Raw genomic sequence first — 72089 nt, 5'->3', positions numbered from 1 at the left:
TTTTGTGTGACCACCATTATTTTCCAGCACTGCTTTAATCCTCTTGGGCATGGAGTTCACCAGAGCTTCACAGGTTGCCACTGGAGTCCTCTTCCACTCCTCCATGACAACATCACAGAGCTGGTGGATGTTAGAGACCTTGCGCTCCTCCACCTTCCGTTTGAGGATGCCCCACAGATGCTCAATATGGTTTAGGTCTGGAGACATGCTTGGCCAGTCCATCACCTTTACCCTCAACTTCTTTAGCAATACAGCGGTGGTCTTGGAGGTGTGTTTGGGGTCGTTATCATGTTGGAATACTGCCCTGCGGCCCACTCTCCGGAGGGAGGGGATAATGCTCTGCTTCAGTATGTCACAGTACATGTTGGCATTCATGGTTCCCTCAATGAACTGTAGCCCCCCAGTGCCGGCAGCAATCATGCAGCCCCAGACCATGAGACTCCCACCACCATGATTGACTGTAGGCAAGACACACTTGTCTTTGTACTCCGCACCTGGTTGCCACCACACGCTTGACACCATCTGAACCAAATCAGTTGATCTTGGTGTCATCAGACCACAGGACATGGTTCCAGTAGTCCATGTCCTTAGTCTGCTTATCTTCAGCAAACTGTTTGCAGGCTTTCTTGTGCATCATCTTTAGAAGAGGCTTCCTTCCGGGACGACAGCCATGCAGACCAATTTGATGCAGTGTGCGGCGTATGGTCTGAGCACTGACAGGCTGACCCACCACCCCTTCAAACTCTGAAGCAATGCTAGCAGCACTCATACATCTATTTCCCAAAGACAACCTCTGGATATGACGCTGAACGCGTGTACTCAACTGCTTTGGTCGACCATAGCGAGGCCTATTCTGAGTGGAACCTGTCCTGTTACACCGCTGTATAGTCTTGGCCACTGTGCTGCAGCTCAGTTTCAGGGTCTTGGCAATCTTCTTATAGCCTAAGCCACCTTTATGTAGAGCAACAATTCTCTTTTTCAGATCCTCAGACAGTTCTTTGCCATGAGGTGCCATGTTGAACTTCCAGTGACCAGTATGAGAGAGTGATAACACCAAATGTAACACACCTGCTCCCCATTCACACCTGAGACCTTGTAGCACTAATGAGTCACATGACATCTGGGAGGGAAAATGGCTAATTGGGCCCAATTTGGACCTTGTCACTTAGGGGTGTACTCACTTTTGTTGCCAACGATTTAGACATTAACCACTTCCTGTCCGACCCATGTACATAAACGGCTAGAGGGGAGCAGTGCAGGGGCGGGTGGCCATTTATAAACGGCCTCTCCGCCCCCTGCTTGTGCGATCTCCCTGGGAGCACGCAGCACCGTGAACCGGTGCCCGCTGTGTCCTCCAGACACAGTGGAACACTGATCGCTGTACAGGACCTCTGTGTGAGGTCCCGATCATGTGATCACTGATTGGCCAATCAGTGATCACATGAATAGGAGTAAGCAAGATATCACTTCTGACATCATTGCTTACTACTTGTGAAATTTGTGAATGATTACTGAGGTCACATGGTACAAGGCTATTCACAACAGCCTTGTACCATGTGACAAGCTGTGACAAATCACAGCTCCCACAGTAGTTCTCAATGGCTGCAAGAATTCAGCCAGAGAGAAGGAGAAATGATTGCTTTACAGCCTTTATTGGTGTAAAAAAAAAATTTTCATCACCCCCCACAAGTAGTACAGTGTCACAATGGTGACCCCCCCACAAGTAGTACAGTGTCACAATGGTGACACTGTACTACTTGTGGGGGGTTATGAAGATTTTTTTTTTTTTATACTGATTGCTTTTACACCCACTATGGTGACACTGTACTGCTAACGTGACACTATGTAAAAAAATGTATGTAAAAAACAAAACAAATAATAATATAAAAAAATACAATAAAATGTAAAAAAAAAATTAAAAATTATAATTTTTGGTTAAAAACTAATTTGGATTTTTTTTTACTAAAAAGATAACTGAATACATTTTGGCCAAGATTTATGAAGAAAGATTATTTATTTGCAAAATTTTATAAGAAAAACACTTTTTTTCAAAACGTTTGGACTTTTTCATTTATATAGCAAAAAATAAATAAATAAAAATCCCAGTGGCGAATAAATACCACCAAAATAAAGTTTTATCTGTCTCAAAAAAATGCTAAAAATTCATATGGGTACAGTGCTGCATGACCGAGCAATTGTCATTCAAAGTATAATAGCGCTGAAAGCTGAAAATTGGCCTGGACTGGAAGAGGGGGAAAGTGTCCGGACTGGAAGGGGGGGAAAGTGTCCGGACTGGAAGGGGGGGAAAGTGTCCGGACTGGAAGGAGGGGAAAGTGTCCGGACTGGAAGGGGGGGAAAGTGTCCGGACTGGAAGGGGGGGAAAGTGTCCGGACTGGAAGGAGGGGAAAGTGTCCGGACTGGAAGTGGTTAATCCATTAATTAATGAAAAAAAAATAACAAACAAAACAAATAAAAGCGGAAAAATTTAAAGTGGAATTCCAATCATTATCTATCTAACGGTAAACCTACTCCCACCCTCATTCTAAGCCCAATCCAGGGGCGGACTGACCATTTGGAAACTCGGGCACTGCCCGAGGGCCCGGGGTCAGTAGGGGGCCCCATGAGATGTCCTTGGTACCTTTTTCATAGGCTTTTTTGAGTTTGGGCAAGGACACAGGGGCCCCATAATCCCATATTGCCCGGGGGCCCCATGAGTTGTCAGTCCACCCCTGGCCCAGTCTATCTAACCCTGAAAAAGTTTGCGACACTTAGGGCTCGTTCACACTAGGCTGTTTTGCCAACGCTTGCCAAACGCCCCTATAGCGTTTGGCAAGCGTTGGTCCGGTGTTTGCGGAGCGTTTTTAACGCTCGGCAAATGCTCCGCAAACGCCGCATGCGCGGTTTAGCGGCGGTTGCTAGGCGTTTGCCGAGCGTTAATAACGCCCCACAAACGCCTATAATGCATTTGAGTGGTGTTACCGCTCCGCAAACACCCCGCAACCGCGTCGCAACCGCACCGCAAACGCCGGCCGGGCGTTTGCGGAGCGGCACCATAGACGAGAATAGCTTCAAAGCCTCCTGACTCGACCAGAGGCGTCCGTTTTGCCGCGACGCGACGCAAACGCTCCTGTTAGAACAGCACCATGTGCTGTAATGTGCAGAATTGGCAGAGGCGTTTGGGAAGCGGTAAAAACGCTTCCCAAACGCCTCTCTGCCGCCTGCACACAAGGCTAGTGTGAACGTAGCCTTACCTATTCTGAAGCGGCTCCGGTCCGGTCCCAGACTCAGCTGTCAGCAGCAGCTTCTGTGTGCAGAATGGGCAGCTGACAATGGACGCCCCATAGTAAGTCTATGGGTGAGGTCATCTCCCAGGCATTTCCCAGCAGTTGACAGCCGTTGCTGGAGACCGGAGTGCAGCAGCTTCAGAATGGGCATATATATTGATCTTTCCTACATGGAAGAAAAATATATTTTAAATATATTTTAAAAATATTCTTCCCAAATATTTTGCTATATATTTGAAATGCTACAATTTTGGCCATATTCAAAAATATATTCCAATATATATTCCAATATATATATATATATATATATATATATATATAAAAAAAAAATATATATATATATATATATATATATATATATATATATATATATACTGCATGTTTAAATGCATTTTTATTACAAAATATATGAAAAATATTTTTAAAAATACTGTATGTCTTTAATAATACAAATCTACATTTTTGGAATGCATTTACAAATATGTGTAAAGATATATGTTAAAATTACTTTTTATGAAATATATTTGAAGAACATACTTCTAAAAAAAAATTTTTTAATATATAGAAAACTCATTTCAACATGCAGTGTGTGTGTATGTATTTATATATATATATATATATATATATATATATATATATATATATATATATATATACATATACACACTGAGGAACAGAAGTATTTGAACACCCTGCGATTTTGCAAGTTCTCCCACTTAGAAATCATGGAGGGGTCTGAAATTCACATTGTAGGTGCATTCCCACTCAGAGACAGAATTAAAAATAAAAATTCAGGAAATCCCATTGTATGATTTGTAAAGAATGTATTTGTCTCGCACTGCTGAACATACAGTTGCAAGAAAAAGTATGTGAACCCCTTGGGATTACGTGGAGTTTTGCATGAATTGGGCATAAAATGTGCTCTGAACGTCATCTAAGTCACAACAATAGAAGAACACAGTCTGCTGAACATAATACTACACAAACATTAGATGTTGCCATGGTTTAATTGCACATAACATGTAAACATTCACAGTGCAGGGAGGAAAAAGTATGTGAGGCCCTAGCTTAATGACTTCTCCCAGAGCTAATTGGAGCCAGGAGTGAGCCAACCTTGACTCCAATCAGTGTGATGATATTGGATGTGTTGCTGACAGCTGTCCTGCCCTTAAAAAACACACGCCTGTTTTGGGTTTACTGGTTTCAAGAAGCACTGTCTGATGTGAACCATGCCTCGCAGAAAAGAGCTCTCAGAAGACCTACGATCAAGAATTGTTGACTTGCATGAAGCTGGAAAGGGTTACAAAAGTATCTCCAAAAGCCCTGATGTTCATGTGTCCATGATAAGACAGACTGTCTACAAATGGAGAAAGTTTAGCACTGTTGCTACTCTCCCTAGGCGTGGTCGTCCTGTAAAAATGACTGCAAGAGCACAGCGCAGAATGCTGCATGAGGTAAAGAAGAATCCCAGAGTGTCAGCTAAAGACCTACAGAAATCTCTGGCACATGCTAACATTTTTGTTGACACATCTACAATAAGGAAAACATTAAACAAGAATGGAGTACATGGGAGGACACCACAGAGGAAGCCATTGCTGTCCAAAAAGAATATTGCAGCACTTTTGAAGTTTGCAAAAGAGCACCTGGATGTTCCACAGCACTACTGGCAAAATATACTGTGGACAGATGAAACCAAGATTGAGTTGTTTGGGAAGAACACACAACACTATGTGTGGAGAAAAAAAGGCACAGCACACCAACATCAAAACCTCATCCCCACTGTAAAACATGGCGGAGGGAGCATCATGGTTTGGGGCTGCTTTGCTGCCTCAGGGCCTGGAGGGATTGTTGTCATTGATGGGAAAATTAATTCCAGAGTTTATCAAGACATTTTGCAGGAAAACATACGACCATCTGTCCCCCAACTGAAGCTCCGCAGAGGATGGGTGATGCAACAGGACAATGACCCAAAGCATACAAGTAATTCAACAAAACAATGGCTGCAACAGCACAGAATACGCCTTCTGGAGTGGCCCAGTCAGAGTCCTGACCTCAACCCGATTGAAATGCTGTGGCATGACCTTAAGAGAGCGATTCACACCAGACATCCCAAGAATATTGCTACACTGAAACAGTTTTGTGAAGAAGAGTGGTCCAAAATGACTCCAGATCGTTGTGCAGGTCTGATCTGCAACTACAGGAAACGTTTGGTTGAGGTTATTGCTGCCAAAAGGAGGGTCAACCAGTTATTAAGTCCAAAGGTTCACATACTTTTTCCTCCTTGCACTGTGAATGTTTACATGTTATGTGCAATTAAACCATGGCAACATCTAATGTTTGTGTAGTATTATGTTCAGCAGACTGTGTTCTTCTATTGTTGTGACTTAGATGACGTTCAGAGCACATTTTATGCCCAATTCATGCAAAACTCCACGTAATCCCAAGGGGTTCACATACTTTTTCTTGCAACTGTATATTTGAACACCTAAGAAACAGCAAGAATTCTGGCTCTCAGAAACCTGTTACTGTGCCTTTAAAAAGTCCACCTCTACTCCACTCATTAATCTAACTTAGTAGCACCTGTCTGAGCTCTTTAAAGACACCTGTCCACCCCACAGTCAGTAAGACGCCAACTACTACCATGGGCAAGACCAAAGAGCTGTCAAAACACCAGAGACAAAATGGTGGACATCCACAAGACTGGAAAGGGCTACGGGCAATTGCCAAGCAGCTTGGTGAAAATAGATCAACTGTTGTAGCAATTGTTAGAAAATGGAAGAGGCTAAAGTCGACTGTCAGTCTCCCTCGGACTGGGGCTCCATGCAAGATCTCACATCGTGGGGTATCACTGATGATAAAAGGTGAGGAATCAGCCCAGAACTACAAGGGAGGAGCTAGTCAATGACATGAATAGAGCTGGGACCACAGTTTCAAAGGTCACTGTCGGTAGAACACTACGCCGTCATGGTTTCAAATCATGCATTGCACGGAAGGTTCCCCTGCTCAAGTCATCACATGTCCAGGCCCGTCTGAAGTTTGCCAATGACCATCTGGATGATGCAAAGGAGGCATGGGAGAAAGTCATGTGGTCAGATGAGACCAAAGTAGAACTTTTTGGTCTAAACTTCACATATATATATATATACTGTATGTTGAAATGCGTTTTTATTACAAAGTATATGAAAAATAAATTTTAAATACTACAATTTTGGCCATATTCAATATATTTAAAAACACATTTTAACAAATAAATAAATATACATATATATATATATATATATATATATATATATATACAGTTGTGTTCAAAATAATAGCAGTCAGACATCACTAACCGGATCAATCACTGTTTTTGGTAGAAATGATATTTCTTCATGGCAAATAATTTCCTAGCAGGTGTAGTAGAGTAATAGAAATCCAACAGACCCAACAGTCATGACATGCATGCTGCTGATTCTGTGTCATTGAATCACTCATTGAAAGGGGCGTGTTCAAAATAATAGCAGTGTGGAGTTCTATTAGTGAGGTCATTCATTCTTTGAAAAACAGGTGGCAATTATTGCCCTTATTTAAGGAAGGAAGGCAGTAAATGTTGTACATGCTGGTTACAGTGCATTTCTCTCTGAAATTCTGAGGAAAATGGGTCGTTCCAGACATTGTTCAGAAGAACAGCGTTCCTTGATTAAAAAGTTGATTGGAGAGTGGAAAACATATAAAGAAGTGCAGAAAATGATCGGCTGCTCAGCTAAAATGATCGCAAATGCTTTAAAATGGCAACCAAAACCTGAAAGACGTGGAAGAAAGCGAAAAACTACCCTTGGAATGGATAGAAGAATAGCCAAAATGGCGCAGACTCAGCCAACAATCAGCTCCAGGAAGATGAAAGAAGGTGTGACGTTCCCTGTGAGGACTGTTACAATTAGAAGACACCTATGTGAAGCCAAGCTATCTGCAAGAAGTCCCCGCAAAGTCCCACTGTTGGAAAAAGACGTGTGCTGAAGAGGTTACAATCTGCCAAAGAGCACATTGACTGGCCTAAAGAGAAATGACGCAACATTTTGTGGACTGATGGAAGTAAGATTGTTCTTTTTGGGTCTAGTGGGCGGAGACAGTTTGTCAGACGACCCCCAAACACTGAATTCAAGCCACAGTACACTGTGAAGACAGTGAAGCATGGTGGTGCAAGCATCATGATATGGGGGTGTTTCTCATACTACGGTGTTGGGCCTATTTATCGCATACCAGGGATCATGGATCAGTTTGAATACATCAGAATACTTGAAGAGGTCATGCTGCCTTATGCTGAAGAGGAAATACCCTTGAAATGGGTGTTCCAACAAGACAACGACCCCAAACACACCAGTAAACGTGCAACATCTTGGTTCCAGACCAACAAGATTGACGTTATGGAGTGGCCAGCCCAATCCCCGGATCTTAATCCAATAGAAAACTTGTGGGGTGCAGGGGCGGACTGACCATTTGGAGACTCGGGCACTGCCTGAGGGCCCGGAGTCAGTAGGGGGCCCCATGATCCCCTATTGCCTGGGGGCCCCATGAGTTATCAGTCAGCCCCTGGTGGGTTGACATCAAAAATGCAGAACAGAGAAGAACTGTGGAATGTGGTCCAATCATCCTGGGCTGGAATACCTGATCACAGGGGCCCTTTTGGCCAGGAGGACCAAATGGGAACCTTGTCCCTGTCAGGAGCTTCGTGCCCCGGGGGATCAGGGTAACGGTTCAACCCCTTCGGGGGTAGGACAAAAGCACACCCTTAAGTGCACTTTTTGTGTGGTGTTTTGCACTTGCACTTTTTTGTGAACACTTACGGGTTTTTTCGTTATAGTCTCACGTTTGCGGACTTAAAAAAAAAAAAAAAAAACCTGATCACAGGGGCCCCAGAAGTTGGGTGACTCCATGCAACACAGATGTACAGCAGTTCTCAGAAACAGTGCGACTACAACCAAATATTCATGAAGTCATTCAAAGGAAAGCAAAATCTTCAAACATTTCTCAGTTTATATAGTGAATGTTTGAGTTTGTAAAGAAGAATACAAACACTGCGATTTTTTTGAACCGTCTAATATTCACTTTTCTTCAATTTTTTTTAGGGGAACAACAGAAATTTGATGTATTTTTCTTCATGTTTTGATCTGGAATAGAATGTGTCGTGTTCCCAATGCATTTGTGTGGATGGAAATAAAAGCTATTAGAAGGATTTTGAGCTTTATTCACTTTTTTCAATACACTGCTATTATTTTGAATACAACTGTATATATACACACACACACACATATTCAATATATATATATATATATATATATATACACACACACACATATACATACATACATACACTGCATGTTGAAATGCATTTTTTTTATATGATACAAACTATATGAAAAATATGTTTATGTATAGATTTGTACTTTTAATGACATACAGTAAATTTGAAATGTATTTTGAAAAATGTTTTTCATGTTTTGTAATAAAAATGCATTTCAATACAGTATATATACAAAATATATGAAAAATATTTGTAAAAATATATCTTTTAAAAATATGTTCTTCAGATTTCTTTTAACATATACAAAAGTAATAATTTTACCATATATATATATATATATATATATATATATTTTTTTTTTTTTTTTTTTAAATATATTTTGAAATATATTGAAAATGGCAAAAATTACAAAATTAGTATTTGGTAGTAGTAGTATTTGAAATATATGTGAATATATTTGGGAAGCATATTCTTAAAATATATTTCAAATATATTTTTCTTTCATGTGGGCTATCACATACAATCCCAATAAAATATATACTTTGTTGGTTGTAACATGACAAAATTTGGAAAATTTCAAGGGGTAGGAAGACTTTTTCACGGCACTGTATAAGAGGCACATCACAAGCACATGGAAGTGCCTGCCATCAACATCCTGCTGTCTGATGAATTGCAAATTCAATGGGAGATGGAGAGAGACTGAAAGGGATATTTAACATACATAACATGAATACCTTGATCTTTGCCAATTGCTGTTTCTCCCACTTACAAAGATGCCAGCCAATTGCCAAAATAATATGTAATATTATTTCACAAATCTTTATGTTCCGTGTATATGGGATTAAGAAAAGGGAAGATCAGGAGGAAAGTATTTGGACCGAGAAGAAAGATGTCTTTTAAAAAGTCTTCTTCATGTCTACATCACTCATTGACCTCAGATAACTCGCGTTCCGGTAACAGCCCAGTAAACTGCAGGTACGGCATGAATCTCACAACCCTGCAGTAAGAAACAAATGCTAGTCTATCATTATCTCTGCTCATATTTATAGACCTGTTGTCTGTAAGTAAATAGAATATTAATTGGGCAGGGAGGGCGACTAATAAATCCCAATGGTCCTTAGTTTGTGTGTCTCTTATTTATTTATTTTAATTGGAGGTGTCTCCATAGAACGCAGGTGAGGAAGAAAACAAATGTTTTTAGACTGCACAACAAACTAAGAAAATATTTCATATTAAAATAGTTCAGCAATATACTCAGATCCCTTGAAGTAGTCTTATTCCAGCTATTGCCCACTTATAGTCCTAAGAAGTCCGTTCAATGAATTCTTTATCTTTTGTTGGCGGCAAGAATTACTATAGCTAGACGTTGGAGACAGTCAACAATTCCACTAGACTCAGGCAAACAGAAACTTCATTGGATTATGATTCATGATAAATTTACTGGTATCATTAACAATAATACCTCTAAATCTGAGTACACAAGGGAACCGTGGATTACGTATACCTCTGTTGTTTGATGGACTTTTGTCTCTCTCTCTCCCCCCTTCCTCTCCCCCCTTCCCCTCTCCTCTCCCCCTTTCTCTCTCCTCCCCCTCTCTCTATCCTTTCCCTCCCCCTCTCTCTCTCCCCCTCTCTCCCCCCCTCTCTCCCCCCCCCCTCTCTCTTTCTCTCCCTCTCTCTCTCTCCCCCTCTCCCTCCCCCTCTCTCTTTCTCTCCCTCCCTCTTTCTCTTCCCCCCTCTCTCCCCCCCTCTCTCTCTTCCCCCCTCTCTCTTCCCTCCCTCTCTCTTCCCCCCTCTCTCTTCCCCCCTCTCTCTTCCCCCTCTCTCTTTCTCTCCCTCCCTCTTTCTCTTCCCCCCCTCTCTCTCTTCCCCCTCTCTCTTCCCCCCTCTCTCTTCCCTCCCTCTCTCTCGCCCCCCTCTCCCCCCTCTCCCCCCCCCCCCCTCTCTCTTCCCCCCTCCTCTCTTTCCCCCTCTCCCCCCCCCCTCTCTCTTCCCCCCTCCTCTCTCTACCCCCTCCCCCCCCTCTCTTCCCCTCCCCCCCTCTCTTCCCCCTCCCCCCCCTCTCTCTTCCCCCTCCCCCTCTCTCTTCCCCCTCCCCCTCTCTCTTCCCCCTCCCCCTCTCTTCCCCCCTCCTCTCTCTTCCCCCCTCCTCTCTCTACCCCCTCCCCCCCCCTCTCTTCCCCCTCTCCCCCCCCTCTCTCTTCCCCCTCTCCCCCCCCCCCTCTCTCTTCCCCCTCCCCCTCTCTTCCCCCTCTCCCTCTCTTCCCCCTCTCCCCCCCCCTCTCTCTTCCCCCTCCCCCTCTCTCTTCCCCCCTCTCTCTTCCCCCTCTCCCCCCCCCCCTCTCTCTTCCCCCTCTCCCCCCCCCTCTCTCTTCCCCCTCCCCCTCTCTCTTCCCCCCTCTCTCTTCCCCCTCTCCCCCCCCTCTCTCTTCCCCCTCTCCCCCCCCTCCCCCCCCTCTCTCTTCCCCCTCCCCCTCTCTCTTCCCCCTCTCCCTCTCTTCCCCCTCTCCCCCCCCTCTCTCTTCCCCCTCTCCCCCCCCTCTCTCTTCCCCTCTCCCCCCCCTCTCTCTTCCCCCTCCCCTCTCCCCCCCCTCTCTCTTCCCCCTCCCTCCTCTCTCTTCCCCCCCCCTCTCCCCCCCTCCCTCTCCCCCCCTCCCTCTCTCTTCCCCCTCCCTCCTCTCTCTTCCCCCCCCCCTCTCCCCCCCTCCCTCTCTCTTCCCCTCCCTCCTCTCTCTTCCCCCTCCCTCCTCTCTCTTCCCCCCCCCCTCTCCCCCCTCCTCTCTCTTCCCCCCCTCCTCTCTCTTCCCCCCCTCCTCTCTCTTCCCCCCTCCCCCCCTCCTCTCTCTTCCCCCCCCTCTCTCCCCCCCTCCCCCCCTCCTCTCTCTTCCCCCCCCTCCCCTCTCTTCCCCCCCCCCCTCTCCCCCCCTCCCTCTCTCTTCCCCCTCCCTCCTCTCTCTTCCCCCCCCCCTCTCCCCCCCTCCCTCTCTCTTCCCCCTCCCTCCTCTCTCTTCCCCCTCCCTCCTCTCTCTTCCCCCCCCCCCTCTCCCCCCCTCCTCTCTCTTCCCCCCCTCCTCTCTCTTCCCCCCCTCCCCCCCTCCTCTCTCTTCCCCCCCTCTCTCCCCCCCTCCCCCCTCCTCTCTCTTCCCCCCCTCCCCCCCTCCTCTCTCTTCCCCCCCTCCCCCCCCTCCTCTCTCTTCCCCCCCCCCTCTCTCTCTTCCCCCCCCTCTCTCTCTCCCCCCTCTCTCCTTCTCCCCCTCTCTCTCCGCCCCTCTCTCCCCCCCTCTCTTCCCCTCCCCCCTCACTCTCTCCCCCCTCTCTTCTCCCCCCCCCTCTCTCACTCCCCCCCCTCTCACTCTCTCCCCCCCTCTCTCACTCCCCCCCTCTCACTCCCCCCCTCACTCTCCCTCTCTCTCCCCCCCCTCACTCTCCCTCTCTCTCCCCCTCTCTCACTCTCTCCCCCCTCACCCCCCCCTCTCACTCTCTCCCCCCTCACCCCCCCCCTCTCACTCTCTCCCCCCTCTCTCTCTCTCCCCCCCTCTCTCACTCTCTCCCCCCTCTCTCTCCCCCGCCCCCCTCTCACTCTCTCCCCCCTCTCTAACAAAAATGTAATTTTTGGTGAGATCTCCCCAAAAGGGTTTATCACTTTTAGAGGTTTGCAGAATATGCAACTTTCCTCATTAGAGCACCACAAGCTATTTATTAAAAATTCACCCCCATTCAGACACAAGGTCAGATTAGAAAATACTAGAATGCATTTTTTTTTTAATTTCAAGAAAAAACTAACTTTTGCAAGACAGTACTGACAAAAGAAAGCCTTGCTTGTCTCAAAAATAACATGTACTGTACATAACTTTGTTATTTTAAAGCAGAATTTCACCTCAGCTACCTAAAATTGTATTTCTAGTACTCTATATTGATTCTGTATGTAAGCACAAAATCATATTAACTAGTCCATAGAGCCCTGTGTTGTCTTCCTTTCAGCCCAAGGATCTTTTCCTTGTCTCTGCTTTGGTGCTGCCATCTTGGACATATATATCATGCATGCACAGACATGCTGGGGGTCTCTGCCAGGTAAGTGGGACCCAAGAAAGAAAAGAAAACATGTTGCACTTCTCTCCTGGATCCCATATACTCAGGGCCAGATCTAGCCTACCTGATCCGTAAAACGTCAGTGTGCGTGTCACCAACAGTCAGTTACACAGTGTGACAGAGATGCAGGAAACCAGTATTCTCTGTATACTCATCATACTTCTGTACTACGAGTCATGACCCAGAAGTAATGTCTTACAGGTACTGCCAAGGTGATAAAAGAATGAACAAAGAACTCTAATATGCATTCATCTGTCATTAGCTTAGGATGATTAAGCAGAAACTCTGCTCCCCTATATCAGGGTCCCCAACAGAGTGACCCCTTACATCATGGTCCCCATCAGAGTGCCCCCTTACATCATGGTCCTCATCTGAGACCCACCTTAAATCAGTGTCCCCATCAGAGTTCCCCCTTACATCAGTGTCCCCCATCAGAGTTCCCCCTTACATCATGGTCCCCATCAGAGTGCCCCCTTACATCATGGTCCCCATCAGAGTGCCCCCTTACATCATGGTCCTCATCTGAGACCCACCTTACATCAGGGTCCTCATCAGAGTCCCCCCTGACATCATTGTCCCCATCAGAGTGCTCACTTACATCTTCAGTTTTCCCCCTTACATTAACTGTCTCCATCAGAGTCCTCCCTTACATCAATTGTCCTCATCAGGCAGACTCTTGGAATAGTGGATGCATTCTCAGAGACCTGAGGGGCTGAAATAAAATCTAATGGGGAGGGCACAGCCCACCCCAGCACCCCCCCCCCCCAGATCCGGTCCTGCATATACACGCAGGTTTTTGGGGGAATTTCTGCATGCATGAACATGCCACAAGCCTCTACCACACTTATGGCATGTCTGCACAAGATATTGTGCTTCACTCATCATCATTGCCTAGGTGGAGATGTATAAAGCAAAAATATATTTTAAAAAAGGTATTTTTTTCCCAGTTGTGTTAGAAGGAAGGGGGAAGGAGGCAGAAGAATGTAATTCATTTTCATGGGTAAATAATTCCCTAGTCCAGTCTCCAAACTGTGGCCCGTGGGCCAGATGTGGCCCTTGGCTTGTCTTATCTGGCCTTTGAGGCACTATTCCACCAACTGACACCATTGATGGGGCACTATTCCACCAACTGACACCATTGATGGGGCACTATTCCACCAATTGACATCAGAGATGGGGAACTATTCTTCCCACTGACACCATCAATGGGGCACTATTATTCCCCCTGACTCCATAGATGGGGCACTAGTCTTCCCATTGATACCAACAATGGGGCAGCATTCCTTCCATTCAAAACCAATGATAGGGCACTGTTTATGCCCACTAATGCTTGGGCATTTTCTGCCTCCACTGGGTACAGTCTGGCCCCCATAAAGTTTGAAGGACAGTAAACTGACCCTTTGCTAAGAAAGTTTAGAGACCCCTATTCTATTCAAGGGTCTCCAAACCTCCTAAACGGAGGGCCAGTTTACTGTCCTTCAGACTTTAGGGGGGCTAGACTGTAGCCATTGAGAGCAGAAAATGCCCAAGCATCAGTGGGATTAGACCATGTCTCAGGCTTGTGGTCAGTAAGAGTAAAAATTACATAACACCTATGGTCAATAGGAGGAGGAATAGTACCCCATCATTGGAATTAGTCGGAGAAATTATGCCTCATCATTAGTGTCAGTGGAAGAAACAATGCCTCATCATTGGTTTCCATGGAAGAAGAAATAATGCTCCAATGTTGGTGTCAGCACGAGAAATGGTGCCTCATCATTGGTGATAGTGGAAGGATTTGTGTCATATATCAGTGGGAGGAACAGTGCCCCAAGGGCCAGATAAAGGTAAGCAAAGGGCCACATCAGACCCACGGGCCCCAGTTTGGAGACCACTGCTCTAGTCCGTAAGAGGTATACTTGCACAAGAGCTGAAGTGACCAATCATCTTGCTTTTTTTTTTTGCTGTAAAGTATAAAAAAAAAAAAAAAAATATGACATCAATCCTTACCCTTAGAAGCATACAGTATGTGCAAAAAAAATCAGCAAAAGGAATGCATATCAGATTGTGATATTCTTTTAAAAAATACAGTCAATGTTTTCCTTATTTCCTGGTTTCTCAAAGTATATATAACTGCATTGAACAAAAGGGGTAACCAATAAACCAATGTATATAAAAGAGATAAGACCTTATTTGTATCAAGAGAGTTTCCTTTGGAAGGACTTAGATAAATGCTGATTAATGAACTATAAAATGCGCACACAACAAAAAGGTGGGAGCTACAGGCGGACAAGGCTTTCTGCCTCCCGATGTTGGAGGTGATGCCAAGAATGGTGATAAAAATATACACATAGGTCCAGGGGCAGACTGACAACTCATGGGGCCCCCAGGCAATAGGGGATCATGGGGCCCCTGTGTCCTTGCCCAAACTCAAACAAGCCTATGAAAAAGGTACCAGGAGCATCTCATGGGGCCCCCTACTGACCCCGGGCCCTCGGGCAGTGCCCGAGTTTCCAAATGGTCAGTCCGCCCCTGCATAGGTCACAATGACAAAGACAAAAGGGAAAAGGACAACAATGGTGGTAAGAAGTGATGCCTCCATTTTAGCCGCAAAAGTATCTGAACAGGAAAGTTCTAATATAAGATCACGGTCACAATAAAAATGATTGATAGTGTTGGGGCCACAAAACTCCAACCTATAGCTCACAAAGAGAGAAATCAAGGAAAGAAGAAATGCAGCAAGCCAAGAACTTGCAACAAGATAAAGGCAAATATTAAAGTTCATGATGAAGATGTAACTAAGGGGGTTGCAGATGGCCACATATCGATCATAGGACGTTACCACCAGGAGATAGCATTCTGTTGTGGGACAAAATCCAAAAATGTAAAACTGAATGAAACAGGCCAAGAAAGATATACTGTTTCCCCCATTTTTTATAACCATTAGGGTTTTTGGAATGATCGAGCAGAGTAGAAAATCACATAGAGACAAATGGCAAAGAAAGAAATACTTGGGAGGATTGATGAGATGACTGGTTGACACCAACACAACAATGAGAAGATTTCCACTTATAGCCATAATGTATGTAATAAGAAGAAGAAGGAAGAGAAGGATTTTGAAGGAGTTAAGATTCTGAAACCCAATGAGATAAAATTCAGTTACAGAATAGTTCCTCTGCAACATTGACAGTTTTGGTATGGTTCAGAATGAGAAGGGCGGAAATAATGACATATCTATATTATCACTGGAAAATGGTCATTGGATGTAAAATACAGAAGTAAAAACATCCACAGGTACACGCAGTCTCTTCAGTATCAGAGATCCATTATTCTGTAATGGTGAAACGGATCAATTTATATTTGTATTGGGCTCATTTGAAACCCTTGTTGAATTTAACTGCACTTATGAAATCTATAACTCAAGTGGGAAATAAGCAACTGCCTAGGGTTATTAAAGTGATTAATATATGATTTTATTATATAAAAATTATAATGAAAAAAAAAAATTAGGCACATTCAATGTAAAACAAATAAAATACATTGATATTGCTATAAAACTCCAAACTTATTAAAATCTGTAAAAGGTATTAACAGCCAAGTCCACCATTTACTAGACAAAAATAACAGAAATAATAATAGTAATACATACACCCACATGTGAATAAAAAAAATTGCATTTATTATTTGCAATGCAAGGCTCCTGAAGACTAGGAAGAGCTTAGGTCAGGCAAGGGTGGGGGTCATTCAATGTTATCAGTTCCTTCATCCTCCAGGAACTGCCTGCATACTCTTCCCACGAGGCCGGGCATTGTCTGCACCAGGAGGAACCCAGGACCCACTGCACCAGCGTAGGGTCTGACAATGGGTCCAAGGATTTCTAATGTCATTCAAGGTGCTATTGTCTAGCCTGTAGAGGTCTGTGTGTCCCTCCATGGATATGCCTTCCCAGACCATCACTGATCCACCACCAAAACGGTCATGCTGACCAATGTTACAGGCAGCAGAATGTTCTCCACGGCTTCTCCAGACCCTTTCACGTCTGTCATATGTGCTCAGGGTGAACCTGCTCTCATCTGTGAAAAGCACAGGGTGCCAGTGGTGGACCGGCCAATTCTGGTATTCAATGGCAAAAGCCAAGCTAGCTCTATGGTGCCGGGCAGTGAGCACAGGGTCCACTAGAGGATGCTGGGCCCTCAGGCCACCCTCATGAAGTCCATTTCTGATTGTTTGGTCAGAGACATTCACACCAGTGACCTGCTGGAGGTCATTTTGTAGGGCTCTGGCAGTGCTCATCCTGTTCCTCCTTGCAAAGGAGCAGATACTGGTCCTGCTGATGGGTTAAGGACCTTCTACAGCCCAGTCCAGCTCTCCTACAGTAACTGTCTCCTGGAATCTCCTCCATGCTCTTGGGACTGTGGTGGGAGACATAGAAAACCTTCTGGCAATGGCATGTATTGATGTGCCATCCTGGAGGAGTTGGACTGCCTGTGCAACCTCTGTAGGATCCAGGTATGGCCTTATGCTACCAGTAGTGACACTGACCCTAACCAAATGCAAAACTCATGAAAAACAGGTCAGGAAAAAAACAAAAATTGGGAGGGGGGGGGGGGGGAGAAAAAAAAAAAAAGGGTCAGTGGCCTCCACCTGTAAAACCATTCCTGTTTTGGGGGTTGTCTCATTGTTGCCCATCTAGTACACCTGTTACATTTCATTAAACACCAAAACAGCTGAAACTGATTAACAACCCCCTCTGATACCTCACTGACCAGTTCAACATCCCAGGAGTTTGACTTGATGCTAGACTTGGATTTAAAAAAAGCTTCATTTTTGTTTTTTTAAGCATTGTATATGCATAATCTGCAGTGCCCATGTCAAGGCTCCTCTGTACAGTGCCTTGAAAAAGTATTCATACCCCTTGATATTTTCCACATTGTCATGTTACAACCAAAAACTTAAATATATTTTATTGGGATTTGATGTGATAGACCAAACACAAAAGTGGCACATCATTGTGAAGTGGAAGGAAAATGAGAAATGGTTTAACATCTTACAAATATGTGCAAAGTGTGGCGACATTTGTATTCAGCACCCCGGAATCAATACTTTGTAGAACCACCTTTCGCTGCAAGTCTTTTTGGGGGGTAGCTACCAGCTTTGCACATAGAGAGTGAAATTTTTTGCCCATTCTTCCTTGCAAAAGAAGCTCAAGCTCTGTCAGATTGGATTGAGCGTCTGTGAACAGCAATTCAAGTCTTGCCACAAATTCCCCATTGGATTTCAGTCTGGACTGGGCCATTCTAACATGAAGATGCTCTGGCTGGATGTTTCAGGTCATTGTCCTGCTGGAATGTGAACCTCCACCCCAGTCTCACGTCTTTTGCAGACTAACAGGTTTGCCCTGTATTTGGCTCCATCCATCTTCCCATCAACTCTGACCAGCTTCCCTGCCCTTGAAGAAAAGCATCCCCCCCAACATGATGCTGCCACCACCATGTTTCATGGTGGGAATGGTGTGTTCAGATTGAGGTGCAATTTTCATTTTTCTGCCACACAGTTTTGCTTTTAGGCTAAAAAAAGCAAATGTTGGTCTCATCTGAGCAGAGCATCTTCTTCCAAGTTTGCTGCGTCTCCCACATGGCTTCTCATGTCTTATGGTTCTCTTTCAACAATGGCATTCTTGCCACTCCTCCATAAAGGCCAGATTTGTGGAGTGCACAACTAATAGTTGTCCTGTGGACAGATTCTCCCTCCTGAGCCTTGGATCTCTGCAGCTCCTCCAGAGTTACCATGGGCTCCTTGGCTGCTTCTGATTAAGGCTCTCCTTGTCTGGAATGTCAGTTTAGGTGGACGGCCATGTCTTTGTAGGTTTGCAATTGTGCCATAACCTTTCCTATTTTTGGATGGATTGAACAGTGCTCCATGAGATGTTCAAAGCTTTGGTTTTTTATTTTATAACCTAACCCTGCTCTAAACATCTTCATGACTTTATCCCTGATCTGCCTAGTGTCTTCCTTGGCCTTCATGATGCTGTTTATTTCACCAACACTCCTTTTAGGGCTTTACAGAACAGCTGTATTTATACAGAGATTACATGACACAGGTGGACTATTTACTAATTAGGTGATTTCTGAAGGCAATTTGTTCCACCAGATTTTAGTTAGGAGGTATCAGGGTAAAGGAGGCTGAACACAAATGCCACTTCAGAACAAAAAAAAATTATATAATTTTCCTTCCACTTCACAAGTATGTGCCACTTTGTGTGGCTCTATCACATACAACCAAAAACAGCTGTATTGAACTACTACATTTCAAAAAAAGGAGTATGAATACTTTTTTCAAGGCACTGTATATACTGCAGTCCCAACTCTAAAATTTCCAGAACCTCCATAGTAGGAGTACATAAGAATGGATATATTAAGGGCAGGTTTGACTGGAGGGAGCCCACCCCTCTTTAAAAGGCCTTTGGATTTGTGCAACACCCAGCAAAAGCAAAATGGCAGTGAAGGCATTCAGGGTGTCACTGCAACCACTCTTTCCAACTGTACAAGAAGTGGCAACCACCCCAACCTATAACTAGCCTTTACAGTAAGGTGCACATGGAAGGGAGGTTAAAGTGACACTGAACAACTGAAGGGTGATATTTTTTAAGTTCAAGAAATGAACACAAGTTTAAGCAAACACAAATTTGTAGTCTCTCCCATTAAAAAAGGAAACCACCACACTAATTTACCTCTTCCTGCTGGGCTGGAGGTATGCATACTGTCAGCAGGTGGGCTTAAATGCCTCCATATACATGGCCCCATATAGAAAACACCTGTGCCAAGAGTGCGCTGTGAAGTTACCAGCAGGGACCTGAAAGCTCCTGATACATATGGAAGGGAGGGGGGGTCATATGACCAGAATGCCCACCTCCAGCAATTAAAGAGCTTGGAGGCACAGCAGGAAGGGGTTATTGCCACCAAAAGAAAGCCATCTCAAAAGATGAGAGCTTTGTTAGTGTTGAATTGCTAAAACTGGCCATATGCCGTTATGCAAGCCATACAAGGGTTGAATGCCAAACTAATCCCCCCCCCCCCCAAAGAAAATGTAGAACTTGTGAACTTTATAATCTGATGGTACCACCATAGATTTAAAAATTTGGCTAACCAAGCCTTTAAATTTCCCCTCCTGTTGCTACAGAATATTAGTGGCCAAGAATTCTCTTTCCAGGTCACAACTCATGCTCATTTCTTTAACTACATTTCTTGTACTATTCTCCAATCATTGATTGGAAATTTTTGGGAAAATGTACAACATGCCAAATGACTCAAATTCAATGGTCACTTGAAAATTGGCCATTTCTGTGGCCCCACTAATGGTGCAAAGTTCAAAAGAATTTGGAATTCAACCCACGAATGGCCAGCTTTAGTCTCCCATTTAGCCCACATGCTGAAAGGAAACACTTCTAGCTGCCAGGACAATATTTTCTGACAGCAGCACCTGCCGCTATCATATTTGCTTCAGCTGCTGCTTGAAGGAAAAAAAATAAAATAAATACTCCTATCCCATTAACAGATGTTAAACAAAATGATCAAAATTCTGCTGAGCAGGGATGGCCACAGATCAAAAATTTGCCTGGTCCATGCTGAACCAGCTAAAATTGTATTCACCGCATAACCAAAAGCTAGCCAAATGAGCACAGCACTGAACCCGACTCCACTGGTAATGCAGGACTATGTGCTAGTAGCCACATGGTTAAAGACAAGTATGGCCAAAGCTCTTTTGGCCACAGTTCTCATGTGGGCCAAAAAAAAAAAAAAAAAAAAAAAAAAGTGGACTTTGTTTCACACTCCTGTGACCCAGATTCAGTTGACAGCTGTCTAAAGCCAGTTGGCAAAGGTCAGAGCTGGTTCAGGAGTCATTGAGGTAAACCAAGATGCCCAATAGGCAGCTTACTCAAGCATCTGCATGCTTCCAAGAGCCAGAGCCTGCCACTGCCACCCCCTCCACAACTCTGTATTCCAGCGAGTGCTGGATGGGCAGAGCCAGTGACTGACGGTCACATGAGCAGAGAGCCCAGTGGTCACGTGATCACTCAGTTCTTGTCTTAGAAGAGGCAGAAACTGATGCAGCTCAGATGCTGCAGCCACATAGGCTACTGTTTTTTTACATGCCACACTAGAAAATTTGCAGTAATGAGATTTGCCAAGTTTCCACACCATGTGCAAAATTCTTAAACCTAAAATTAAACTTCAGATCAGAATTTAATATCAAAATTTTTATTGCACTAAAGTTCAGGAAGACATTTTGCTGATGACACATTTTCCAACCCAAGTGAAAGCAGCAACAGTCAGAACTAGACTGACGGAAGCTACTGTCACCAACATCCACAGTTGTGTAGGCCCGGGCTCCTGAGATATCTTGGAAGGATGACCATGACCTGTTCTTGGAGCAGACTGTTCCAGAGCTGACTGATCCTGAGGTTCAATCACCAGGAGAGGACCAAGTGTGACCAGGCCACGTTCTTCTGAAGTATGACCTGCAAGAACATTGGGTTTAGGGATCAGTAAAGACAAGTAGTATTTCTTACACGAAAATTGCATGTGCAATAAAGGAATGTGTACCACTCTTCCCTAAATACTCTTACCCTCTAAGGGTGAAAATGTTCATTTCACTCTTAAACTGAATCAAATCTACATACAAATCCATCCTTCATCCACCACATGTGTGCAAAGCCAAAAACAATGTGCTAGATACTTCGCCTTCAGTCATGCACCTTACCCTGCATGTCTTATGAATAGCCTTTTTGCAATCAAGTATCAACATGCCCAATCGACTCACTTCAAATTTAGTGAACATGAAAGAAACATGCTCCCATAGTGCAATATTGCTTAAAATAAAAATGTAAAAATGTGCTTACATGTGTTTGAAATACAAGCAGCTTGATTTTACCAATTTCCAAAATGGTCACTGCAGCACTTGCAGCTGACATCACATCCGTATGACGCATTTCATCATTGAATTGACATTAGGCATCAGACTGCACCATCCTGCCCACATCCCATGGCCTCCATCTTACTGCTTGGAAAGACATCTGAATGCACCACTAACCTACTGTCCTATAACCCCATGTTCTTAATTCCTAAAACATCCTTTTACAACCCAACAAGGTTGGATAAATAAAAATCCTAATACTTGTAAATTAAATTGGTTTATGTGAAAGTTTACAAATGGTGGTATAGATACTGGGATTCTCTCTTCTCTACTAGCAAATGGCGATGATCAGCGACTTTTAGTGGGACTGCAGCAGACTGACACTGGGGGCGGGAAAACTGTCACTGAAACCCCAGCAACACCAATACAGGGATCAGTGGCAAAAAAAGCACTGACTGTACTAATGGCACTGGGAAGGAAGAAGTTAATGTGAGGGGTGATCAAAGGGTTAACTGTGTGCTGGGAGTGTTTTACTAGGGAGGGATGGCTGTACTGTGCTAGAGCCAACAGGGAGTAGATTTTTAAACAAAACAATCTACCTCCCTATTGGAGATGCTCAGCAATCACCAGTGGGTAATTACTGGCTGGGACCTGGTGATTGACACCCATGGCTGTGAACGGTGGTGCAGGTAGGGCTTAAGCACACCCCTACCCATAAATGCAAACACACACACGATTCTGCACACAGGTGCCACCCTGTTTCAGTATGTCTGCTATAGGGTGGTCCTTAAGCAGTGAAATTTGATTTGCACTATGGGAGCATGTATCTTTCATGATTACTGAGAATTTATGAAGCGAGGAGGTGATTGGGCATGTTGATACTGTATTGCAAAAAGGCTATTCACAAGACATGCAGGGTAAGGTGCATGACTGAAGGCGAAGGGATGGAGCATGTTTTTGGCTTTGCACACATATGGTGGATGAAGGATGGATATTCATGTGGATTTGATTCAGTTTAAGAGTGAAATGTACATTTTCACCCTTAGAGGGTAAGTATTTAGGGAAGAGTGGTACACATTGCAATGTGTATAAAATACTTAGTTCTTCTTTTAGAGATTTGGATCAGCACATTGGAAGATCACAGATTGCATGGCATATAGCACATTCTGGCCAAGGAGATCTTGATGGGAAGATAGGAAGATTGGAGTACAAAGTGGTGCACTGTTGCTGGCATAACAGACTTCTACCCGGGGGGATATATGACTGAGACTGTTGGCTCTGAGGAAGAGGCACCACCACGAAATGAGTCAGCCATTTGGAGTTCTATAATCCCTGACCAGACACCTTCCAGGGAGATTGGACCTTGCTGCATTTCTGATGTGCCTTTGACTTTTCTTTTGGGAGTATAGCGCATTTTAGACAAACCAAATTTTTAAAAAGGTAATGCACTAGGCATGTGCACCCTCTGTCTTTTTGCATGCAGTTAATTTGGATTCCCCTGGTCTGTGGAGGGCAGCAAGGTGTGCATTCCATAGGCTATGTATGGTTACAGTCACTGAAGTCAAGGGCAGGAGTAAACATTTTTTCTTCAGGTATTGGACCGATAGCTGCACTTTGGTTTGCATTATTCATTTTTGTGGCACTATATTATAGTAAAGATAAGTAGCTTGTTGCCGGGTAGGTCACACTTGAGGTCTGTTTAGACTAGTGGTTCTCAACCTTCCTAATGCCGCGACCCTTTAATACAGTTCATGTTGTGGTGACCCCCAACAATAAAATTTACCCAGTAATTATAATTCATGAAGTGTCGTTTTTACCTCCAATACTGCTGCTTTCTACACATTGGAAATATGTGTTTTCCGATGGTCTTAGGTGACCACTGTGAAAGGGTCGTTGGACCCCCAGGTTGAGAACCACTGGTTTAGAACATACGCATTCATTTCCATAGAGCCGATGGTGTCACAGATCACGACCATGCATGCCTGCTCACTGTAGGGAAAACCACCCCATTACATTTCACATCTGTGGCAGGAAAATAGCATTCCAAAAAATCTCCAGTGATGATACCAAAGTAGAAGAATAAACACAACTGAGAATCAAGCATATCAGTCATATCTGCCGATTGTGTTGAAGCCTTCACCTGATCAATAAAAGGATGCTCTTATAGACAAACTAAGGCTGGCCATACATTATACAAATCTCTTGTTCAATTCCCTTTAGGATTACTTTCAACCATGTAATGCCTGATTGCATTTAAATTGAAAGTTTTACCAAGCCATATATGCGAGGTCAAAACCTAAAAAACCTACAAGTCCCATGAGGCATTGCAAGATTAACGGTTACAAGCATGACTCCCAAAGGTAGAGGTCAGGGGTGTATTTGCCACAAGGCAAACAAGGCATTTGTCTAGGGTGGCACAGCGATAGTGCCACCCCCCCTTTCCCACAGAAGGGAGACTTCCGTGGGAAAGGGACAGGGGCTGCTGTCTTACCTGACTATGTCCGATGTCGGTCCGGTCCACAAGGTGCTGCTGGAGGAGTGCAGATGGTGTCCGTCCGGTGTCTTAATCTTCCTGGATCTTTATCGTGATGTGGGTGGGACAAAAAACCGCCCCTCTAATCTGGCCACACCCCTAGGATCACTGGGCAGCCTGTCCCTCCCTCTGCAAGCTCTGCCTCCGCCGGTGATTGCCCCCACCAGATCTGTAGCTCAGAAAAGGCACACAGGCGGCCAATCACAGGCAAGGAGGCAGAGCATGGAGAGGAGCTGAGCGGCTGCGCAAAGATTGAAGATGAGTGAGCAGCTGGAGCCGGTGAAGAGGAGGAGAGTGGCTCGAGAAGGAAGACTGCTGATGGGTAAGTGTGTGCCTGAAGGAGGGAGGCCGGGCTGGAGCAGGGGTCAGCACAGCGATGCAAGTATAATTTGTGTCAGTGGGAGTAATAATGCCCCATCAGTGTCAGTGTGTGAGGAATAGTGCCCCTTCATTGGTGTCACTGACACCAATGAAGGGGCACTATTCCTCCAGGCATCCCCGATACCAATGATGGGGCACGATTCCTCACACACTGACGGGACATCATCATTGGTGTCAGTGGGAGGAATAGCGCCCCATCGTTGTCAGTGGGTGGAGCTCTAATAGCAAGAGGTGGAGCCTAAAGAGGAAGGAGAGGAGTTTGCAGATATAAAGGTGGGACAAATTTAGATGCGGAGGGGGTGTCCGATTTTAGTCTTGCCTAGGGTAGCACAAAACCAAAATACACCACTGGTAGAGGTATGATGGGACTTTTAGTTTAACAGCTGGAGGGCCACAAGTCCCATCATACCTCTACCTTTGGGAGTCATGCTTGTAACTGTCAAATGCCTCATGGGACTTGTAATTTGGCAACAGCTGGAGGGCCACCAGTTTGACACCCGACATAAAAAAGGGATGCAAACAGATGAAATGGTCCATTTTTGTATTTGTTAGGAGACTTCTGTGTTGTCGGGGGGGGGGGGGGGGGGGGGAATTCCCCCAATGACAGGAAAATGTAAACAAAGGGGGCAGTGTGCACAGGAGAAGGGGCAGTATTCATGGAGGGTGGAGTACATACAGATAGGGGCAGTGTTTTCAGAGCGTGGGGAGTGTGTACACAGAGGCTCTATCAATTGTTAGCTCCAAAATTAGCATGGGGAAGTGGTGCTGTCATTTGGCCCTGCTGCTAATATAAACAAAGGGGTGGGGTTGCCTGGTGACAGCCTTTGTTTACTTTAGCAGCAGGGCCAAAGGACAGCTCCACTTCTTCCAGTGCTAATGTAAACAAAGTGGCCGAGTCCCCAGGTGATGTCACAGGATGACCCCACCCTTTTATTTTAGAAGCAGGGAGAACCAGCAATGTAAAGTGAGAGCCTCTGTTCACACTCCCCCCCTGTTTACATGCTCCTGTGAGCAGATAATTCCCCACTGACTGATGTAAATGTATGAAAACTTAATCCATTTTTCTTTTGAAAAACAGTGAGTGAACGGATTGTGCCTGTGTGAAAGGACCCTAAACTGGAGAGATTTTATCCCCATTTGTCCTCAAGGGGCCAGGAGACTGAAAGCTATGGAGGCTTCTGTGCTCTCCTACAACAATGTACATATAAGATGATACATTTCACTTGTTGCATGACTACACAGCAACTTTTTCTATCAAAAGCACTTGACAGGAACCCGTCAGGAGATGCCATTGTAGATTTGTATGATTGGGCAATCTCCAGAATGCCAAATTCTCCATCTCCAAATATCAGTATGTGTCAGGCATCCTGACTTCACTGGATGTTTGCTTAGGAAATGAATTGTCAAGTCATTGACAGCTGAAAGCAAACCCAAAATTATGAAGCTTCCTATACAGATTCAGAGGCTTCACTTGAACTCACCAATGTCTCTTTTCCAGTGTCCCCTCTCTCTTCCAGATGATCCCCCAAACCAGCGTGGACCAGAAGAGGCACTGCAGGTTCCTGTATCACAGCACTGGCAGATGTCATTGGAACCTTCCAAAGCAGACCAGCTAGGCGCAAGAGTGACAGTTATTGCAAGAAAAGGCAGTCTGCAACGATTAAGCCTTGAAACATTGTCATGTAGCGTTTACCAAAACCTGCCAACATCTCACCACATTTTCCACAATAGATGGCCTTGCTAGATTTTTAGGTTTTGTAGTGTAGCACTACCCATGAGGGGCTGCTGAGAATATAACCAGATCACCCACAAGATTAGAGGTACATGGATTCTGCAGTGAGCACAGGGAAGTGACCAGTACTCTGACACCCTATGAGAGCCATCTCAGTCCAAATCTACCTCTGGCACAGTACATCCCAAAAGCACAGTCACCAGAGATCACTATTCAGGGACAGTACTCAAGTCCCAGGACAGCTGCACACCTTCCAGATTCCACTGGACACTTCTCAGTGAAGAAACCTTCCCCAGACTAGATCCCATAGGGTGAGGTCCAACAGCCAGCTCTTTGCTCATGAGCCATCTGCCCTCCCAGCAGTCACAGGTAGATCCTCCATGAGGGGAAAAAAAAAGCCCCTTTTCTCCAGCCTAGGACTTCAAGATGCTGTCCAGCAAATAGAATACTTTGGCAAATACTCAGCACCTGCCAAGTCCCAGACTAATCTCCCTCACCTCAGCTGCCCCTAGGGGCAACAGAACCCCCTGTGTGGGAAGGAGGCAATTAAAATTCTCAGCTCGGGAAATGCTACTCTAAAACAAAGTCACTGGTCTGCTCCTTTCAGTGAAAACCACTAGTAGTACCTAGCAGCCCAACTAGGTGAGTGCTATGGTAGGCTGTTCCCCCAGTCTCTATTGTCATTAAGCTACAGGTGCTGGACAGCGTTGAATACCGAGTGTAGAAAAATTGTTAATCCATTTAATAAAGTTCTAGATGTTGGGTTGAATCTCCTGATTTATCATTGTTGCTAGGCGATTTGTACTTATTGCTGCAATACAGCACTAGCAGACATGCCTGGTGTGCTTCTTAAAGTCCTCACAAGCATGGGAACAGCCAATTTCTCAGTTGTATGGCTCCATTCACACTTGTTTGATTCCAAAGTTGCAGGATTTTTGGTGTGACTTTGAAGTTAGACTGATGTGCCTTTACACCCTCTGGTACTCCAGTTGCATCAAAGCGCAGGAACATTTTCAAAGTTGCTGTGACTAAGTTGCATAGATCTGAACTGGTGCTATTGAAAACAATGGGCTGCGACTTGCCATGACTGACCAAAAGTCGCATTGGTGTGAATGGAGCCCAATGGATCATTTTGTGATCATAGAGCTTTCCTTAAGAGAAGGCATGTTGTACATCCTAGTATCCCAAGATGGATAGGAAGACTTGGGTGGAACATGCCTATTTTACAGCAGGTAGCTCCAGGGAAATAAGTCAGAGTAGAGGGCAAGTTTAGGCAGGTTGACCAGAGCGCTCCTATGGTTGGACTACCAAATGACCACTAAGCGATATCCTGTTTGGCCAGTTGGGAGGTGATCAGTGCAACAGTGGTAATCAATTCTTTGACTCCCTGGATACCTTAAACCATGGATGCTCTACAGACCAGGAACCAGTTAATGATCTACAAGAATGTAGATTTTTGCTGTAATATACAACTTTGAAGTTAGTGCACATGCTCCTGGGAACAATAGAGATCTACATGCATGCGAGTTACTTTCTAATCCTCAATACAAGGCTATACTGGTCAGAGTCCCAGCTAAATGTAGCCAGATTCTTGACAGAGCGCAAGAGTGAAACTGACTGTAGCTGCACTCTGTAGCCACTGTTCTGTGGTGGTGAGCTGGTTAACATACATTTTAGCAAAAGGAAGGAGTTGCTGAGCAGGAAGAGTCAAGCAACAATGTACTGTGGGAATTGTAGTCCTGAGCTTTTGAATGGCTATCTCCAAAGTTCAGATAGCCAGGATGGAAAAGATGCATTTTCCTAGGCTGTACAGGACAAAGCTTCCTCTTGCCATGGGGAGACCACATTACAGTCCATTGTACACCACCACTGCGTAATTGTGGCCTGTGCAGATTCTGGGTGCAGAGCAGACTAATTTGTGTGCGACAAAAATGGGAGCTGCAATATTGCTGTGATTTGTGAGTTGCTGCTATGGTGGGGTATTTATCTGCTGCAAAAGAATGAGCCCTTTAGGAAAGAACTATACAGCCATCTAGTTGGCTTATTGCTGCCTGCAGGTTTGACTGGTACTGTTCTCATGTGCACCAGCAGTACAATAGTGCCCCAACACAAGCCGGCTGAAGAGTTGGGGCTAAAGACTGATGCTTTACAACTGTTCCACAGAGGTCTTTGCCTAATGCTTCTGCTCTGGAGGTACCTTTCAGGGAACATTACACCATATCCTAGACTCTCCTAGAGTTAATTATAGTTCTAGTATTAGTCACAATGCAGTAAATTCTCATATGCACAGTTCATTGCCGACGTTGCCAATTTATGAGGTACAGAAATATTCTAAGTTAGCTTGCCAGTGATTTTACAGTCTAGTGGACTGTCTGATCCTACCTTCTGTGGGGTCAATTATGCTAAAATCACCATTTATTCTAACCCATACCAATGCATTGAGTATTGGTAAATGGTCTTGTGTATTTTCTGATACCAATATGCCCCAAGTTAAAAGGATCTACACTTGTGTTCTTATAAGTTCTTACAGGTGTGTCAGAGGGTCTGAGGGTGTTCTGAGTCAATGCACAGAACCCAAATTACCAAGCAGCTCCTGCGGGGTAGGCAGTACATAAAGACTTAGAGGAGCAACTCATGAAGCCCTTGATAGCCAAATCTTTGTACACAAGTCTTAAGGTCACCTGCTTGTAGATTTTCTGTAGGAACAGGCTTTGTTCATTGAGTCTGGGGCTTGGGAGGCTGCAGTAACTCTCAGCTCACATGTGATGTAGATCTATAACAGAAGAGCAATAAATTCTGAAATTGTAGTACAAGTAGAATTCATAAAAACTAGTGTTCCTATAGCCCTTACCATAGACTTGTCCTCATTCAGAAATCGGAAAGCATCAACCATGAACTGCAATGTGTTTGGATTGATTCTTGAAGAGATGAAGGCTGAAGAAGAATCCTCTTTTCCATCCACCAAGCACCTACAAAAAAACAGGAACATTCATAGAGATTAATATCCAAGAAACCCTACCTCCCTTCACCTGATGAACATACCCATTGGCATTAATGATCTCATATCGAGGAAAGGAGTTTGGATCTGGAGATATAGTGGCCACACAGCTGTCAATAAACAGGATCAGACTGATATGGTTCTGAGTGTTCACAGAGGCTTCTATGTAGATTATATCACCCAAATGGTAGACTGTGGAATTTCTGGGGCCACTCCATTGATCTGTGGACAAAGTTAGAATGACAGATGTAGACTTTGACCAAGAACTGAATGGGTTCAGGCCCAACACCCATTGCTAATACATACGTACCAGCCATCAGATGCAAGGAGAAGTTGAGTTTCTCTTCATTGGTCACTGTGGTGCTGAATGGAACCCATGTTGGTCTGACAGCCTTGCTGCTGACGTTGCCTTCCCTGGACACAAGGAAGGAGATACAAGCACTGAAGTGTTAGACAAAACCCTATGTGTTTCTTATTTTAACAAGCTAAAAATGTTAATTGACCGAGTGACTCAATTACTAAATTGAAAGCTCTGTTCACAAAGCTATAGTAGTCTACCAATAAATTGGGTGCATTGTTGTGACAAATATAATGCAGTGGCAAAAAAATATTCATGGAGAGCCCATTGCCATCCCCACTTTTAGGATATGGTTCTCCAGCTTAAGTTTGCCCTTTGCTTTTCAATTCATTGACTGAACAAGTCCAGATAGAAAATTCTGACACCAGTTCACATGCATGTGCTGCATCCAATTTCAGTATAAATCTTGTAGCCAGGCAACTAGCATTTCTAGAAGGAAAGTAAAGGCGACCCAAGTACTTCTCAGTATGGCCAAGCACAACATACTAAATATTGCTGGTTATCCAGTCTTTAGATGTAGGCACTGCATTAGTGTTTTTTTTACCTCCTTTATTTTCCCCTGGTAATCCTGTTCAGTCAAAAAAAGGAAACCTGGCCAGTTTAAAACAGCTTCTGGGTCTACCCAAGCTACCTTTGCTGGCTGTACTTCAGCTACAAAGTTATGTAGTTTCATTTGAGAGCAGCCTTGGTTGACATTAAATGGTACACATCAAATACCTATTCAAAAATAATCCATACATATCCACTGCTTAATGCAGGGGTGCTCAACCTTTTGAACAGCAAGGGACACTTAAGTGATTTGGTAACCGGTTGTGGGCAGCAATGAACTTTAGGGTTTTAGCACCCCCCACGCCAAAAATTTAAGTGAGCCCTTACTACCCTGAGCCCCCTATAAGCCTGCTTTCACACTGGTGTGCTGCAGTTTACCCACACCATGGGTGCAGCTCAGAGCATCTGACTTTCCTGTGGGTTAGCTGGGCTTTGCCATAGAGTTCTATTACATCTTGCAGGTGTGTGAACTTGCAGAAAGAGCACCATACCCACAGGCAGGGGCAGACTGACAACTCATGGGGCCCTCGGGCAATAGAGGATCATGGGGCCCCGTGTCCTTGCCCAAACTCAAAAAAGCCTATTTAAAAAAAAAAAAAAAAAAAAACAGGGGCATCTCATGGGGCCCCCTGACCCCAGGCAGTGCAGGAGTTTCCAAATGGTCAGTCCGCCCCTGCCCACAGGATATGATAGAAGTCCATGGCTCAGTGCAGCTAACCCACAGGTGTGCTTCGCTACACCCATGGAGCAGTGTAAAAGCAGCCCAATAGTGGTTGACCCTTTTATAGTTGCCAGTATGCCCATTGCAGGAGTTATGCCCAGTGTAGGGTGTTTAATACACGGACCTCTTGCACCTGTGGCTGGCATGGCTCTTTATGCTGCTAGAAAGGATAAAAAAAGGGAAGAGTGCACTTGGTAGGTATCACTGCCTAGGACAGGAGCTAGTACTACAAAGTAATCGTTGGCTTATGCGGCTCCTCTCCCTCCATGGCCAGCCCCAGCTCACTGCAATCTGATGCTCTGGGATGGTGGGAAGACAAGACCAGACTGATCAACAGGTTACCAACCCCAGGCATGCGCTTCCCTGGATTGAGGGTGCAGGTCACAGGTTGAGCACCCCTGACTTGATGGCCAATCTGTTTTCTCATGAGGTGGTTTACAGTGTTTTTCTGCTTCCAGAAGCTCTCAAACCTCTCCTTTTCCTCACCTCACTTTGTTCAGAATGAGCAGTGGGTGTTAGCTGTATAGAGCGCACACAACTGCATACTACAAATCCCATAGTCCACCACATGAATATGCAGGTGGCCATGGTTTACCTACAGTGGGGCCAGGGAGAAAGGTAGCCACCCCCTGACAGAGTCCAAGCACAGCAACAAAAAGGAGTTTAGAGGAAGCTGAGAGCATTCTGAGTAGAATTTATTTATAAAACCTAGTTTGTCACTTTTAAGTCACACTGTATTGGTCTTGCCCAGGTAGGTGACAGAAACCACCAGACTGAGTCAATGGATTGGTTTTCTGTGACAAGTGAGACTATGAACCCATGTGGGCAAAAGCCTTCTCCCCTTTGATTCCCCACCACCAGGCGTAGACTCATATGTAACCGAGTCACTGCAGTTAAATTATATGTAAACCCTCACCTTTAAAACCAAGTTTAAAATAGAAGTGAAAGGCAAAATATGTGTTTACGGATAAAATTATAAATACCCCTTTTTATAAGCAGTTACATATCCCCTGTTCTATTCTATATAAGGAGCTCAGGGAGGAGAAACTGAAGCACTGTTCTTCCCAGTGAATGGCTGTGCTGTGGGGGGGGGGGGGGGGGAACAAATATGATCATTGGAGAGCAGACCAAGTTCCAGCAAAGCTATTAAGCTGACCATGCTATGCTCTTGTGTCTAGTGTGGTCAGTTTTAATAGGAAATCAGAGGGACTGGCAGGAACACTAGGGGTTTCACACAGTAAGCAATACAAATGACAGGAGACTTTCATACAAGTACATAATACAGAAGGCACATATTTGGAATAGGAAATGTTGGGGTAACAAGAGCATACAGATCAGAGGAGAGTACTCCCCCCCCCCCCCCCATGAGGCTTCAAAAGGCCAGTCACCAGGGCGGATGCATGCTTCTCCATACCCAGCTAGCAGCCATATGGCTGGACAGAGCAGTGGGAGCAAGAGAAGGTGCTTCTCATTGCCTTTACCAATAGGTTTGCCAAATATTACAGAATGCAGGCATACACTGTTGTGTCTGATGCACTTAAAGGGTTACAAAACCCATAATACAATCAGTCTGTATAAGCAGTAAAGCATGCTCACTATACTCACTGGAACCTTGGGGGTTAATCCTCTGCATTGTGTAAAGGTAGTTTAATCCAGTCTTCTCTGATCTACCCCTTCTACTGTTAATCCATCTGCTATAAGAACAGAGCCTTGGGGGCAAGTTGCACATGCTCAGTTTGGTGTGTATTGCTAGAAGTTTTTTTGGGGGAGGGTGCATGTGATCAGCACAGGGCCAGTGTCATGCAGCCTCATAGGACAGTCAGGGGAGAAGGAAAACACCTACAAGCTTTAACCAGTGCTCAGCCAGACTGATAGAAGTCACAAGACTGCTCTAACTGCAGATGAGAAATGGTATTTAGCAGTTTATATTTACTAAAATTGCATTTCCATGTTCTGTTTACTGTGGGAGACCAGATAGTGAATGCAGGGTCCGGGGTTTAGCAACTTTAAATTTTGTAACTGCAAACCTGTTGAGCTAAAGCAAAGCAATATGAATGATGCATTTTTACATTGGTCCAAGGTTTGGCTAGACTGGTCAGGGTTTAAACTGTCCTCCAGACAAACTGGGAGGTAAACAAAAATATATATCTCTGGGGTCTGGAGTGGTACACCAGAAGAGCTCTCCTAGAAGAGGATTTCTAGGTAAAGATGTGTAATATAGTTCAGGAAGTTTTGTCCTAGGTTACCATTACCTTTGGGCATTCCATACACCCCTTACCCCATCCCAGTTCTACATCCAATAAAATTTGGAAACAAAGCCCAAGGACTGGTCTTCTGTCCCCTGAAGTAAGTTTGTATGGAAAGTGTGTGCTAACTGGCTGTGCAGGACTATAGGGGAACCAATTCTTTAGCGACCCCTAAGGGGGTAGTGCTACACCAGTAGAGATTTGTATCAGAGAGTATACCGAGTGGCTGGCTTTCTTATGGATTACATCAGGGAAAGAACATCCCAGCTAGAGCACCAATCTTGAACTTTTGAATCCTGGATGGAGCAGTTGGGATAGGGTATGGTCCTTTCATTTGATATTTATTAGACTACGACTGAATACAGAGAATAGATTTTTAGTGTTCAATACTAAAATGGTGGTCTCCAAATTGCAGCCCTGGAGCCAGATGTGGCCCTTTGCTTGCCTTTATTCAACACTTTTGGCACCATTTCAGCCATTGATATGAACAATGGGGTACAATTGCCCACCCAATGACACCAATGAAGGGACACAATGCCTCTCAATGATACCAAAAGGTGGACATGTTTTTTCCCCCATTGATGTCAGGACCTTTTCTACTCCTACTGACCATATCTTGGCCCCCTAAATTCTGAAGGACAGGAAACTGGCCCTTTGTTTAGAAAGTTTGGAGACCCCTGCTTTAAAATTCTTCCAGGCAAGAGAATTTTAGCTTTGATTGAAACCAGAAGCAGCTTACTTGGCACATTTCCACAAGTCTTTTCACCACAACCAGATTTTTGCTGCATCAATACTGACTGTTCCAGTCAGGGGCATACTAACTTATGGGGCCCCTGGGCAATAGGGGATCATGGGGCCCTCTGTGTCCTTGCCCAAACTCAAAAAAGCCTATGAAAAAAGTTACATGGGGCATCTCATGGGGCCCCCTACTGACCCCAGGCAGTGCCTGAGTTTCCATATGGTCTGTCCACCCCTGGTTCCAGTTAAAATCCATTAAACTTCATACCACCTAGACCTCGGATCTTCACTCCCTCAAGCTTTGTCGCCGTTATCTCCTATGCAGGACACCATTGCCTTCCACCATGTACTGTGGTCCCAAGGGAACCCCAGTACACAGCAGAGGTCAAGGAGCAGGACACCTGAAGTCAGGAATGTTGAAACTTGTTGGCCACCATAACTTTTTAAGAGAGCAAAGATTGAGACAGGTAAGGAATACCATTTTTGCAGCGTTTATGTCCATGGCCATAGTCATTAAGGGTTTCTTTCCCAGGTCTGAGCAAGTGATGTGTATACAAGACAAGAACACCCTCCCACATGTGCAATTCCCCTCATTGCTCACCTGGTGTAGTAACACTTGATGGAGATGACAGCCGAGGTGGTCCTTGTAATAGGGACATTTGTGGAAGAGGTTGGGCTGTAGGTAAGATTGGTGGAGTAGATCATCCAGTCTGGATTCATCTAGGGGGGAAAAAAACAGTTACATGCATATCCAGTAGATGAAGACTGGGAAGGTCTTAAATCGATGACAAGACGTCTCACAGCATTAATCTAGCCAGGACTTCACATTTCCATTTGCTATTCATTGGCCTTTATTTTCCAGCTTTAGCAACAGCTGCCATGATCTGCACATGGGGATCCTTCTGTACCCAAGGGGAGGGTTACTAGACCAACCACAAGCCATGGCCAACACCATGCAGCCCAAGAGGTAGGAAAAGCCCAATCTGGTCACAAGCATATTGCACAATCCCCTTTTACATGGCCATACTTCTTACAATCTGTCAGTCATAGTTTGTTTACTAACAGGGCTCTATGCATGGAGCTGTGATGTGGAAAAAGTTAGTACATTAGTACAGCAACAGGGTATAGTACTATGACCGATCATGGTATTAGGGTCACTAGATATGTCAGTTCCCACTCAGTGGGCGTTAGTGTAGGGGGCAATCTGACACTATCATAGTTGCCAACATTTCCAAAAAGTTTTTAGGGGCACCTATTCTTCTGGGTATCCAGAAAGCCACTGTAGGTGGGGCATTACTGTAATTAGGGATAAGGCATTCGTTAATTAGGGTGTAGCTCTACAAAAAGCTGGAGAGATAAAAATTTGGTGCGCAGAGTGCCGCAGTGAAATGTGGTCCTGGTATAAATTATGCCAAATACTGGGTGTGGCTTAAAGGAAACGTGGTTAAATAGAGTCCAGATGACTTGTGTAGCGCAGACTGTGGTGATGTTAAATAGGGAATGTACAGTGCTGAACAAAGGGGCAAAGATTCCAAGTGTGAAACTACCCCCCCCCCCTCCATACCAAAGCTCAGGAAAGCACAGGGTGCAGTGTAGGGAGTGAGGAGGGCACAGTACAGTGGGGTTGGGAGGGCACAGTACAGGGGCAGTGAAGACTGGCAATGCCCACATCTGAATTGTGCAGGAACGTGCAGCATTCCTGTGTGATTCAACCCGCATGCAAGTCACTTTTTTTTGCAATCTGCAGCGGGTGTGAACAACGTTAGCTACACCCCAAATGCAGAGTGCAAACAGTGCATTTGCCCACACCAGTTCACATGGTACCTTTATACCATGCAATCCAGCTGCAGTGGGTTTTAAAAAGTAGTGCATGCACTTTGTGCAGTGTGATTTTATCCCATTCCAAATTAATAGGCTTGACGTCACACCGCACAGAGACACGTGTGAATCACACAGGAACACAATGCATTCTTGGGGGATTCAGCTCCAGGCATGGTGTGATTCAACCTTGGAGTGCAATATGAAACATTTTCCCATCAGCTAACATGACTTCTAGGCTAAACTGCAATAACTCAGACTTAGGATAGAGGTGTCTGCAGCCTAATCAGTCATGTATTGCTGGCTGAGTATACCGCTCAGTTGACACGCTCTACTCAACCCAGTCACACCACGACCTCAGATTGAGCACATCCCCATCCAGGAACAGTGCAAGGTTTTTTGTCTATACAGGTAAAGGTGCATTTTGCTGCCCCCCACCCCAACACCCATCCCCTGTATGATGAAACACCTACCAGTTGCTCCATCGCAAATATCACAGCACACCTCCATACCCACCAGCACACTTCTGCATCCCACAGCACATCTTCGCACCTCCAGGAGCACCCCATACCCCCAGCACACCTCTGAACCCTCCAGGAGCACCCCATACCCCCAGCACACCTCTGAACCCTCCAGGAGCACCCCATACCCCCAGCACACCTCTGAACCCTCCAGGAGCACCACCACCTCTGAACCCTCCAGCACATGCTTGAACCCCTAGCATGCCTCCATTGCCCCCCAGCACATCTTTTAGCCCCAAGACACCTCATTGCCCTCCAGCACATGTCTCAACCCCTTAGCATGCCTCCATACCCCCCCAACACATCTCTGTATTACAGAAAATCTTCATGTATGGCCAACTTTAGCTGTTCAGAAATTTGAAGAGCACACACAGGCTGAACAGGAGTTACATATCCAAGCAGTAACAGCTCATGGAGATTACTAAAAGAAAAGGTTAGGGGTGGAAGGCGATTTACCTGCAGAACATTACCACAGTCCTGAAGGCCAACCTGAAAGATGATGGGATCAGTACTTTGGGCACTTGGCTTGCAGCCTTGGGATCCCAGGCTCAGATCAGAGGGTTTCACCAACCTCCCATTCCCATTAAAGTTCCTGCTGACACTGATGGTCATGATATCCTCTCCACAACGGACACTAACAGGGGAGCTCCCAGCCTGGGGCAGATCTCGAAGCCTCCCACCAACATGTCCCCTAGATGAACCACCAAACCCATATACAGGAGCATCCCCTCCAGAGTAGAGCTCTCCAAATCCCCTTCTAGAAGATCCCTGGCCAGGTACAGCCCTCTGATAGTTACTCCACCAATCAGACTGGCGCCTGTGTCTTGCTGAAACTCCAAGATCGTCAAACCCCAGTGCAAGCAGAAGCACCAGACTCCACCAGCTTCTCATACTCCAACCCATCTTGACTGCAAGAGAAACATTACAATGAGGGAGCTGCCCTTTATAGCCCTCCCACCAGCTGGGCCGATCAGGATCATAGAATCATCACACCTACCTCACCTGTCCTCCCCAACAATTGTGTGCTGGGAAATAAATCAAAGAAAACTATCTGAGCAGCTCAACTGCGCTACTGAAATTGGTGGTGACCACTCACTACAAGTAGTCACCGCCTATTGAATGCAAACACTTGCGCAGGTTTGTTCCATCTGCAAATCAATTGATCAGTACCATTCATATCTCTGATATATGGCAACATCTTTGGGGTTGATTCACTCAGGCCTGGTTCACACGGCTACACGGCCCACGTTTGCTCGGCCGCAAATGAATGGGCTGCTGTGCCATGGGAATCGCACAAAAAAAGGTTCATGCACCAATTTAAAAACGTGGCTGCAAGGTATTGTTGACCATGCGGTTCCTGCACCCACAATGGCGCTGCAGATTGAGATGCATGGGGTGCCATTCAGAATGGCAGCCCCATCCATCTCACAAGAGCAGTGCAATTCGATTACAAAAATCGATGTGATACCCACAACAGGAACACATGGGTTTATTTATTAAAGCTGCAGGGTGCAAAATCAGACTCACATCTGCATAGAAACCAATCTGCTTCCAGATTTTATTGTCAAAGCTGAAGTTAGAAGCTGATTGGCTCCCATGCACAGCTGCAGCAGATTCTGAATGCAGAAAAAAAAGTAGGCTGCATTTTCCTGCACAGAACTGTACTGGAACACGGTAAGACGCATAAAAAATGCACTGTAAATGTATCAAAACGCACCAAAAACGCACATGTCCCTATTTAAATTGAAGAAAAAGAGAGGGGAAAAAATTAACTGGAATGTATCAAAAATGCACCGGAACGCATCAAAAATACGCATGCAGAAACACATTCAGAACACATCTAGACTGCTTTTCTATAGTATGAACCGACCCTCAAACTGGAGAGTGCAAATCTGGTGCAGCTGTGCATGGCAGCCAATCAGCCGCTAATGTTGGCCATAGACGGATAGAAACACGGCCGATTTTTCACCCAGAGAAAAAAATTGGTCAATTTTCGCAATGTTAGTGGGTTAATTGGTCGACCGTTTTTCCGACTTTTTGCACATTTTTTTTATTGGTTATGTTGGAAAATTTGCAGCCGATTTTCCCGGCAATGATGAGCAAATCGGCCGATCGTTTTACCGATATAAAAAATCTGCGCATGAGCCGTGACCTGCAATAAGAAGAAAAAGAAGAAGAAAAAAGAAAAGGAAAAAGAAGAAAAGAAAAAGAAGAAGAAAAAAGAAAAGGAAAAAGAAGAAAAGAAAAAAAAAAAAAAAGAAAAAGAAGAAAAAGAAAAGAAGAAGAAAAAGAAAAGAAGAAGAAATTTTATTCTGCTAAAGTGAATGGATGATCGGAATGGGAGACACCTGAATTCTTCCTATGAACTGGAATTCCAGTCCGCTATTATATTTTATATAAAAAGTCTTGCGGTTGCAACAAATGTATCTATTTGTATCCGAATAAAAACATATTAATCCAAATCATGTATTTGTATTGCTGTCACATTGTATGGTGCGCTCCCCTGTCTCTGCCTAATGCCAGCCATAGACGGGTTGAAAATCGGCCGATTTTTTTAATGTTGGTGGTAACGTCGGCGGATCAAACGACCGATTTTTCTTTTTTTTAAAAAAAAACAGCCATTGTTCGACCCGTCTATGGCCTGCATAAGGGCCAGTTCACACTCCATGTATTTCAGTTGCTTTGTTTCCGCATCCAAAACGCACAGAAAGTAGGTGATATGGTGGTCAGTGTCATGGTTCACATCAGTGATTGCAGTTCCAGTGCGTTATGGATGCAGAAAAAAAAGTAGGCTGCATTTTCCTGCACAGAACTGTACTGGAACACGGTAAGACGCATCAAAAATGCACTGTAAATGTACCAAAACGTTCCAAAACCGCACATGTCCCTATTTAAATTTAAGAAAAAGGGACGGGAAAAAATGAACTGGAATGTATCAAAAATGCACCGGAATCCGTCAAAAATACGCATGCAGAAATGCATTCGGAACCAGGGGTGGACTGACAACTCATGGGGCCCCCGGGCAATAGGGGATCATGGGGCCCCTGTGTCCTTGTCCAAACCTAAAAAAGCCTATGATAAAGGTACCAGGGGCATCTCATGGGGCCCCCTACTGGGGCGGAGCCCGAGTTTCCAAATGGTCAGTCCGCTCCTGTTCGGAACACATCTAGACTGCTTTTCTATAGTATGAACCAGCCCTCAAACTGGAGAGTGCAAATGAAAATTGGGCGATTTTTCGCCCAGAGAAAAAAATTGGTAGATTTTCGCACCGTTAGTGGGTTAATTGGTCGACTGTTTTTCTGACTTTTTGCACATTTTTTTTATTGATCATGTTGGAAAATTTTTCAGCCGATTTTGACGATCGCACGATTTTCCCGGCAATGATGAGCAAATCGGCCGATCGTTTTACCAATAAAAATATCTGTGCATGAGCAGTGACCTGCAATTAGAAGAAAAAGAAGAAGAAGAAAAAGAAGAAAAGAAAAAAGAAGAAGAAGAAAAGCAAAAGACAAAGAAGAAATAGAAGAAGTAAAAGAAGAAGAAGAATAAGAAGACGAAAAAGAAAAGGAAAAAGAAGTAAAAGAAAAATTAAAAAGAAAGAAAAAGAAGAAAACGAAAAAGAAAACGTAAAAAAAAACGAAAAAGAAGTAGAAAAAGAAAGAAAAAGAAGAAGTAGCAGAAGAAAAAGATGCAGAAATTTTATTCTGCTAAAGTGAATGGATGATCGGAATGGGAGACACCTGAATTCTTCCTATGAACTGGAAGTCCAGTGCGCTGTTATATTTTATATGAAAAGTCTTGCGGTTGCAACAAATGTATCTATTTGTATCCGAATGAAAACATTGTCATCCAAATAATGTATTTGTATTGCTGTCACATTATATGGTGCGCTCCCCTGTCTCTGTCTATTTCCAGCCATAGACGGGTTGAAAATCGGCCGATTTTTTTAACGTTGGTGGTAACGTCGGCTGATTGAACGACCGATTTTTCATTTTTTTTAAAAAAGTCAGGCATTGTTCGACCCGTCTATGGCCTGCATAAGGGCCAGTTCACACTCCATGTATTTCAGTTGCTTTGTTTCCACATCCAAAACGCACAGAAAGTAGGTGATATGGTGGTCAGTGTCATGGTTCACATCAGTGATTGCAGTTCCAGTGCGTTATGGATGAAGAAAAAAAAAGTAGGCTGCAATTTTCCTGCACAGAACTGTACTGGAACACGGTAAGACGCATCAAAAACGCACCGAAAACCTACCAAAACGCACCAAAAATGCACATGTTCCTATTTAAATTAAAGAAAAAGGGAGGGGAAAAAATTAACTGGATTGTATCCAAAATGCCCCGGAACGCATCAAAAATACGCATGCAGAAACGCATTCGGAACACATCTAGACTGCTTTTCTATAGTATGAACCGGCCCTCAAACTGGAGAGTGCAAATCTGGTGCAGCTGTGCATGGCAGCCAATCAGCTTCTAGCTTCATCTTGCTTCATTAACCTTTGCCAATAAAACCTGGAAGCTGATTGGTTTCTATGCTGAGCGGCACCAGATTTTGCACTCCAGTTTTACTAGGTTTACTATCACCCTGATCCGTAGCAAAAACGCATATGTGTATTTTTCAGGATATGTGACTCAAAAACCACCCCAAATATGTGGGTGCGTTTGTGGCACGTTCTCCATTCCTTTCAATGCGGAGGTGCGGTTTTTTTTACAGCACTGAAAATGCTGCTAGCAGGATCAGTGTGATTTGTTCCATAGAAATACATACATGGCCACACATTGTTCTTCCGCATATTTAAACGCAGAAGCAGAAGAAAAATGGATCAGCGTGAAAGCAGCTTTAAGTCCTTATGCACACGGGACGTTTTTAGTCCTCCTGCACATGGGACGTTTCTAGTCCTCATGCACACGGGACGTTTTAGTCCTCATGCACACGGGATGTTTTAGTCCTCATGCACACGGGACGTTTTAGTCCTCATGCACACGGGACGTTTTTAGTCCTCATGCACACGGGATGTTTCTAGTCCTCATGCACACGGGATGTTTCTAGTCCTCATGCACATGGGATGTTTCTAGTCCTCATGCACACGGGACGTTTTTAGTCCTCATGCACACGGGACGTTTTAGTCCTCATGCACACGGGATGTTTCTAGTCCTCATGCACACGGGATGTTTCTAGTCCTCATGCACACGGGACGTTTTTAGTCCTCATGCACACGGGATGTTTCTAGTCCTCATGCACACGGGACGTTTTTAGTCCTCATGCACACGGGACGTTTCTAGTCCTCATGCACACGGGACGTTTTTAGTTCTCATGCACACGGGACGTTTCTAGTCCTCATGCACACGGGACGTTTCTAGTCCTCATGCACACGGGATGTTTCTAGTCCTCATGCACACGGGATGTTTCTAGTCCTCCTGCACACGGGATGTTTTTAGTCCTCATGCACACGGGACGTTTCTAGTCCTCATGCACACGGGACGTTTCTAGTCCTCATGCACACGGGACGTTTCTAGTCCTCATGCACAAGGGACGTTTCTAGTCCTCATGCACACGGGATGTTTTTAGTCCTCATGCACACGGGACATTTCTAGTCCTCATGCACACGGGACGTTTTTAGTCCTCATGCACACGGGACGTTTCTCGTCCTCCTGCACACGGGACGTTTTTAGTCCTCATGCACACGGGACGTTTTTAGTCCTCATGTACACGGGACGTTTTGATAACGCTGGTAACATTTGCTGTGTAAAGTCACATTAAAAACCGGAGTTTTTCAGCTTTTTTTAGTGTTTTTGCATTAGCGTTTACCTGAGTTTTGCCGCGATTAGCTGCATTTTCCCACATTTATTGGCGTTTGTTTTACAAAAAAAATCCAAAAATGCCGGTTTGCGCTGTTTTACCATGTTTTTTCAATGTTAGAACATTTTACAGTTTGAAACTCCTCTACAAATCCACTACTCCTGGGTTTTTTTCCCGCCAAAAAACATTGATTCCAGTCTCTGTGTGTATGGACACATAGGATAACATGCCGGGGATGAACACACAGGATAACATGCCGGGGATGGACACATAGGATAACATGCCGGGGATGAACACACAGGATAACATGCCGGGGATGGACACACAGGATAACATGCCGGGGATGGACACATAGGATAACATGCCGGGGATGGACACACAGGATAACATGCCGGGGATGGACACACAGGATAACATGCCGGGGATGGACACATAGGATAACATGCCGGGGATGGACACATAGGATAACATGCCGGGGATGGACACATAGGATAACATGCCGGGGATGGACACACAGGATAACATGCCGGGGATGGACACATAGGATAACATGCCGGGGATGGACACATAGGATAACATGCCGGGGATGGACACATAGGATAACATGCCGGGGATGGACACATAGGATAACATGCCGGGAATGGACACGTAGGATAACATGCCGGGGATGGACACACAGGATAACATGCTGGGGATGGACACGTAGGATAACATGCCGGGGATGGACACACAGGATAACATGCCGGGGATGAACACACAGGATAACATGCCGGGGATGGACACATAGGATAACATGCCGGGGATGGACACATAGGATAACATGCCGGGGATGGACACACAGGATAACATGCTGGGGATGGACACGTAGGATAACATGCCGGGGATGGACACATAGGATAACATGCCGGGGATGGACACATAGGATAACATGCCGGGGATGGACACGTAGGATAACATGCTGGGATGGACACGTAGGATAACATGCTGGGGATGGACACGTAGGATAACATGCCGGGGATGGACACACAGGATAACATGCCGGGGATGGACACATAGGATAACATGCCGGGGATGGACACATAGGATAACATGCCGGGGATGGACACATAGGATAACATGCCGGGGATGAACACACAGGATAACATGCCGGGGATGGACACATAGGATAACATGCCGGGGATGGACACATAGGATAACATGCCGGGGATGGACACACAGGATAACATGCCGGGGATGGACACGTAGGAGAACATGCCGGGGATGGACACATAGGAGAACATGCCGGGGATGGACACGTAGGATAACATGCCGGGGATGGACACACAGGATAACATGCTGGGGATGGACACGTAGGATAACATGCCGGGGATGGACACATAGGATAACATGCCGGGGATGGACACGTAGGATAACATGCCGGGATGGACACATAGGATAACATGCTGGGGATGGACACGTAGGATAACATGCCGGGGATGGACACATAGGATAACATGCCGGGGATGGACACATAGGATAACATGCCGGGGATGGACACATAGGATAACATGCCGGGGATGAACACACAGGATAACATGCCGGGGATGGACACATAGGATAACATGCCGGGGATGGACACGTAGGATAACATGCCGGGGATGGACACACAGGATAACATGCCGGGGATGGACACGTAGGAGAACATGCCGGGGATGGACACACAGGATAACATGCCGGGGATGGACACGTAGGATAACATGCCGGGGATGGACACACAGGATAACATGCTGGGGATGGACACGTAGGATAACATGCCGGGGATGGACACGTAGGATAACATGCTGGGGATGGACACGTAGGATAACATGCCGGGGATGGACACATAGGATAACATGCCGGGGATGGACACATAGGATAACATGCCGGGGATGGACACGTAGGATAACATGCCAGGATGGGCATGTTCTCCTGTGTGTCCAAAACGCTGCAAACCACTAATGAAAAAACGCTTAAAAAAAGCTGAAAAACTCACGTTTTTAATATTACTTTACACAGCTAACGTTACCAGCGTTATCAAAATGTCCCGTGTGCATGAGGGCTAAAGGTTAAGTTTGCCTTTTGCTCAAAAATAATAAATGCACATTTTCCTGCAGGTAAAAAAAATATGCATTTATTATTTTTGGTTGCAGGAGTCTGGAAAGCATTGCAGATTGCTGGTGCCATGCAGGTCTCTTGCAGATCCGTCAGTATATCTGCTTGGCCATATGGGATGCACGGGATGTACGAGATGTATGGAATGTAGGGGATGTAGGGGATGTATGGGATGTACAGGATGTAGGGGATATAGGGGATGTATGGGATGTAGGGGATATAGGGGATGTACGGGATGTATGGGATGTATGGGATGTAGGGGATGTATGGGATGTACAGGATGTAGGGGATATAGGGGATGTATGGGATGTAGGGGATGTAGGGGATGTATGGGATGTAGGGGATGTAGGGGATGTATGAGATGTAGGGGATGTACGGGATGTATGAGATGTATGGGATGTACGGGATGTAGGGGATATACGGGATGTACGGGATATACGGCATGTAGGGGATGTAGGGGATGTATGAGATGTATGGGATGTATGAGATGTAGGGGATGTACAGGATGTAGGGGATGTATGAGATGTATGGGATGTGTGGGATGTAGGGGATATACGGGATGTACGTGCAAGCAGATATACTGACAGGAAGAAGGAATGAACTACCATGGTGCTTCACAACGCCATTGTAGTTCATTGAGGACTACAAGCCAACAGTCATAAGGCTGTTGGGACTCCCAGTTCATTCATTCACAGAGCTCTGTCACCCTGGGGTCACACCTAAGCGTTTTGCAGAAACGCAGTACAGTCTATTTAACATGATTTCCTATGGGACATGTTCACATCTCTATGTTTTCACCAGGTGCGTTTTTTTTGCGTTTTTTCTACTGTACCTGTCAATTTCGGACAGTATTTGGCCCGTGGATATGGGGCTTCACAGCCAAAAAAAAAAGAAAAGAAAAGAAAAAGAACCAAAAGTAGAGCTATTGCCAGTGACAACCAATAAGGAGCATTCTTACATTTGCCAGAAGAATCCTGATCCTGATGGACAACTGGCCTGTACTCCCTACTGGTTGGCTGGCTGCTGTTCCATCTATTGTTTTTTTATTTTTTAGTATCTGTACTGTTTGTATTATTATTTAATGTTTTTTTTTGTAAAGCTTAGTTGATGAAAATGATGTTACATAAAGTTTTCAGAAGAAGGTTTTCCTGGGAGCCAATGCAGTTGGATGGGCTTGTCATGATTTGCTCCAGCTGGAAGTGTTTTGTTTGCCGGGAGGGGTATAAAGGGCAGTTCCTGTTCATTCTTCCTATAGTGCTGTTGGAGTTAGAATGGCGCTGCACATTTGGTTTCTACTGGTGGTGCTGGGGTTTGGGCTTGTATTGGGTGGCACTCCAGTGAGGCAGCAGCGCCATGTGGATTGGTGGAGGCAGTACCAGAGACCCATCCCTGCTCAAGGCTCTCCTAGACAGTCCAATAGAGAGAATGTTGCTCGCCCACTGGTGGGACTGGGCTCTCTCAGAGGTAGCAACCAGTATAGGTGGGGGGAGCCCAGTAACTGGCACAGTGGGGCTCTACCCCAACGGGCACTGCAGAATTGGCCCCCTAAGAACCCCATCAGCATCCAGTGTACAAAGGAAACCATTGAAGTGATGGTCAACAGGGACTTCTATGGGAATGGTATCTTGGTGCAACCCTTGGAGCTGAGCCTGGGATCTCAGTCCTGCAAACCAAGCCTGCAGAGTAATGACACCATGGTCCTCTTCTCCAACAACCTCCAGGACTGCGGCAACATTCTAGAAGTTAGTTTAATCCAAATTTTTTTTTTCTTCCTGCTACTAAAACTGGTGCTTTTGGATCTTGTCCTGCTGGAATGTTCTGGGCTCATTTCTTGGAACTTGTTTATTCTCTCATAATGCTGCTAGTAACACATGTCCTGTCTTATGGTGACAATGCTCACTTGCTGCCCTAGCTATGGAGAAACCACATTCTCTAGGACAGGACTACAGAACACTGTCCTCTCCTCTGGTCTTCAGCACAAGGGGAGGTATTTTTCCATCCTGGGGTGTTCTGGATTTTTTTTGCTGTGCATTAATCTGCAGTACCCAGCTGTCTCTAGCATTTGGCTGCCTGCACACTGTAGGGGGCCCCACCTCTCACTTGCAGGAAGATTATCCAGTGGGGGTGTCAGCATCTTTGCTGCACCTGCATCCCTTGTTCCCATCTTGCACTCAGGAGATGGGGTCTGTGGGAGCTGTTGGGAGACAAACTGTTGCTTGTAAACACAGAAGCTGTTTACTTCTTTGTTTACAAGTTAAGTTGGGGAGCAGAGGGCCAAGTTGGGAGGGGAAGACCTATCTATACCAAAATGGTGTCTTGTCTCCACACAAATGGACCTTTCTTTAGGTGATATTTAATCACCAACCGTGTATTGATTGGTTTGTGGGGAAGGTATAGGGTCTACAAACTGGTATAGATACTGGAATACCTCCAACAACCTCCCCCCTTTTTTTTCAGGACAAATTGGGCTTTCGTTTGGTGGTAAATGGCAATGAATATCTCCTGGATTTTTTTTTTTTATTTTATGAAATGAAAACTGGCCAAAATAGTAAAGGGTGAAAAAAATAAAATTTTAGCTGTTTCTTGTTCCTACCACCAAGGAACAACCTAAAATAAATGATCCATCTCCTGACAATTGCAGCAATACCACATGTGTATTTGTACCGGGGTTGTTTTTTTGTTTTGCTTTGTTTTGTTTTTACATTTTTTTTTTTTTTTTTTTTTTTTTTGCACGACCCCACCTTTGGTGTCAGAAGGCTTCTTTGTGGGGACTAATGCCTTGACTTGAATGGCTGAAGGTGTGAAATGTTAAAATGTTTGAGGTAGAGATGTTGGAACATTTTCATATGTAGAAGATAGATGGTGCTGGATGGCCCTTACCCCTGTTCAGGAATCAGCAATGTAACTATAGGTGTTGCAATCACAACCTGGGCCCATGTGGCTACCCTGAATAAGGGGAGGCATATAGAGGAAATGATGCCCTCAATTTCCTCCTGCAGCTGCTGAAAGCCTGCTTCTCCCTCCTGTAATCCTTCAGCAGCTGCAGGAGGGCAATGGTTCCTTATGCTGCCTCCCCCTACCACTAGCAGCTGGGGGAGGGAAGCTTTTGGGATATTTACTGCCCCTTTTTCTAAATGTGTGGAGTTGGTGATCCACACCAATTAGACTCTCCATTCATAACTGAGGCCTAGTAAACTGTTTGCTGCTTCAGTTTGACTGAACAGGGAGTTATGTACAGAGCTGTTCTGTGTACAGTTGTGTCCAAAATTATTCAACCCCCAATGCTGTAAAGGGGTTTAGGGACTATAGTGTACATTTGGAATTGTATTCAGAATCAAATCCTACAAGGACGTTGTAACTACCCAAATGCAACTAAAATGACATCAATTGTTTATGTAATACAGTAGTAAATGGTTCTTATGTGGTTTCTTCATTGCCACAATTATTCAACCCCTTAAAGACTACCACTCTGAAGAACAGAGGTTCATACAGGTGCTTTCCATCAGGTATTGAAAACACCTGTGGATGTCACCGAGCAGCAATCAAGCATAATAAGCACCAATTAGGCAGCTTTAAAATGACTGTGATACTCAGCTCCTTCTAGACATTTACTGGTGTGGTTACAAACATGGTGAAGGCAAGAGAATGGTCCAGGAAGACAAGAGAAGAGGTGATTTCTCTTCACAGGAAGGGCAATGGCTATAAGAAGATTGCAAAGATGTTAAACATACCAAGAGACACCTTAGGAAGCATCATTCGCAAATTCAAGGCAAAGGGCACTGTTGAAACGCTACCTGGTCGTGGCAGAAAGAAGATGCTGACTTCGACTGCTGTGCGCTACCTGAAGCGTAGAGTGGAGAGAAGTCCCCGTGTGACTGCTGAGGAACTGAGAAAAGATTTGTCAGATGTGGGTACAGAAGTTTCAGCCCAGACAATAAGACGCACACTGCGTAATGAAGGCCTCCGTGCCAGAACTCCCAGGCGTACCCCCTTGCTGTCTCCAAAGAATAAGAAGAGTCGACTGCAGTATGCCAAAAGCCATGTGGACAAACCACAAAAGTTGTGGGATAGTGTTCTGTGGACTGATGAAACAAAATTAGAACTGTTTGGGCCCATGGATCAACGCTATGTTTGGAGGAGGAAGAACAAGGCCTATGATGAAAAGAACACCTTGCCTACTGTGAAGCATGGTGGAGGGTCAATCATGCTTTGGGGCTGTTTTGCTTCTGCAGGTACAGGGAAGCTTCAGCGTGTGCAAGGTACCATGAATTCTCTTCAGTACCAGGAGATATTGGATGGAAACGTGATGCAGTCCGTCACACACCTGAGGCTTGGGAGACGTTGGACCTTTCAACAGGACAATGATCCCAAGCATACCTCCAAGTCCACTAGAGCATGGTTGCAGAGGAAAGGCTGGAACATTTTGGAGTGGCCATCGCAGTCACCAGACTTAAATCCGATTGAGAACCTCTGGTGGGACTTAAAGAAAGCAGTTGCAGTGCGCAAGCCTAAGAATGTGACTGAACTGGAGGCCTTTGCCCATGAAGAATGGGCGAAGATACCCGTAGATCGCTGCAAGACACTTGTGTCAAGCTATGCTTCACGTTTAAAAGCTGTTATAACTGTAAAAGGATGCTGTACTAAGTACTAAGATTGAATGTCACTTGGGGGTTGAATAAAACTGATAATGCTGTGAGCACAGAAAAGACATTTGTGGTTATTTCATTATAACTGTTATGTTATATTTGTCTGACCTACAAGTGCCTCTTTAATGTAAATGTAAGCAAGATGACTGAATGATCAAAAGCAATGTCAAACTGGCCAAAACACTCAATTTCAGTGGGGGTTGAATAATTTTGGACACAACTGTATGTATTCTGTGCTGCTGAGATGGTGATTGGAGGGCTGTGTCCTGAATCTCTATATGGTTTCAAAGGTAAATCATCAGAGGTTTTAGACCCCCCGATATCTCACAAATGTCCCCCAATGATGCTCAAGTTATAAAATCTAAAACTGACACTAGTGGAAGAATTACTAGAGTTGCACTTGCAGCCGGGTCTTTGTGTTCTGCTACTGTGGGAGCCCCAAGACATCAGGGAAGGGGGTGCCACCTGCAGGACCATAATAAAGAACCTTGCAATGAGTGAAGAGCCCCGGTCAGGGGGGCACTTCATGGTTTCTTGCACCAGGGCCCACTGGCATTTTAATTATGCATCTCAGGGATGATTACCTTTTTGACATCTGTTTTTCAGCATATGCCCTTTAACATCCCTAATTTGACTTTTTAATACCTTCAGCCATGTACAGTACATCAGTAAAAAGGGCTTCAAGGCTTGACTGTACAAATAGACTATGTACTTGCATCTGTCTATTTTGGCTTGATGAAGCCCCTGTGCTGTAGGACTTGATGGCTTATAAATTCATGATGGCTAACTGCCTATGGGGCCCAACAAAACAACTTTGGGCAGGTTACAAAGTTCTACTGTGAGTTTGTCCCTTCAGCATTATTTAATGCCTAAATCCAAAGAAAAATATGCAATTTACTAATCCTTCAACTTGTGGCTTCATTAGTGATCCTAATCACCCTTCCCATGGTATGCTTAACCCTTTGAGGACCATAAGATTTTGGAACACCAAAAGAATAAATTTTTGTTTTCAAAGTTCGTACACTTCAGTTGCTGTAACTAAGCCATTTCATGAAATAATTGGCAAAAAGCTAGATCCATTTGTTAAGAACTAATATTTTGACTCAAACCAAAAAAAAAAGTTTTAGGTTCTTGGATGATACACGCAATTAAAAACATGGGACAAATGTCCCTTGGTACTCAAAGGGTTAACTGAAAGGAACAAAAGGTAAATAGTATTACATGCCCTTTTGAAATAACAGCATTGCAAAGATCTTAATTTATAATCTGATCATTTCAACAGATGACCTCAGACTACTTGATTTACTCCAGCATCCTGATTTACAGTCCATTGGCTAAAGGGAATATAATCCGGTCTAACTCAGTTGTGGTTCCAATTGAGTGCATTTATTCAAGGTGAGTCCATAAAAAAAAAAAAAAAAAAAAATTTCTTCCCCCTCTCCTTGGTGACATTTTAGAACACTGTTTTTTAGGGGCAATAGTAATCCTGGTTGCAAAGAATTTTTGCATTGTCAGAGGGGCTGATAAGTAAGTTAAACATTAGGAACGCAAAGCCATCCATTGATTAAAGATTGGGTTAGAATAAGTCTCCTCAGTCCTCTGTACTTTATCCAGATTTCTAAAACATATCTGGACTCATGCGTATTGCCCTTTTGCAGATATGCCAATGTGAGCAGTGAGGCCATCAAGCCAACTTGGTCTCCTTTCAGCACCACTGTATCATCCCAAGACAAATTGTTGTTTTCCTTGCAACTGATGAATGGTAGGTGGAAATAATTTCATAAGCATGCAGGATTGTTGAATGACTTCTAATCTTGTTTTTATGGGTCTACAGAGGACTGGAGTGGCCCCAGAAGTTCTCTTGTTTTTCAGTTGGGCCAGAACATAAACATGGAGGCCTCTGTGGACGCTCGGAACCATGCTAGCCTAATCTTGTTCGTTGACTCCTGTGTGGCCACCGTTTCACCTGATCCCAACTCATCTCCTCGCTATGAGATCATTACAGCCAATGGGTATGTTCTTGCTTTGAGGTAGGGCTTCTGCTTAGAGGAAGAGTCTTGCAGAAGCCCTACCTCAAACTAATGAAATCATGTTCCATAGGTGCTTTGTGGATGCAGTGAGTGATGACACATCTTCAGCCTTCAGATCTCCAAGGATCCAGCAAGACAAGTTGCAGTTCACCATTGAAGCTTTCCGATTCCTTGGAGTAGAAAAGTCTGTGGTGAGGTCTTTGGCTTTCTTTTTGTATTTGTTTCAGGTGTTTCTGTATTAACAGTCTCTTATTTTTCAGATCTTTATTACTTGCAATTTGAGAGCAGTGTCTGCCTCCCAAGTTCCCAACTCCATGAACAAAGCTTGCTCTTATAACCGAGGCGGCAGAAACAGGTGAGAATCATTCTGGTTGCAACAGAACACCATTGCCTTGCAGATGTTATGCTGAGTTCTGCAGCACCGAGATAAGATTGCAAGTTAACTTTATATGTACCATACAGATAAAGGATATAAAAACTTCAATTTGATTTTGTGTGATGGCAAATGGCTATAACCCCTGCAAAACACTCTGCCTTACACCCTGGGCTCAAGTTTAGTTTTCAGAACATGTATTCATAGGGATTACAATGGTGTCTATGCCAGGATTCTTTTTAATGGTTTACTGGATAGAAGCTGAGTCAATTACTTCCGTCGTCTCTTGAAGATGGCAGCACTCAGTTAAGTTACTAACTATTCCAGTGTTTACCATGCCATGAACAAAGGTGCAAATATTCAATGGGGTGGGTGACCTATAATCTATATCCCAAGGCATGGGGATATGAATAGTCTCATAAAATGCGTACTATCCTTCCGACTACAGGCTTCCTCCTTTCCCAAGGGGCACTCTACATATTGAACTGTCCAGTCCACCCACAGAGACCCCAGTAGATTGGTGCAGGGGCAGGCTGGCATTAACCCCCCCCAACAACTGAGCCCCCCTTGACTTTTGCCTATGGGGACCTCTAGTGGCTTAAAAGACTTGCAGCACACAATCTGTCCTAACACTACAGAAACTTCTGCATATGTTCAAGTCTGAGGCTGGACCTAAAGTTGTCTGCACACATTATTCCAAGATTGGCTTCTTATAAAGTGTTTCACTGCCCTGATCTTGTGACTTTTGCAGATGGACCCCCGTGGAAGGGTCAAGTGATATTTGTCAATGCTGTGTCACTGAGAACTGTGAACCTCAGGGCAGCAGTTTCCGAAATCTTGGAGGATTCAGAAGACCCAGAGCCTTTGGGAAGAGACATGTTGGTAAGATCTTAATCACAATTCTGACTCCCCAATTTTTTTCCGTGGTTTTCCAAATGCAAATTTTTATTTTTGGTAAAATGTTATGTCTATTGGATGCTGAACATGTCACACTTTAACATTTGTGTGTGGCTGTGGAACGGCACCAAAACATCTCCATAGGCAACACTTTAAAGCAGTAGTAAACCGTTATATTAAAAAAAAACAAACAAACCCTGCAGAACAATGGCATAATGTGCTAGTATTCATTACTTTCACATTGTGTGAAACTTTCCTTTTTTAAAATGAAGCCCTCCAGCAGAACAGACAGGGCTTTTGCCTTCTGATCCTTTTGGGTTTGCAGGCTCCAGCTGCTTGAATGGCTAAGCTGCAATGTCTCACACAGGACTTTTTACGTTACTTGGCTCTGAAGGAATGGCACAGGCATGCTGTTCCTTCAAAGCACGTGCCAGTGCTCCTTAAAAGTAAACCTCTTTATACAGTGAAAATTTAGATGTTTATGGTACCTACAGATGAGCCTTATAGGCTTGCCTGTAGGTACAAGTGAGAAGTTGCTTTACGATCACTTTAGAAGCCCTTACAAGTCACCAGTTTAAAGTTACACAGGAGGTCTGAAGCTAAAATTATTGCTTTGCTTCTCATAAAAGGTGCAACTGTCTTTACCTATGCATGTGGGAGGGACTTGTGTATGTGTTTTTTGTATTTGTGCATTGGGGGGGTTCACTTAATCAACGGTTTCATCCCTTGTGATGGCAATAAGCTAGACCCCAGTGTCTCCTCTGGCCTCCAAGCCAATAAGGACTTGTAAACATCAAACCCAAAAAGTGACAATCCTTGTTGCTTCTAGTTTCTGATCTTAGAGGGAGGACAAAGTTGGTTCTCTGTTCCCAGTGAAGTACACAGGATATCGCCAATCAGAGGGGTCCCAGGCTCCCCCCTTCCCCCGTGGGATGGGACAGCCTTTGAAAAGGCAGGAGGGGGGGGGGGGGGAGGACCCTCTTCTGTTGCCTGTAGAAGTTCCCAGGTGTCTGTATAGCCACTCAAATCGCTTCTACAAGAGGGCATCAGCTTTGGAATCATAACAAACTTGAGCATATCATATCCACCTGGAGACATGTGGTTAAGCCTACATTTCATTTAAAAAAAAAAAAGTCAAGGGACATTAATTGGTAGGACTTGTGCTGCTCTCTAGCTTTTTTTCCATAAATTCCTCACCCCCTACAATCATATTCCAGTGCAAGTGCCCCCCTTTTTGACCAGCCTCCATTTGTAGAAGCCATAATAAAACCAGGATCTAAATGGATTATGTATGGATCTTGCTTCATTCACAAAACTTTAGTACAGCTTCTATGAATGGAAGAGCTGGGCAGAAATGGGAAGGCAAAGTCAAGCACTCTTTAGTCTCGGTTATATTAACCCCATGGCACTGCCAAGTAACATCCTTTTTAGTTGTACTAAATTTTGTTTGCTAACCCTGTTCTTTAAAATGTAAACACTGTTCAGATGAAGTATCCAGGAGTTTATTGCATTTATGGGTGTGACTCAAGTCACTCAATGACTTGGAACATTGATACCAGACTTGCCCAACCTCAAGACAGGATTGGGTTTAAAGCTCAAACTCCGGGGGGGTTCTTGGTTGCAAGTGGGTTTGTTTGGGGCCCCCCCCCCCCGGAGGCTGCAAGGTAAATGCCACTCCTGTCATGGGCCTGGCTGTCCGTTGCTGGAATTTTGCAGCTGCCCCTGATTCCATGCTGCAGTGCATGCGTGTCATCAGGGGGCTTGCTTAAAGGATACAAGAGATGGCCTGCCTCCTGATTTTTGTGGGGCTTTTATGTTTGACACTTTGGTCAGCAATAGTCTTTGAATGTAACATGTAACCTTGTACAGTCTTAGAGCACCCAAAGATACTCATTCTTTAACTTGTCTCAGAAGCATTCAATATTATGCCTTATTTACTATGAGATGGTTTGCCACTGATTGCACATATTTAAAATGGCAACCAACTACTATTTGGGCTATAGTCATAGTTCTGATAAATTTTATGGGTTTCACTCACTATAAAATTGAATTGCTCCAATTTGACTCATTGTTGGCCTGACATGAATCTGTTTAGTGACTTGCATTAATTTTCAGTACTTTAATTCTAATCCTCCTTTTTCTGTAGGTCATCATTCAGAGAAACATGGCAAGGCCATTCTTGGTCCACTCCTGGTCTCTGGAGTAGAGATGCACGCAGCCCCTAGAACAGAGCTCGGTCATGTTTCCAGGATGGCTTCAGAGTCCTGGTCCCTGGAGTGGTGTGTGCTGGTGGCAGTGGCTTCTGTCAGTCTGGTGGTTATTTTTGCTGGTGTCACTTGGATTGGAAAACTACTGTTGCACAGGTTTTCTTGCAAAGCTGTAGACCAATAAAGTGTTGTGATATTTATTTGACTTGGTGTGTGTCTGAAATGTGTACAGAGTTGTAGTGGCCAGTCTACAAGATTTAGGAGACTTCAGACCTTACCAATGGGCCACAGATCAGTGTACATTCTAGACTGCCTGGGACATTGGGAGCATCTAAAACCCAAAGAACAAGCTGACCAGTCCTTTAACACTCATAAGGCTCCGTTCTCACCTGTAATTTTGCTTTTTATCTGGACAGAATAGAAAAAAATGCAAAACATGGAAACGCACTACCATGCATGTCAGCAGATTTTCCATTGAACTCTATTATTGCAAAAATGCTGCTTTAAAGTCCCTGACCCTTTCCTAAAATGCAGCAGCTCAAAACGTAGATGTGAACATGTTCCATGGGAGGGCGTAGATGTGAACATGTTCCATGGGAGGGCGTAGATGTGAACATGTTCCATGGGAGGGCGTAGATGTGAACATGTTCCATGGGAGGGCGTAGATGTGAACATGTTCCATGGGAGGGCGTAGATGTGAACATGTTCCATGGGAGGGCGTAGATGTGAACATGTTCCATGGGAGGGCGTAGATGTGAACATGTTCCATGGGAGGGCGTAGATGTGAACATGTTCCATGGGAGGGCGTAGATGTGAACATGTTCCATGGGAGGGCGTAGATGTGAACATGTTCCATGGGAGGGCGTAGATGTGAACATGTTCCATGGGAGGGCGTAGATGTGAACATGTTCCATGGGAGGGCGTAGATGTGAACATGTTCCATGGGAGGGCGTAGATGTGAACATGTTCCATGGGAGGGCGTAGATGTGAACATGTTCCATGGGAGGGCGTAGATGTGAACATGTTCCATGGGAGGGCGTAGATGTGAACATGTTCCATGGGAGGGCGTAGATGTGAACATGTTCCATGGGAGGGCGTAGATGTGAACATGTTCCATGGGAGGGCGTAGATGTGAACATGTTCCATGGGAGGGCGTAGATGTGAACATGTTCCATGGGAGGGCGTAGATGTGAACATGTTCCATGGGAGGGCGTAGATGTGAACATGTTCCATGGGAGATCATGTTAAAGAAATACTAGTGTTCTGCAAAAAGTACTAAACCCATTGGTGTGACAGGAGCCTTACTGTATCTATGGAGGAGCAGTGTTACATTTCAGACAGGGAGTACTAAAACTCTTTGAGCCAGCATAATTTTCAAATTCCCTGAGGAATGCTGTTTGTTAATGCACAACAGTCCAAATCACCTTCCTGCATTATGTTCCAAAGGGAAAACATGTAAGTTTCTTTTTACTGCATTACAATATTGGTGTTTAATTGGGCTTCAAAACTTCCAGGAATGCTATGACTTTAAATAGTAGTTCGGACTGGATTGTTCCCAAGATACACAGAATAAACCTGGTTACTAACATTTTATAGGTGAAGTTTATCCAGGGCATCACCTCTTGGGGGATCAGGAAGGAATCCAACCAGCCTATGTAACAAAGCTGGCCAAGGCCAAATGAGAACTATTACTGATGCTGGCTAGAGATGGTTTGAATCTCACTTGGTTTCTGTTTAATCAGCCAAGATTCAAACCATCTAGGAGCAGGCTGACTGTACCCAATTTGACTGTTGTACTACTAGCATGGCAGATTTGTTTACATGTGATTGTGGCTACAGCCACTAGCAAGAATAACTAGTCTCTTGGCAGACCATGCCCCCAATGATTTGGCTAGGGCCTGCCCAATATGTCCCTGCTGGTGGCACCAGCTGCATAAAAGAGCTGTGTGCTGGAAGTGGTATAGGGACTTTTTCCTGTTCAACTACTAAATCAAGTAGGGTGGGCTAGCTGAAAGTGTACATTCAATGTCTCCAAAAAGATGAGGGTTAGATCAACTCTTTGGGGTAGGTACATGACAGGCTAATCAGCCTTAAAGGGACAAATAGAGGAAAGAAACTGACCATAATTTTGCTAAAGGAGCAGAGTATGTCCACTTTTGCAAGTGAAACTTACTTTTGTGACAAATATCCAAACTCATAAAAAACATTAAATGGTTTTGCTGGTACATGATTGTAGTTGTGTTCAGAATGCCCAATTCATGCAAAACTCCACGTAATCCCAAGGGGTTCACATACTTTTCTTGGTACTGTATATAATAAAACACATTCTAGATGAGTTCAGTTTTGGATCCTGGAAGTGAACTCAAGCCTTGAGGTCTCAACTGTCTTGACTGAGAGAGGAAACTGCTGAACTTAAAGCTGAACTCCAGGCAAAAGTTTACTGACTTTATCTTATGTCAGAAATCCAAATTGAAATGCATACTAGCTATTCTGACTCCAGTAGTTGTAATAGTGACTATCCCTTTTTGAAACCTCTATACCTGGCCTGAATATAGCAGGGACACTCTCCACGTACAATCTTCATCAGCTGAACTCAAAGGTTCACATACTTTTTCTTGCAACTGTATCAATTCCTGGCCCCACTTACTGAGGCTAAACTCCTGATGAACTGTTCAGTTGATAAATATGAAAAATTAACCTTTAGTTACAAAACCTCCTTACTAAAGTACATTATATGACACTTGTGTGTGGTTTTATGCCCTTAGGCTTCTTTCATATCTTAAATTTATGGTACTCTAGGACCAGAGTGCCATAGTGCTTTGAAAAACCAGGACACTTTTATATGGTTCAGATCTCCCATGGGCATTCCTTACTGCTCCCTTGCCCCCTTCCCTGTCACCTTTTATGTGTAACAGATTTGGACATAGTATGCTTCAAGAACTCCTAGCAGTCCGTGCACATGGAGTGATATGTCCTTAAAAGTGTAAGTTCACTCTACCCCACCCCCAGTCCCTGCTACATTTACTGTGCCTTTGTGGAGGATAACTTTCATTGCCGATGGTGCAGGGGTCTATGGATTTGAAAACCTCTGTTCTTTTCCTTATTTCTTTTAAGATACAATAGAGTGATTTTGCTTGCTCAAAAGTCATGTGCCAGCAAATGACCAATCTGAATCACTCAGATCCATCCTGGCAGAAGATTGCAGCTTTCAGATCCTTGGACTTCTGCCAGGACAGATGAGAGTGATTCTGATTGGTCATTAGCTGACATGTGAACTCTTTGACCAGCCAGAATCACAAAGATCCATCTGCATCCCTTAAAACAGACCATAGCTTTAAAATCCCTGAACCACTGCACTGGCTGCATAGGCAGTGAATGCTAATCAGCCATGGAGGCAAGTGCAGAGGGGACTGGAGGTGGGGAGGGTGTACAATGTTATTTCAGCTTTCTGTTTTTTATGAAAAGGTGAACTTACATTTTAAAGTAAACCAGTGCCTTGCCTGTGCAATGCTGTAGGCAAGTGATGGGCTGCAGTTTGTCTGCTGGTCTGAAGATGATACTGTATCACTTTTTATGGCTGGCAGAAGCTCTAAGTTCCCTATTATTGGCTCCAGACAGTCATCTTGGGGAGATCAGTGTCTCCTTTTGCATAGTTGCCAAATGTCTTTATTTAGCTGGGACAGTCACAGATTTTAATCAGCTGTCTCAATACGACTTTGACCTCAGCTGCATCCTGGAAATCAAGTGTAGTACTAACCACTTAGGGTTGCTGATGAATTGGTTCCCCCTGTAGTCCTACACATCAGTATCTCTGGCCCTGTTCCTAGGCCAGAGTGAGGCAAAGGGTTTAGGTAGTAGAACCTGTCAGGATTACTTCCTATGCCCTGACCAACATGATTGTCCAGCAGAGTCTGGTGTGTATGGGGTTCTGATGGTCCCATCAATGAATCCAGCTCTACTGTGGTATCTCCCCAGTCCCATTCTCCGTTTCCTCTGAAGACCATCCCTCCTGCTCAATCTCCAAGGGCCCGAACCTCGCAAGCTGTCTGACTTACAATCTACCTCCCCACCACTAACACTCTACCCTGGCTCACCTGAGGACTGGTCATCCCTGCAGCTAGGCTCCTTCCATGTAGAGAGGTCAGGGCAGGTGAGAGAGGCCAGCTGGCCCGAGGCATTGACTAAACAGTACTCATAGACACTGGCTCTCTGGCATCTTCTTCCAAGCAGGGAGTAGCAGTGTGCGACCCTTCTGCGCTGTGAGGGTCTAAAAAGGTGGCGGGGAAGTCGCAATCCCAGGACCCTTGGAATAAGAGGTTCTGAACATCCTCTGGCGCTTCGGCTTTTCAGCTTTTCTGTGCAGAGCCCTGTCTGTAGATCCACATTGTATTTACGAGGTGCCAGATCGCTGTGCAGAAGTTGGTTCAAAGGCTCTCCATAATGTCCACACCTGACCCAAGTTCCGATCAGTGCGGTCAGCCTCCTGCAGCAGACAGGCATAGCTTCTCAGTGTCCTCGATCATTCCAAGAGCAAAGTAGCCACAATGCTCAAGACGGACTCCCTTGTCCACCAAGATCAGTTTGGGTTGGTAAACTTTTGAGTATACCGGCAAGATGCCCTCCATCTTTCTCTACTTATGCTCCCTCTCCATGTGGTGGGTGTAGAGTGCGATTTTAAGGGCAGGCGTCTGGGTGTGAACTTGGACTTGCCGATGGGCATTGCCATGCCCCTTCTTGTGCCTTACTGGGGTTTTCTCGCTATTGGAATAACCCACAATGTCCCGACTAAGGATGTATATACTGAACTGCAGATACAGTGATGGCTGTATCCTGTTGGCAGGGCGTAGACAGTTTGTTAGCTGGCACTGGATATAGGTTTCCAGCCATCCTTGAATAGCTGGGTAGCAATGGAAATATGAATGTTGGGTACAATGCTGCTCCCCATGGGCAATAGCAGGGCACAAAGCACACCCCCACAGGGCAGCAAACATAGTAAACATTGCACATGTGTTCAAAAGCACATACCAGGCCTATCAGCTGGGCTGCTTCTTCCTTGCCATACAAGTGGTCCTTTCTCAGGGGACCAGTGAGCTCCACGTTTTCTGCCTTTCCAGCTCCAGGTTCGCAGGCAGGCCCCATCTCGCTAGGTCTCTTGGCAGCCTTCCTCCTCCAACCTCACCAATCTTCCTCCAACTCTCCTTCTTCCACCCAGACTCTCCACACTCCTGATACTGAGCTACTACAATCATGGCAAAATGCACAATGTGTGTTTGGGTGCCATTCATTTTTAATAGACACACAGGAAAAAGGTGTCCCTAAAAACTGTTTTTAAATATTGATAACTATGTTATTGGTTGTCTAAAGATTTGGGCTGCCATCTTTGACACAGAAGTGCTTAAATAGCTCTTTATACTGTATATCATTCTGGTGCTCCCGTATTGTGGAAGTAAGTAAGGAACAGAACCCCACTGGGTTGGTGGGAGATTAGGAGCAGAGTTAGGGAATGATACCTGAAGAGGAGGGAAGGAGCAGTTTTCCCTTTACTCCCCAGACATGCTCCCCAGACATTCGGTGGTCTGTAAACTTATATTATATTGCTGTTGGAAAGAGTGCTCTGTTGACAGACATTACTTTTCTGCTTGATAAAGTATATAACTTCCAACTTATATGGTTCCATGTCTGTAAATTACCTTATTAAAAGGTATAAAGTATCAATGTGTGTTGACTTCTAATTTTCAGGATCAAACCTTATCAGCTAAGGAGAAGATGGTGGTTAGTGCAGAGAAGTCTTTCTCCTGGTGGCAAGAGAGAACCCCCTCATGGAACCCACATTGACATGACATGGGCAACAGGTGTTTGGTTGGTCTCCCAAAAGTATAATGTGAACCATGGCAAATTGCAGGACAATGTATGAGAGGTTGCTGGGGTATATGAGGTTGTTATGAACTTTGATCAGGGGGATGGGGCAAGAAACCAGCATTCGTGCAAGTGAAGGCAGAGACATGATTCTGCGTAGGTTTGGACAAATACAAATTACAGAGTGTGCCCTGGAAAACAGGACAGATGAGGCCCCAGCTGCATAGTTTGACAATGTAAAACAGCTACAGAGGACTTTCCTACAAGCTGATGCAGAACGAGCCACTCACAATTATCTTTCCATTCAAATTTTTTTACTGCTAGAGAAAGATGTTGTCAGTCTGGTTTGAAATGATGGGTATACACATACTGTAAATGAGGAATAGATTTGGAAAGCCATTTTGGATAAATGATGTTTTCACGCTATTAAATCAATTATAAATATTTTGCTTTATAACAACAGGTAAAACGTCTACAGTAAAGTGGTAAACTAAAAGTAAAAAACAGAATAAGGATTCTTTTATTTCAAAAAGTCATATTTTATTTACAGATGGATCTTGGCGATCTGATTCAATCCCTAGCTTCTTATACGTCTTGGATATTCCATATCCAAAATCTCCCTACCTTTATTTGTGACTACTGTCCAGCTAGGGGTTTGGTGTACCCATCTACCTTTGTATATTCAACTACTGTTACATTCCCTCAAATTTTAATAAAAATTCAAGCATGGATAGTGGGTATCCTTATGATGAGCATAGAAGGAATGCAGTGTTCTCACCAAGTCTCCATGCAATAGAAGAAACTATCAGGTGGTTTAAGGCTCCATCTAACAGAAATGAAAATAGATGGACTGGGCCTTTATGTATGGCCATTTGTTTCAGAAAATTGTTTCTGGCAGCTCTATTTTAGCTGCCATGAGCCCAAAATGTGAATATATTTTATAATGGCCCCTCTAATATCCTGGTTCCTCAAGCTGTAGATCACAGGGTTGAAAAATGGCGTCACTAAGATATATATCAAAGATAGGTACTTGCTTGTATTGGAGGAATTGCTTTTTGGTGAAAAAATATATGTAGATGCCAAGCTTCCAAAGTAAAGACAAACTACAGTGAGGTGGGAGCTACAGGTAGAGAAGGCCTTCTGCCTTTTCATGGATGAAGAGATCTTCAGGATGGTGTGGAAGATGAAAATATAGGTGGCAACAATGAACAATAATGGACAGACAATGAGAGGAGTGGACACCATGGAAGTGACCAGCTTAACAGAAGAAATATCTGAGCACGAAAGTTCCAAAACAGGAGCAACGTCACAGTAGAAATGGTTGATGGTGTCTGGACCACAGAATTCTAACCTATACAAGAAAACATATATTACAAGTGACAGCATTAATCCCATTGACCAACATAAACTGACAATCTGAAGTTGAAGTCTACATGTCATAATGACAGTATAATGCAATGGCTTGCAGATGGCCAGGTATCGGTCGAAGGACATGGAAATTAAAAGCAGACACTGAGTGATTCCACATGCTGCTAGCAGATAGAAATGAAATAAACATCTAATAATGGACATTTTTCCACCACCTACCAGAGTCAACCATAACATACTGGGCTGAATATTGCTGGTGAAGAGGATCTCAGACAAGGACAACTGGCTCAGAAAGACATACATGGGAGAATGGAGGTTCTTGCTGACCATTACCAAAATGCTTACAAGGGCATTTCCTGTTAGAGCCATGATATAAATGACCAGAAGGAGGACAAAGAGTAAAATTTTGAGATCATGGAGGTCTCCAAAACCCAAGAGGAGAAATTCTGTGACTGCTGTTTGATTCTTCTTTACCATAACCTGGAGATCACAAGACAAATAGGATTTAAAGCCCACATTCACCCTTAGGGCATTACTTCCTCCACAGTCTTTTGCCACCACTTGACAAGCAAAATAAAAAAAATCAATACTCATTCTCTCAACACTCCAGGGTCTATGGTGCAGTGCTACAGAGAATAGTGTTCATGAATCACAAGGTGAGCGCTGTTATATGGAGAACTGCAGACTGACCAAGGCCAATACTAGAAGAGAATACTAGAGCAGAAGGAGAGGCTTATCATGTAAATGGCCAGAAGACACCTAGAAATATAGTACATACCCTGCAAGTACAGCAAGTAGTGGTTTGAGGACGGGGAAGGATGGGGACTAATCTAACGTTAGGCTTTAACTACTGTCTATACAACTAGTATCAATAAAGTTTTGAAATTTTCTTTAATATGGAATGATTGGTCACTGAGTGTGTGCCTAATGTAATTTAATTAAATGGAATGAATAGGATAGAATATATATATATATATACACACACACTGCTAAAAAAAAAATTCAAGGAACACTTTGAAAACACATCAGATCTCAATGGGATAAATATGCTGGATATCTATACTGATACGGACTGGGCAATGTGTTAGGAACATAAGGATGCCCCATCCTTGCAGTAGGCTTGTCCATTTTGCTGAAATTTCATTGCAGCAACTCAAAATGGTACTCAGTAGTTGGTATGGCCCCCACATGCTTGTATGGATGCCTGACAACGCCGGGGCATGCTGCTAATGAGACAACAGATGGTGTCCTGTGGGATTTCCTCCTAGATCTGGACCAGGGCATCACTGAGCTCCTGGACAGTCCTAGATGCAACCTGACGGCATCGTATGGACTTAGGTCAGGCTAGTGTGGAGGCCATTCAGTGGTATCAATTCCTTCATCCTCCAGGAACTGCCTGCATACTCTCGCCACATGAGGCCGGGCATTGTCATGAGCAAAGAGAAACACAGGACCCACTGCACCATCGTAGGTAATATCTGCCCTTGAATCTCAGCAGTGAGTAGTGGAAGTGTTAATTTTGTAAAGGGGTGTAACACTACCCCCTTAGGAGTCGCTGAAGTTTTGAGTCCCCCTATAGCCCTGCACAGCCAGTCAACATGCATTTTCACATCTACTTGCATCCAAGAATCAGTAATCTTGAGCTTGTTTTTTGCAGTTTTATTAGGGGATTTATAACTTTGATAAGGTAAGGGGTGTACGGGATGTCCAGTGGAACTTCCTGAACTATGTACAAGTGGTCACAGCAAACAGTCTTGTCCAGTGGAACTTCCTGAACTATGTAAAAGTAGTCACAGCAAACAGTCTCTTTTGGAAAGCTAGCCAGCGTCTCTTGTAGTGCCACCCCAGACCCTAGATACTCCTCTATCTGGCTGCCTGGAGGAATCCCTGGACAAGGGATTCAGTGTCTGCCATGTATAGGGTGAAACAGTCCTGGGTGGCAGGCTAATCCAGTTTCCCACTATCTGGCTCAGGGGGTGCAGGTCTACTTACTCAGTCCTCCTGTGCTGCTGGTGGGTTGGTGGCCTCTACTAGGCCTTCTTGCTGGGTCCCTCTTTCCCTGCTGCACAAGTGATCCTCTTTCAGGGGGCGGATGAAGTCTTGAGTTTTCCTCCTTCCAAGGTCCCAGCCTGGAGATGAGCCCCTCTTTCATCAGGGCCCCCTCCCAGGCTCCTGCTCCTCAGCCTCACATCCTTCTCTTCCACCCGAACTCCTCTTCTACTCTCCTGCAGCTGAGCAGGCTCAGTTACTCTTAAAGGCTGTCCCCGCCCTTTGCCAAGCCTCCTGTTGGGGATTGGCCAGGATTCTCTAAGTGTAAAGACGAGCCTCAAATCCGTCCACTGCTTCTAGATGTTTCTCCAAAGTTTTAGAACAAGGAGAAATCTCAAAGGGCTGGTCTGCAGAGCCTCTCAGGTCTGATCCAAATTTAACCCCTGACTGTTGCACCTGAGCTGCTGCTCTGTCTAACAATTGAAGCTAGAGCTCTCCCTAGCTACCTAGTAGGGTGTTACAGGGGGACTTTATGGCAGTGTTCTCTAGCAGTCCCGTGTAACATGCCCCCAGTGTCTGACTATTTGTCTCCTATAGTTTGGCTCTAGTCTCGAACCATACCCATATCTTGTCTGCAGTCTTTAACCAATAGTTTTAGTAAGTTTACAATCTCTGTCCTCTTTTATTCTCTCAGCTTATTGCATTTCAAATCTTGATATAATAGTGTGGCCAGGGGTGGACTGACCATTTGGAAACTCGGGCACTGCCTGAGGGCCCGGGGTCAGTAGGGTGCCCCATGAGATGCCCCTGGTACCTTTTTCACAGGCTTTTTTGAGTTTGGGCAAAGACACAGGGGCTCCATGATCCCCTATTGCCCGGGGGCCCCATGAGTTGTCAGTCTGCCCCTGAGTATGGCATTTTTATGGCTGGAGTGTCTCTGAAAATGTGCCAATGGAAAAAAATTGCCTAAAGACCCCCCAAAAAACTAATAATAAAATATAAAAGTATATAAAAAGTAAATTTCAAGACATTTTGTACCTGTTAGAGCAACGTCACTCCTAGTATCATAGTAAGTAACACCCTGACTCTTGACAACTCTTTATATTTCTGTTTCTTACAGTCAAGGGAATAACAGCTCCTAGTAATGAGACAACTGAGTAATCGTTATGTATTGTCAGCGGACTGTTACATGCACACGCCTGATATAACTAAAAGATTGTTCAAAAATAAGAAGTCCTTTGTGTATTATAATAAGGCAGGTTAGTGTAGCTTCCTCTGGAGCCATTAAGCACAAAAAATACAAAATCCACCATAACAATATTTTCCTCAAAATTTATATACACCAAAAAGGTGTGTATGGCAATTATGGGTTATCCACATTGCAGTAATCAAACCTGAAGAAGACTTAGAAATACCATAAATGGAGTGCGCATGCGCGGCCGGCGGGACGGACATGTCCCCGTGAGGCTCCGTCTCCCCGTCGGGTGACGGCACTCTATTGCAGCGGGTCCCGGCCCGCATTCACTCAAGGGGGATCCGATCCCCATGGCAACCACCCCGGGTCCTGATCCGCCCGGGTCTGAGGGGGATCCTCAGCTTCAGGTCGGAGTAATCCGACAGGGGACTGGGTCTCCACTGTGAGCCGCCATAAGCCCGCCCACCGCTGCACACAGCATACCGCGACTGCGGTGAAGAAGGAGAGAGCAGGGGGGGCTGAGCATAGTATAACAGCCCCCCCTTAGCAAACAGCAAAATGGTCAAAGGGGCACTCCGACATCAGGTCCCCCCATCGACCAAAACTATTAAAGAGGCCTTGGCAAAGGCCTCCACAAAGATGGTCGCCGCTCCAACACGTGGAAGCAAGCAAGCAGCAGGGGCATATGCAGCCCTGCAGGATCCGCAGCCCAGCCATCCCTGCACGTCTGAGGGTGAGTCCGACAATGAGACAGATGTCCCTGCACAAGCCATGACGCCTGACCTTACACCCACTGACCTTTTATCACGATTTGAAAAAATGCTACACAAAGCTTTGAAGCAAACCTCGGACCGCATTACTGCCACACTTTCTAGGGAAATCCGTGAGCTAGGACAGCGCACTGCGGACCTAGAACAGAGGGTAGATGGTCTTGACGCTTCGCTTCAGACGCTTACGGATGACCTTGATCTTCTGCGCGACGAGAACGCAACATTATTAACACGACTGGAGGACTTTGAAAACCGATCACGGCGCTCAAACCTGCGTATCCGTGGCCTTCCGGAAACGATTGTTGATGTCCAATCAACGATAACAGCTCTGTTCCAAGAGCTCGCTCCAGCTATCCCAATTGACAGATTAGAATTGGATAGAGTTCACAGGGCGTTAGCACCACGACGCACGGATGGTCCACCATGCGATATTATAGCCAAGCTCCACTTTTTCCGCACCAGGGAGCAACTCCTGCAGGCTGCCCGTAACGCAGAATCTCTTCAGTTCCAAGGTCATACCTACCAATTGTTCCAAGATTTATGCCCCGCAACCATCTCCAAGCACAGGGCAATGAAACCCCACCTACAAGTACTCCAACACCACGCTATGCAATATAGGTGGAGCTTCCCATTCGCAGTGCGATTCCGATACCAGTCCAGAGATTACACCTGCAAGACTCCAGAAGACCTTTTAGACACCCTACGGATCCTGCAACTACATTCCCCAGCGACGCCTTCAGAAAGCGCCAAGCGGAGGTCCACATCTTGCTCACCGCGGAAGTCCCTCCCCACACGTGCAGTTGAAGGTCAACTCCATTTCCACAAGCGGGGACGTTTTTCGTCTCCGGGCCTGCCTTCGCAAGATACCATGGACTGAACAATATTCCATGTTTATTTTTCTTTCTCCTTTTTTCGCCACATGCACCGTAAGGTATACTCGTTTGATTATCACCATGAAGGTTAACACCGTGGTTATCCACTCTCCCTCTACCTGTTAAATTTTGGTTGCCCCAATATCTGGGGATTGTTCTACACCCCCCTCCTGAGCTCCACTGTAGTTTATGTTTGGGTTCCTGGGTTCTGGCGGCATGAGATACCACACCCTTACACCGATGTTATCCAACTAGCACTACCAGTGCCGCCTGAGTCTAGAATCCCTGATTTTCCTGAATGTTCTTTTTATGCACCAGCTTTTTTTTTTTTCTATCGGGACCTAGCCACCACTTATTAAATACGCAGCTGTCACCCTCACGGTCCGCGTACCTGCACACTCCACCCTAGCCCCTGTGTTATTGGTTATTTAATAACACTTGGGCTATTGTTGTTCCCTGGCCAACCCTGATTCAGGGTGTCCTTAGGGAACCCACCTTTTAGGCCACGAATGGCCTTCTACACCCCTTCTCACCTGTTACCTTTCCCATACCGTACCCCTCCTCCTCCCTTCCAACATGACTCCATGACTTCGCACAACACGCTTCGTAACGCTCTCATCCCCTGCAGTAAGCGTCAGGCTACACCCCGAGTGGGAGTGCCACGCTATACAAATTGCTTTGCACTCTATCCATGGGCTTGCTAAATATCCTCACCCTGAATGTACAGGGTCTCAATATACCACAGAAACGGAATAAGGCTTTCCGAACCTTTGCTACACTTAAAGCTCACGTGGTCTGTCTGCAGGAAACGCATTTCACTCCCAACTCCACTCCTAAGTTTTTTGGTCCTCGATATACTCAGGTCTATACAGCTTCTGCCACCTCCAAGCGCAGGGGGGTACTGATAGCCTTCCACCGCACAACACCTTTCACGCTATGCACCGAAATCAAAGACCCGGAGGGTCGTTACCTCATATTAGTAGGGCAACTCCTAGACACAGATGTTACCATTGTAGTATATTACGCCCCAAACCAAGACCCTTTACCATTCCTCTCCCACTTACTCTCGGTTATAGACCATCATAAGCGCGGAACTCTAATTGTTAGCGGAGACTCTAACAGTGTAATATATCCCTTTCTTGACAAATCTCCTCAACCATCCCCCATCCCTGCCTCTAAACAGACCTTCCAAGCTATACTACATCGTTATTCTTTGATAGTCACATGGCGGGAACTCAACCCAACTAAACGCCAATACACCTTTTATTCTCATCCTCACCAGTCATTCTCCAGGATAGACCATATTTTCATTACTATCACCTCTTCCCCTCGGCTTCTGGCCTCTGAAATAATTCCAATCCCTTGGACTGACCATTACGCTGTTGTGGACCTTTTGAAATTATGTCTCAAAAACATGATTTATCAAGACAAATTCCTATATAACATCAAGTCAGCATAGCCGGATGTTAAGGGTTAATTTGTCTTGGTTGGAAAGTCGAATGACCATCTAGCTAGAGAAATGTAATGGGTGAAGGGATTTTTTTTCCTCCCAGAGACAATATACTATTTTGAAGTTCTACAGGTGGTCAAACACCATTATTCAGACTTCAATAGCAGGTAAACATATACAAGGTCTGGACATGACAATAGAGGAACCAAACTGATTGTCTGAGAGCTTACCCAAACCTTGCAGAGTGTGATAAACCAACAGACCTCTGAAACTATCACAATATACTATTGTCCACCAAGGGTGAAAGTATTAATAGTTGTTTACTGTGACTCCAATACAAGAGCCAGGCAAACAGAGAGTTTTTCCCTACACATAAAAAATGTTGGTTCTAAAACAAAGAAGTTAAATTCAGGACATTTAAAGCTAAAAAAAATTGAATGTATCTAACTACAAAGATATACTACAAAAACATGTTATAAAAGAGATGTTATAAAGAATAGGTTTCACACACCACCAAATATTCAGCAATGGGAACTATATATCACTAACTTGAGTATTGAGATGATGGAAAGTAAGATGTATTATAAACTAGCATTAGTTACATGTCTTATCAGGAAGCAGACAGGATGGTATTTCAAGAAGGAATAACTGAATATACACCTATATTCCATGGTCCCTATTTAGAATATTATAGGTATGATCACTTCTATATCTGGAAAAAGCCGTATATTTAATCCATGAAATTACCTTAAGATTCCACCCGAGGTATGAGTCATCTCAAATACTCAAATTGTTCTATGATACATGACCGCCACCTGGCGGGCAGGTGAGAAATAGCTTATGTACACACATTTCTCAACTAGCCAATCAAGAAGCCTGGTGGGAAGGTATCTTAGAACAATGGATTAGTGGATATAAAAGCCCTTGTACCTTTAAAAAAAAAAAAAAACTCATCAAAAGAAAAAAACTCATCAAAAGAAAAGACCTCATCAAAAGAAAACCTGACTGAAGAAAGACCTGATTCTGAAGACATCTGAAGAGACCTCTCTATAACCCCTCTTCCATCCTTTCAAACTTCCTAAAACTTTACTAAATTTCTAAACCTCTATCCTTATAACTTCCTACATTCTCCCACACTATTGAACTCTATCTCAATTTCCCCTGTGGTCATCAGTCTAAAGGCGTTCCACTGCCAGCTAAATCCACGGGAGAGTTGCCTAGTCTGAATGCCGGGTGCGGTGAGATTGTTTATTTGATTTTGTATTACCTATTTTCTCCGTTGTGTGGAATCATAGAATTACCTTAGTGTATCACAACAATATTGGGTATTTCGAGATATATGTAGAGAGATCCTGTTTTTACTGTTAAAAATTGTTTGGTGCCATATTATAATTTTTTTTTTCATATTTCATAATTTATTGAATATTAATAATCAGAGTATAATATATCAGAGGATAGCTTCTTGCAATCCTATGGCCACGGCTTGTGAGAATATCACCTTTGAGATACTCGAAATTATTAATTATTAATAAATTTAATTAATAAATCAGATCATTTAAAAATTGTGATATCGATGTAATTAGTTAGAAACCTTATTATTGTGTCTTACATTGGTAGGGTATATTTTTGATTGTGTGTACCAATGTTCATTTATCACCAGTCTTTTGCGTTTTGTGTTAATATATATATAATTTTTGTACATAAATAAATTTTTATATTTATCTATTATAAGGCAAATTTTGTGTGTATGGTACGAAATCATATTGGCTAAAAGAATTCAAAGTATAATAATAAGTGGTGATCAAATTATCAAGGTGTCCAAATTATTGGTTCACTAAATATTTGCCGTATTTTAACGGCTGGAGGCACTGTAATATTTCATCTAAGGGAACGGGACACGCCCTTTATAAGTAAAATATATCCTTACATAAACCACCACAGGATAAATTTGGAGGCACTGCTGAGATCCATAGAAATCGTACCATAACACAAAACGCACTGGTGATTGTATATTTGTACACTTTGTCAAACATATATTTTGTATCAAAATGGCATCCAGTAATCACGGATCCACCTCTTCCAAGCATAACGAGGAAAATATGGCGGCTCAAGGCATTGAGCAGGAAACTCCGAGGCCAGCCCGGAAAGCTGTCGGTGCTTGGCAGAAGTATGTTGAATGTGAAGTAATAGATTACCTCCGCAAGAGATTAAGTTTGGGGGATAGCAATAATGAATTCGTGGATGAAGAGAAAAGGCACCTTTTTCTCTATGAGCACCTTTGAGGACCTGTTCAACCAAAAGGGCCAGGTTGTTGAGTTTTTAATGGCATTTGCTAAAGTAGAAAGTGATAGAAGCCGTGACAGACTTCTCCTAGAAGCTTGGCCCATGTTATGGTTCATGACCGCTGGAGCTGCCCAGCGAACCATGACTTTAAGGGAAGAGTTGTCAGAAGCCCGCTTCTTGTTAGAAAGCAGAAATCAGGACATTGAATCTTTGAAAGGGAAGCTTGGTCATGCCGGTATTCATTTAGACGAATCCCAGAAATGTTATGATAGATTGGTCAGAGACTTTCGAAGTGCTCAGGACCTGTATGAAAGAAACTTTCAGGAATTAAAACAACTTCAAGAGAAGTATCAGGACTTAAAAGATGAGGTGGAGTACTTCAGATCAGAGAGGTTATCTCCTGTCAAAATTAAAGTTCACCCAGGGGATAAGCATGACCAGTCAGAACTTACATTGATAAAATCTGAGCAGAAAACTCTGGAGGAGCAGATTATGAGGTTGACGGCCCAAATAAATTCTGGGGTCCAAAACCGGACCAACCCAGTCAAGCCGGAGGCTGATGAGCGGAGATACCCGCATCACAGCAAAGTATCTGATAGTGAGGCAGGGTCAGAATATAGGTCACCTCCTAAGCTTTTAAGATACACTCCAGAGCGCTCAGAAGAAAAGTATGAGGTTTCATATAGGCAGGAAGGGAAATCCCAGGGGTCATTCAGGAGATATGACACCCCAAAGGTCATTAAGTTCCTGAAGGACACTGTTCCTATGTTTTCTAAGAAAGGGTCCCTTGAGATCACCGAACACATGAAAACATATGAACAGACGTTAGAGATTCTGGGCATTAGAGATGACCACACCAAAATAGAATTGCTGCCATGGGTGTTTGAAGAGAAATACCGGCAATTCTTTGAGACCTTGAGGGCCTATTCCAAACAGTCCTGGAGAGAGGTTAAACATAAGTGCCAAATGGAATTTGGGCCTTATAAAACTGTAACCTCTGCCAAGGCTGCGGCCTACAATTTAAAGTGTGGTCCTCCCCAAAGCCCTGCAGAATTTCTGGCTGTCCTCAGAAATGCCTATTTCCTGGCTGAAAAGGATCCCAATCCTAACCAGCCAGAATTCAAGACCCTATTCTATGAAGCATTACCTGCTTACATAAAATTGGGACTTGCAAAGGATTACAGAAAGGGATGCTCTCTTGATTGGTTGGTGAGAGAGAGTGACTATTTATTCTCGATCCAACAGTCCAGTGAGGGCGGGATAAAAAGAGAACCCAAAAATAGCCCCAAGATAGTAGCAACCACTACCGTTTCCCCTCCAAATCCAAATTTGCAGGCAGAGAAGAAATCATATGCGGAAGTAGTCCGTGGGGGTAAAACCAATGGTTCCCCTAGATTTGTACCTCAAACCCAGCAAGTGAAGGAGGTCCATAACTTTGCACCCCAAAACCAGTGGGTGAGAAAGGATAGACAAAAGCTAGGAAACTACGGTAGTGGAAGTGAGAAGAATAAAAAGTATGGTAAGGGTCAGTACAGTGATGAGAATCAAAGGAGTCAATGGTATCCTCGGAGGTTCTATTACCCTCGCCAAAACCAACATGGGAATTTTTATAGGAACCCCAATTTCAACAGGAACCATAATTACAATAAGAATCCCAATTTTAATAAGAACTCCGACTTCCAAAGATTTCCTCCACACCAAGAACACCCTCAAGCTCAAAGGGGGGATACAGTACCCCAGGCTCCCCTTAATGACAGGGAGACCCCAAAACCTCAGAGAGAACAATGGCGTCGTGACCAGAGCAGTAGTTCTGACTCTGAGTCTCATTACCAGTCCCGTCCAAAATACAAGCGCAAGTATAGGAAAAGGGAGAATCAACAGAATGACTCCTCTGAGCGTATTGGACAAATAGAGGCACAGGTCAGCAAAATGGCTGAACAAATGGACAGGCTTGTCACTCAATTTTCATCCAATCCTTTTTTAGCAGCAGCTCCTGTGACCAACCAAGGGTCACAGAATTAACAGGCAACCAAGCCTTAAACCAACAGGGGAGAACACTGAGTCAAATGACAGGAGATGT

General features: G+C 44.5%; 3 protein-coding genes across 3 annotated transcripts; 1 reads left to right on the top strand and 2 right to left on the bottom strand.

Annotated features, from left to right (window-relative positions):
* Nucleotides 1-20878: 20878 nt before the first annotated feature.
* Nucleotides 20879-37047, bottom strand: LOC149452498 (zona pellucida sperm-binding protein 3-like). The gene is made up of 8 exons (XM_089689167.1): nt 36601-37047; nt 34407-34525; nt 29504-29607; nt 29238-29415; nt 29047-29164; nt 28877-28968; nt 25945-26075; nt 20879-21154 (listed from the first exon to the last, which is right to left on the bottom strand). Exons 1-8 carry the CDS (start codon nt 37045-37047, stop codon nt 20910-20912), a joined length of 1434 nt encoding a protein of 477 aa, XP_089545293.1. The 3' UTR covers nt 20879-20909.
* An 8297-nt stretch (nt 37048-45344) lies between these two features.
* LOC149452497 (zona pellucida sperm-binding protein 3-like) lies at nt 45345-54410 on the top strand. Its single transcript, XM_089689166.1, has 8 exons — nt 45345-45815; nt 50002-50114; nt 50378-50481; nt 50554-50731; nt 50820-50940; nt 51010-51104; nt 51874-52004; nt 54166-54410. Exons 1-8 carry the CDS (start codon nt 45345-45347, stop codon nt 54408-54410), a joined length of 1458 nt encoding a protein of 485 aa, XP_089545292.1.
* A 6487-nt stretch (nt 54411-60897) lies between these two features.
* On the bottom strand, nt 60898-61927 carry LOC149452496 (olfactory receptor 5P6-like). The gene has a single exon (XM_089689165.1). It carries the CDS (start codon nt 61925-61927, stop codon nt 60983-60985), a length of 945 nt encoding a protein of 314 aa, XP_089545291.1. The 3' UTR covers nt 60898-60982.
* Nucleotides 61928-72089: the final 10162 nt, after the last annotated feature.

Source organism: Staurois parvus, unplaced genomic scaffold (assembly GCF_062004578.1).
Source record: "Staurois parvus isolate SC_StPar_1 unplaced genomic scaffold, SC_StPar_1.0 ptg000470l, whole genome shotgun sequence".
NCBI lineage: Eukaryota > Metazoa > Chordata > Amphibia > Anura > Ranidae > Staurois > Staurois parvus.
Note: the sequence above shows the minus strand (reverse complement) of the source record. Positions and strands in the feature narration are given on the sequence as shown.

Bases quoted from the DNA above. Each gene is read 5' to 3' on its own strand.
- LOC149452498 (XM_089689167.1), bottom strand. From the start codon at position 37,047: ATGGGTTGGAGTATGAGAAGCTGGTGGAGTCTGGTGCTTCTGCTTGCA. The intron at 29,608-34,406 runs GTGAGCAATGAG...CCTTGTGTCCAG, and splicing joins ATCAAGTGTTACTACACCAG to GGAAGGCAACGTCAGCAGCA. The intron at 29,416-29,503 runs GTACGTATGTAT...CTTTGTCCACAG, and splicing joins CTCCTTGCATCTGATGGCTG to ATCAATGGAGTGGCCCCAGA.
- LOC149452497 (XM_089689166.1), top strand. From the start codon at position 45,345: ATGGCGCTGCACATTTGGTTTCTACTGGTGGTGCTGGGGTTTGGGCTT. The intron at 45,816-50,001 runs GTTAGTTTAATC...TCATTTCAACAG, and splicing joins ACTGCGGCAACATTCTAGAA to ATGACCTCAGACTACTTGAT. The intron at 52,005-54,165 runs GTAAGATCTTAA...CTTTTTCTGTAG, and splicing joins CTTTGGGAAGAGACATGTTG to GTCATCATTCAGAGAAACAT.
- LOC149452496 (XM_089689165.1), bottom strand. From the start codon at position 61,927: ATGGTAAAGAAGAATCAAACAGCAGTCACAGAATTTCTCCTCTTGGGT.